The sequence below is a fragment of the Papaver somniferum genome, chromosome 10, assembly GCF_003573695.1.
Source record: "Papaver somniferum cultivar HN1 chromosome 10, ASM357369v1, whole genome shotgun sequence".
In the NCBI taxonomy this organism is placed as follows: domain Eukaryota; kingdom Viridiplantae; phylum Streptophyta; class Magnoliopsida; order Ranunculales; family Papaveraceae; genus Papaver; species Papaver somniferum.
The window spans coordinates 49054272-49126360 of NC_039367.1; the positions used below are offsets into that span (position 1 = coordinate 49054272).

At 40.4% G+C, this 72089-nt stretch overlaps 2 protein-coding genes and 1 pseudogene across 3 annotated transcripts; 1 reads left to right on the forward strand and 2 right to left on the reverse strand.

The window, feature by feature from the left end:
- Positions 1-2990, forward strand: part of LOC113318976 — a 3904-nt pseudogene extending 914 nt beyond the window's left edge.
- Positions 2991-15128: 12138 nt separating this feature from the next.
- Positions 15129-24394, reverse strand: LOC113317410. 2 transcript variants are annotated; one of them, XM_026565526.1, is made up of 18 exons: positions 22874-24394; positions 22571-22768; positions 22160-22243; positions 21797-21856; positions 21275-21319; positions 20683-20876; positions 20096-20593; positions 19788-19884; positions 19506-19697; positions 19329-19418; positions 18758-18820; positions 18466-18540; positions 18139-18189; positions 17103-17180; positions 16638-16775; positions 16102-16209; positions 15865-15930; positions 15129-15673 (listed from the first exon to the last, which is right to left on the reverse strand). In XM_026565526.1, exons 1-18 carry the CDS (start codon positions 24038-24040, stop codon positions 15599-15601), a joined length of 3279 nt encoding a protein of 1092 aa, XP_026421311.1. In that variant the 5' UTR covers positions 24041-24394; the 3' UTR covers positions 15129-15598. The 2 variants fall into 2 exon arrangements, with proteins under 2 accessions (XP_026421311.1, XP_026421312.1); XM_026565527.1 differs by lacking the exon at positions 16102-16209.
- A 6125-nt stretch (positions 24395-30519) lies between these two features.
- Positions 30520-43023, reverse strand: LOC113315612 (the record flags this gene model as incomplete). The annotated part of the gene is made up of 5 exons (XM_026563875.1): positions 42877-43023; positions 41193-42269; positions 33879-34213; positions 31546-31678; positions 30520-31410 (listed from the first exon to the last, which is right to left on the reverse strand). Coding segments are annotated over exons 1-5 (2583 nt in total), but the record flags the coding sequence as incomplete, so codon positions are not given.
- Positions 43024-72089: the final 29066 nt, after the last annotated feature.

Here is a 72089-nt window from a genome sequence, read left to right on the forward strand (position 1 = left end):
CATTGGGTTACTAATGTTTGGTATGTCTATGTTGCAGATTTATGACCGAGATGGACTTACATTGGGTGAGTTTGTAAAGGGGGATATGTATATTCGTGATTTGAAGAACACAAAGGGGCATATATCTGGATTGACTTGTGGAGAGTGGCATCCTAGAGCGAAAGAGACAATCTTAACATCGTCTGAAGATGGATCCCTGCGTATATGGGACGTATCTGACTTCAAGACTCAGAAGCAGGTATATTTCTCCGCTTAGTAGCTACATATGTATATCTGAAAACTGCAGTCTACTGACATATCTCCTAGTCACTGAATTTTGTGAGGCAAGATGTTGTCTCTCAAAGTTATGTAGCGACTGTTCTTTGTCCAACAATAAAACCTCCAAATATGAACTATTTTGGAAACTTCGGGTGGAAGTTAATGTTGAAGGATTTCATGGTACTTGTTCCTTTTCTGGTCTGTCCTGCTGTCCAGTGTTCATACTTGTTATGTCTGTGTTACAACGATACGCCTAAAAAAAAAATCAGCTCAATCGATACGTATTTACACGGATACGCGTACTAATACTCCAATACTTCAAGACAAAACTCAGTTAGAAAACTTTGACTAAATATTAGATATCAACAGCTGTCAAGATAAATCTCAATACATATTAGAAAATTAAGATATTTTACTAGATTCTATGAGAAGTTTTAACTATAGTTACAAAATATTAGTTCCAAATCTCTCAACTGATTTTGCTCTAGACTTTCTTCCTTCTTATCCAGACTTTTTCTCTCCAGTAAGGTTAATCGTACATATTATATGCATATATCTAGCAAATTCACTACTTATATATCTATGCTAAGCTGATATTTATATTGTGTGTGCCGTATCCATGTATTTTAGTTTTTTAAATTGCCGTATCGAAGTACCGTATTGGATACAAGATACCGATACCGTGTCCGTATCGTTGTAACATAGATCTAGTGTGTTTTCCATTTTTCAAGAAACTGTAGAATATTGTTAGTTTACAAGCATCAAGGATCCATATATAGATTGAAGTTTTAGCTCACCAAGTTAGAGGAATTGGAGAATATAAACTAATTGCAGTGATCATTCCATGGACAGGTCATCAAACCTAAACTTGCGAGGCCTGGAAGAGTTCCCGTCACAACATGTACTGGGATCGCGAGGGCAAAAGCATTGCTGGTGGTGTTGGAGATGGTTCCATACAGGTTCTTTTTCTGTTGCTTCGTACATTCTTCTGCTGTTAACTAGCTGTGATGCTGTATATGTGATTAGTTTTTGTTTGGTGGATCGGTGCAGTTTTCTGTGATTCCCTTCAGACGTCTTTGAAAAACTTGTGTGCACTAAGCTGCTTTATTTTCGCAGATCTGGAACCTTAAGCCTGGGTGGGGAAGCAGGCCAGATGTACACATTCAGAAAGGACATGAGGATGAGATTACCGGGCTTACGTTTTCTAATGATGGGAGAACTCTACTGTCTAGAAGTACCGACTGTTCGATGAAGGTAAGTCTTTATTCCTGTTCTATGGCACAATACTGATGATTAGACCTTGTCCACTTCTTAATGCTGTGAATTTGTGTTAGGTTTGGGATTTACGTCAAACAAAAGAGCCTCTTAAAGTCTTCGTGGACCTACCTAATAATTATGCACAGACAAATGTTGCATTTAGCCCGGATGAGCAATTAATTTTCACTGGAACTTCAATTGAAAAAGAGAGCTCATGTGGAGGAATGCTGTACTTCTATGATAAGAACAAACTCGAGCTTGTTTCTAGAGTTGGTATATCTCCCACATGCAGTGTGGTGCGTTGCACTTGGCACCCAAAGCTGAATCAGGTAATACAATTCCTTATCATTTTTGATAGATTATGCTATTGCCTTTAAATTTGTTTATATGTGCTTAGTGTGTAGTTAGTCTTCTATCAGCTTATTAGGCAATTGTGGAGTTACCGTTTATATTGATGCACTAACCTAAAAGCTGATAGCTGTAAACAAAATGCATGATTAAGGGTTGTTGCTAAGTAAAAATATATGAGTGTTAAATCATTTCTTTTCTTTAGGTCTTCGCCACCATGGGGGATAAAAGCCAGGGAGGAACTCACGTACTTTATGATCCATCTATGAGTGAAAGAGGAGCACTTGCATGTGTTGCACGTGCACCAAGAAAGAAGTCCATTTATGATTTCTTGGCAAAGCCTGTTATTCACAATCCTCATGCACTACCATTATTCAGAGATCAGCCTAGTCGCAAGCGTGAAAGGGAGAAGGCACTGAAGGACCCGGTGAAGTCTCATAAACCTGAACTTCCCATGTCAGGACCAGGTTTTGGAGGAAGAGTTGGTAAAACTAAAGGGACCATGTTGACCCAGTATCTCCTTAAGGTAAATGTGGTTATTGGCTTGTATATTCTTATAAAGTATATGGAGATCTGAAGATGCTTATGTTGTGACTTTCTTTTTTGCAGCAAGGGGGTATGATCAAGGAGACGTGGATGGATGAGGACCCTCGAGAAGCTATCTTGAAATATGCTGATGTGGCTAAAAAAGATCCCAAGTTCATTGCACCAGCATATGCAGAAACACAACCTGAACCAGTTTTTGCAAAGTCCGACTCCGAAGAGGAAAAATAAGTGACCTGGAATAATGATACCCCTTATTAAATACTCACATTGTTGCAGAGCTGTAGTCATTTGTTATCCTTGGCATCTGTGTACCAGTAAATCTTCGAGGGGGTGCCTGTCGGTATATGCAATTTATCGAGCTATTTGATTTTGATGATTATAAAATCCTAGTCATTAAAACATTTTGCCACTTGATATTGGATCCATGGTTTCTAGGGGTAATTCATAAGTGTAACAAATTCCCATAATGTATAGGTGGTGTGTACAATTGTTTCATTTCAGTGTTAGAATGTGCCTGTTCTCATAACATCTTATGAAGCTATTTAATTGCACATTCAAAATAAGGGCACTTTTTGTTGTTAGCTCATGGCAATCGTAACAGAAAGCTGGAACTGTAATCAGCTAACTAGATTTTGTGCTCGTGCTACGCCTGGGCGGCTCCGCAAACTTGCTTTGCCAATTCATCTTTTTCTTTTAACCATATTTTGTATTTGGTGTGGCTCGGCTTCGCCTCGCCCATCGCTTAACATTTTTGATTTAGTGTGGCTCGGCTTTGCCTCGCCCCCGTTCCGATGCATTTTTGATTTGGTGTGGTTCGGCTTCGCCTCGCCCCCGTCGCGATGGATTTATGATTTGGTATGGCTCGGCTTCACCTCGCCCGTCGCTTAAGATTTTTTATTTAGTGTGGTTCAGCTTTGATTTGCCCCCGTTCGCCTCTCCCTCGTCCCGATACATTTTTTATTTGGTGTCACCAAGTTTTTGTCCTACAATTAACTCGACGAAGCTAAAGGTGTCAGATTTGACAGAATCCCTATGCTTGATGTGGACTGATGTCTTTAGCTTTCTATCTTGTTATCGGAACCATGTAAGGTTTTAGCCTACTCAAATAAGAATATCATCTGTGGGAGTCGAACCGCACATCTACATGGTTGAAAACCATGTGCTCTTCCATTTGAGCTAAGATAGCAAGTACTCAATATAGGAAAAAAAGATTTAAAGAAAAGATAGTCAGCTGAGCTAGTTTGAGATGTGATGTTCAAAATGGAAAGTTATAGACAAATGCCTAAGCAATTCCTAAGCAACATTTATATACCAACTCAAAATTGTACCTCAAGAATAGACTTCCCACTCTCATGTAGTTACCAAATTGATGCACGAAAATACTAAACCGTCGTTAATGGTCCTCTTCTCTGTTAAAAAAAAATAGTATAGGTTAAATGATAAGTGCAACCAACATTCCAACTGCTTTAAAAGTCGGAATTAAGGGGAAACCAAAGTTCTTTTTGTTTATTGTTTACTGATCACTTGTATCGATGATTACTTTAAGCAATCAATTTATTAAGGATCGGTGAACAAAAAGAACACCAAAACAAAAACAAAAATAAAAGAATAAATAAATAAAAATAATGACTTACACCTCCAAACAAAGAAAAGTGCCAGCTCCTTATTGTTGCTTGGGTACATGAGCACTGTATAAAAATATAAAATGAACTTGATCCTACGAAGAAAAGTGTCAGCGCCTTATATTTTTTATTTTACTTTAAAGACCACCAAAACAGAATTAAAGAAGATGACTTACACCTCCAAACAAAGAAAAGTGTCAGCACCTTATTGTTTCTTAGGTACGTGAGCATCTTTAAGACATAGCAAGATATAAAATGAACCTGATTCTACAACAGCAACAACAAAAGAGTGTTAAGACAATGAAACGTGAATTGTAAAGTTTAGCAGTATCATACATCTGTACATATATATATATACTCACACATCAGATTTAGTAGTGGAGATCGATAGGTTTTGGGCATAGTATTTTTGACGTTCCAGTGTCCATTATAGGGGTATACTATATAGTCTTGCTAATGGACAAATGGTCATCGATCACTAATACTTGTAAAGGTAAATTCATCCCAAGTAAGCATTTGGACATTCTGTATTTCAAATTCTTTGAAATATTGGACATTCCTTCTTGGCCAGTTCTATCTGCATGGATAGTGAGAGATACAATTGAGGCATAAGAGTACACCCTCATACTGAGAGTGCATATATCCTCCAATTTTTTCTAGACTAAGTGATATGAATTTTGAGTTACTATGGATGTTAAAGTAATGCAATTCCACATGACTGCAAATACACTGAATTGAAGTGAACATGACTGAATCAATATAACTTCCACGTACACTAATGCGAAGTACACTGCACTTTTAAAAATGGCAAAACATGAAATACTGGAATGAGAAATTACTAAGAGATCACTAATATAAAAACTTAAGTTGGTTGTTTTAATCATCTAAATACCCCATCCATTACACATGGACATTGAGTCGTGTTTTGATGCACTTACTGTTTATCCATAGGTTGCAAACACGGTCAAAGTTTTGCATTCTTGATATCAAGATTTTAGCAGTCTCTCTACAAAATGAATCAACAGAAAATGATCTATGCACATTCCTATATTCATTGTAAAGGCTTTGTGAAAGTGGAGAAATAATAAAATTTTTATAGTAAACTAAAAAATGAGATTAATTCCAGATAAGGGAAAACTGGTCTGTAGTGAAAATTTCTTTGGGTACACTTCAGTTTTAGAGCAGTATGTGAAAGTGGCACCATACAATCCGTATTCTTATAATCTAAATCCAAGTTTAGTGTTATGGATAATATTACAATAGAAACAATAGCCTAACTTACTTTCTGGACACCCCTCAGAAGCAAACTATAATCAGCATTTCTCACTGCAATGAAAAACAATAAAAATAAATTTTCTGATCTCTACACATAACAACTTATTTTTATTATTATAAAAAATAGTCAACATCAAAGACGGATAAAAAATCATTGGAGATGTTTTCTAAAGCGAGAAACATCGCCAACTGCAAATTGACTACATTTCAGAGATACCCGCGACACAAAAGACGAACGGAGGTCACTTTTTAAGAATGTGTTACTGTTCTTGGACTTTACCTTTTAGATACACCTTCAATTTATCGACCACTTTTGCATCTTTTACAAAGAAAACCTCATAAAAATCTACTTTGTTGTCAACTGCAAACTTGATATCATCTCAGTCCTTATCCCCAACTAAGCAATTGAAACATGCGTCAACATTTTAAAAACAACAGGTAAAAAAAAACACAAAATAAAATGAGAAAGGTATCACCTGATCTGGGTTCTTCTAGGCTTCTTGAAACCCGATTGAGAAACTATCAGATCCAACAAATGCATACGCAAACAGGTAAGACATAACTCTAAGGTGTATCTAACCCAGATAGTTTCTCAAGCCTAACCCAGATAGTGTCTTCTAGGCTTCCTGATCTTGTGTCCAATTGAGAAGGTAAATCAAAAGTCCGTGGAACAAGTAAGACATAACTCTAAGAAAAAAAGAAGCAAAATCGATAGCAATAAATACTACCTTATAAATGGTGGTTTGAACACCAAAAGCAACTTCATATTAATATCATATGACATAACTGAACGTGTGACTAATAGTGGCCATGACTTCCTCTTTGCTAGTTGCTAAACTGTATTTTAACTTGTTCTTTCTTATGGTAAAGGAATCAACTTCTAATATGCATTTTAAACGCTTCGTTCTGCATAATATTCAATAAATCTACAAAACAGTAGTCTGTATTTGCATGACATATATGAGGTGCAGTAAAAAATAATGAGACACTCAGGCAATGAATCTAAAAGAACATTATAACATCTTAAATTCCAAATTAATTTAACCACTCCACGACCCATTCGACAATCAATGCAAATAAATGATCATGAGAAGGTGCATAGACTCTGAAAGATAAGATAAAACACAATTTTGTATATTTATATCTATAAACATCTGTAAATGGCAATAACACAATGTACACTTCGACTCTAACATCCTTTTTGTACTTAAAGGCTATGCATTATGAAACTGGACAACCCATGAGTAAGCAAAAATGAATAAACAAAGCTATTATTCAATAACATAAAAAGACGCAAATACCAAGGAAGCCAACAGAAGTTCAACCATGACCCCAGATGATAGAACATCGGCATCTTGAAACAATTTTAAGTTAAAAATCTCCTCTGCCAGACAATACCATGTAAAAATCCATAGTTATTTTACCAAAGAGAAATTGTGAGCCAAAAATAAATATGACATCAAAAGGATGTGTCAGTTCACATAGTACCATTTAAATTTTGGATCTACCATGCTTCGAGAGCGTATGCACTATAATGATAGGGTGATGCGATTGTAAAAATGTATATAAATGGTTCGAGGTCCATGATAGAGATAAGAATGTTATCCAAATTCAGTGTGAAGCACACTTCAAAAAACATATAAGTAGTTTTGTAAAGATAAATCGTTAAGACTTTTTTGTACATAGCTATAATTAAATAAGCAAAGCATGACTTTTGCATTTCAGAAAGCAAATGTTGTGATGGTCTTATAGCTTTACCAAGTGTAAGGAAGGTTCTCATAAAAATTCTAGCTACTCAAATGGCATAGTGTGGTACTTAATACCCTATTCCTAGGTCCAAAACGTCACTGAATTGCTCTCCAAGTAATTCTAGAAGTAGAGTTTTATTCTTAGAAGGAACAATAGACTTTTATTTCTAGAAGGTTACAAAAATAGGAGAGTTTACATAATTTGTGTATTACTAGTTTTAGCGTAGTCCTAAACCTATAAATAGACATCTAGAGTGCTTGTAGAGGACATCATAAAGCTAGAGGAGTACGAACAGAAAACAAACCAAGAGGAAGAAGCAATACCTAGGGCAGAAAATAAACCTAAAGGTAAACATTGTAAGTTCTTCTCTAAAGCAATAAAATCAGAAAATTTTATTGCAATACGTTTGTGTTTTTATTATTTTGGTAGCTACTTCTATATCTATATCATATCAGGGTCAAAAACTGATCAGTGGTATCTCAGAGCTAGAAGGTAACTAAGCGATTTTTCCAGCAATGAATGGAAGGGCTTCGATCCAAGGGTAACCAAATATTACCATTAGATCCTGATATAGATAAAAGGAAGAAAGCTTCAGTTTCATCATCCTCAAATCCACAAGGAAAAACTATGGACAGGTTTGAGGAAGATATGAAAGTTATGAAAAGTGATTTGGCTGATATGAAAACAATGAAGCCTGACATGGAGTCTATAAAAGAGATGCTTAAAGGATTAAAACTACCTCCGAAAACAGCGGAATCGAGTTCTTGATCAAATATTGAAAACTTTCTAGGGTTTGTAGGCTCTCCGTTCAAAGTAGAGGCGAAGATTGATATCCCTGCATATAATGGGGACTGAAACCCAGAGAAGTTGGACGGCTAGCTCAAGTCTCTAGAAGTTTATTTCAGCACCAAGGGGTTTAATGAAGAGCAAAGGGTAAGTTTTGCTAGACTTAGACTTGATGGTCATGCTCTTATTTGGTGGGAGGCATATACGTCAGGTTTGGATACTCCAGTAACAACATGGCTGCAGTTTACAATGGCTATCCGAAATCAGTTCTATCATATTAGTTACAAGGAACGTTTACGCGAACGATGGCAGTTTTTTCGGCAAGTAAAAGGACAAAACGTGCAAGAACATACTACTGAATTTCGCAAGCAAGCTATCGCATTGAATGTGAACATGAGAGATGAAGAAACCATTGAGAAGTATAAAGGGGGGTTACCTTTTTCTATAAGGACAGAGCTTGCACTATTTACAGTAATTGATATCGACGATGCCTGCAAGAAAGATATGTACATAGAGATGAAAGGCCAACCTTTCGGAGCAAAGCAATCAAGGACCGGAGAAGGGGAGGTTCGAAAGTTTGTCCAAAGAGAGGGGAGGAAGAATCATGTAGTGGCAACCAAAAACAATCAATATTGTGAGAACTGTAAGACTGGTCGACACTCTAAGGAAGGATGCTGGAAATTGCATCCGGAACTGAAACCAGCATGGTGGAAAGAGCGCAAGCAAGCTACAACAACCCTCTGCAATGAAGAAGAAGAAGAAGAAGATGGAGATGAGGATGAAGTGATTGATGGATCATTGCAACCTGCTGCCAAATTGGAAATGATGACAAGTAAAGGAGCCGCTACTAATCCATCTCCAGTGCAACTAGAATCTAACAAAGAAAAACTATTTTGAGTGTATGCTGAAATTGAAAAAGACTTCAGTTCTAACCCTCTTTAATAGTGGGTCACAGCGGAACTTGATATCGGAACAACTAGTGAAGAAATTAAGACTCAAGACTAACCCACACCCTAAACCTTACCCATTGGGATGGTTGAAGAAATATATAGAATTACAGGTGAATACTGAATGTACCTTTGAATTCATTATTGATGGGAAATTCATAGATCAGGTAACATGTGACGTCGTCCCCTTAGATGCTTGTCATGTTATTTTTGGAAGTCCTTACCTGTGGGACAGGGATGCGATGTTCTTTCGGCGAGAAAATGTATGGAGGTTGGTTAAGGATAAAAAAGGGTTCTGAATTCTAACCTCTAAGGAGAACAAGAAACTCCAACTCCTAACAGCACAACATACAAAACATTTAGTGAATGCTTGTCAGAAGTTTGCATTAATCATAGTTCGATCAGTGGATGATAAGTCAAATGAACCGAGGCATGCAGGTGACTGGGAGTGCAGTGAGACGAAAAAGGTAGAATTGCAACAATTATTGGAAGGTTTTGCAGATATCATGCAAGAACCCAAAGACTTACCACCAAAACGCCAAGTAGAACATGAAATTCAGTTGCAACCAGATGCTCCTGTACCAAATGTTGGGCTTTATCGACAGTCTATTATGGAGTCAGATGAAGTTAAAAGACAGGTACAAGAACTCTTAGATAAAGGGTTAATAAGGCCAAGTTCATCACCAGTAGGGTATCCAATTATTCTAGTGCCAAAGAAAGATGGAGAATTTCGCATGTGTATTGATTATCGTGGACTCAATAAAATCACTATTAAGAATAGATACCCTTTAACACGTATCGATGACCTGTTCGATCAACTAAACAAGCTAAATATTACAGCAAGATAGATTTGAAATCTGGATATCATCAAGTTCGCATGAGAGAAGAAGATGTTTGGAAGACTATGTTTAAGACTAAACAAGGGCTTTTTGAGTGGTTAGTCATGCCTTTCGGGTTAACAAATGCTCCAGCAACTTTCATGCCACTAATGAATGAAGCTCTAAGACCTGTTTTATACAAGTTTGCAATGGTATTCCTAGAAGACATATTAATATACAGTCAAACATGGGAAGAACACCTCTTACATCTGAGAACAGTTTTACAACTGCTCCAAACTTCACACTTGAAATTGAATATGAAGAAATGTGAGTTTGCTAAGAAATCAGTGCACTATTTAGGGCACATTGTGGGCAATTGAGGGATTCGAATTGACCCAAGAAAGGTATCTGCGATAAGGGACTAGTCACCACCAACAACACAAACAGAGTTGTGTAGTTTTATCGGAGCAACGCAATACTTGAGAAAATTCATCAAGAATTACTCAGGAATAATAGCACCGTTATTACGAGTATTGTCCAAGGATCGGGCCATCACATGGGGTTTGAAAGAGAAAGAAGCATTCAAGGAGTTGAAAGAGAAGGTATGTGAAGCACCAGTTCTTACACTCCCTGATATGTGCATGCCATTTGAGGTGGAAACTGATGCATCGGGTTATGAAATGGGAGTTGTCCTATTACAAGGAGGTAAACCTGTATGTTATCATTCTGAATTATTTTCCGGGGTCGTCCTAAACTATCAAATCTATGATAAAGAGTTGTATGCAATTGTTCAAGCTATCAAAAAGTGGCGACACTATTTATGGGGAAAAGAAACAATTATTCATACTGATCATGAACCTTTGAAGTATCTTCACACACAAAGCAATCTTTAACAAACAAGGCACTTCAAGTGGATGGGTTACCTGCAACAATATAGGTTGTTTATTAAGTATAAGAAAGGGTTGACAAACAAATTAGCTTACTTTTTTTCAAGACCCCCATCCAAGATAGATGTTGTTGTAATGCAAATGCAATCCATTGGAATTGAGTCATATAAGGAGAACTACATGGAAGAGGCTGAGTTTCAGGAGTTTCTTATGACTAAAGGTGGAAGTGGGACAGAAAATCATGGTTACCATGTGGAAGATGGACTGTTGTATAAAGAAGACAAGTTGTGCATTCCAAAACAGCATCGACTCTCATTGATTCGAGAAGCGCACACATCACTGGTGGCAGGACATTTTGGCGTCAAAAAGACACTTGCAAATCTTCGACGCCACGTCCATTGGCCAAGTATGACTGCCGATACGGAAAAGTTTGTTAAAGGATGCCAAATATGCTGCACCAGCAAGCCTAGTAATCAAAAACTAGGAATCTACATCCCTTTACCAGTGCCAATCAGACCTTGGGAAAGCATATCAATGGATTTCATAGGTGGCTTAGCAACTACGCAAAAGGGTAACGATTATATTTTTGTCGTAGTAGATCGTTTCAACAAAATGGCAGTCATGATCCCTTGCAAAAAGACAATTACAGCGGAAGGAGCAGCACAAGAGTTCTTCCAAAATATTTTTGTACACTTTGGTTTACCAACAAGTATCATTAGTGATAGAGATACTAGGTTTTTGAGCCGATTTTGGAAGAGTTTATGGGGATTAGTGGATACTACATTGACAAGATCTATTGTGTTTCATCCACAAACGGATGGGCAAATAGAGGTTGTCAACCGAACTATTGTGCAGCTACTGCGAGGGATCAATCAACAAAGGTCGAGAAGCTGGGATGAGAATCTACCTTATGCTCAATATTGCTACAACAGAGCTTTGCATAGCTCTACCAGCAAAACACCATTCGAGATATGTTATGGGTTCGTGCCACAGTCTCCGTTTGATCTAATGTTTAGTAGGCCAGAACATATGAGCACTGAGAAATCAGAAGAAGCTAACGCAATGAAGTTTATTCACCGTATTCAACAGATTCACGAAAAAGTACGTGAAAATCTTGAGAAACCACAAGCACAGTACAAGCAACGACATGATAAACATCGGACTGAACATACTTTTCAGGTTGGTGATCTTGTCTGGTTAGCTATTGGGAAAACTCGTTTACAAGGGCCACAAAGGAAGTTGAAACCTATACGCTATGGTCCGTTTCGAATTTTGGAATAATATGGCACAAATGCTTTTAAGCTAGATCTTTCAAGCTATATGCAGATATACTCTACAGCAAATGCCGAGAATCTTAAGCTTTTTGAGCCTTCGTTACTTGACGAGCGAAATGAGTCTCCATTGTTACTGGTTGTGCAAGATTTAATTCCTAGTGAAGTAGCAACAGAGGATATGGTTCTTAGCAAGAAGACACGAATGTCTCGAGTGGGAGAACAAGAGTTATTCCAAGTTTCCCTTAAGAGGAAAAATTTTAAGCATGCAAAGTGGTACTCCAGAGAGAAGCTCCAAGCTAAATATCCCCACCTTTTGGTTCAATGCTTTTGAGGGACCAAAAGCCTCCTGATGGGGGAGGTCTGATCCGTTTTTAGGTATAGGCCCATTAGAATACCCTATTCCTAGGTCCAAAACGTCACTGAATTGCTCTCCAAGTAATTCTAGAAGTAGAGTTCTATTCTTAGAAGGAACAGTAGACTGTTATTTCTAGAAGGTTACAAAAATAGGAGAGTTTACCTAATTTGTGTATTATTAGTTTTAGCATAGTCCTAAACCTATAAATAGACATCTAGAGTGCTTGTAGAGGACAACAGAAAACTAGAGGAGTACGAACAGAAAACAAACCAAGAGGAAGAAGCAATACCTAGGGTAGAAAATAAACCTAAAGGTAAACATTGTAAGTTCTTCTCTAAAAGAAATAAAATCAGAGAATTCTATTGCAATATGTTTGTGTTTTTATTCTTTTGGTAGCTACTTCTATATCTATATCATCTCAGGGTCAAAAACTGATCAAAGAAAGGGTCTCATACAAATGATTCTAGCTACTCAAATGGATAGTGTGCTACTTAATGTTCAAATAAGGCTACGGATAAGATATTATGGGAAAGTGAATTCAATTGGAGTTTATCATGATTTATAGCAGTGAACTAACAAAAGAAAGAAAAACGATTGAGTTCATCTTATTTATGTCGACATAGTTCACAAAACCAACAACTGACTATTTCATATGATTGTTGTTTGAGGGAAAGTGATTATGTTCGACCGAAGAAATACAACTGAGTTGAAGTTTAGGCAAATGAACCCTAGCCAACAAATTAAATAATAATAAGAAGAGGACAATAGTAGTTACCTTTTTGTGTTTCTTTTTTGGTTTGAACCACTTAAACCCTCACCTGCGAAAGCAAAACGCATCACAATAAATAGAAAACAAAGGAATCAAAATAATGGTGAACCCTATCCTGCGGAACAAAACAAATAAAATGGAATAAAAACATAAATCTCAGTATGGTTCGAATTGGTAGACCCTTAACCACAAAAGCCAAATAAAAACAGAAGTAAATTAATTAAGCAAAACGACGATAAGACAAATGATTTCACTAAAAAAAATCAAATAATCAGGAAAAAAACAATTCCAGAAAATGTATGTTGATTTCCTAAGCTTTCCGATCCTCGATCCTTTTCTTGAGCAACAAAGATTATTCTGCCCACAAAAAAATAAAAGCAACTTCAACGTTCCACCAGCAGATGAACAACAAAAATAACAATCTTTTTGATCTTAAACAAACAAAAAATAAATGAAAATAAGAATCAATCAAGTTTAAACCTTAGCTAGTTACAAATAGGTATCTTAGAAAAACATTTTTATTTTGTAGTTTCTAAATTATTAAAGTCATCAGAAAATTAAACAAACAGCCTTAGGAAATGCACGCCAAAATCAGAAAAATAAGTACGCTTGAACTTACAAATTAGAGAACACCTATATTCAAATTAACTTATCATCACCTATAAAATTAAAATAAATAGGAAATCAATAACAAAATCAAAACGTGCATCCAAACAGAAACCCGGGAAAATAACTAAACTTAAAGATCAAACTTAGTACATTCAAATACAATAAGCTTTCATGATCAAATGAATAGTGAGAATACATATTAAAACCCTAAATAATATAAACGCACAAATGGAAGAGAGAACTTACCATGTTTTTAGGGTTTATAATTGAGAACGGGATAAAAGAGAAAAAGAAAAATTGGTGTTGGACGGTGAAGTTAATGGTGCTACTGCTGGTTATGGTGGTGACATAGTTGGAAAAACCATTCGCATTCAAAGCAGAGTCCTTAAAACCCTAAGAAGAGAGAATAAGCAGAAGAGTTAGTTAATAGATTAGGGTTTTGAAATGAGAAGGACTCTGCTTTGTTTTTCTATGGCATAACTGGTGGGTTAAGAAATCACCGAAAAAAGAAGAGAGATGATTAGAGTTACATAGATTAGGATGAGATAATTAAGCAGATTACCTGAACAGATCTGTTGGGTTCCTAGTTAGTAAGTTCGCGAATGATTCGCGAATCATTCGCGAATTTTTCCGTATCACGAATTTTACCGTCTTATTGGCGTACGTTTACAACTCCGAACCCAAGTCGCGTATTATGTGGCATTCCCGGATTATTCGCGAATCGTTCACGAATTTTACGTATCCCGAATGATATGTCCGCTTAATTCGCCATAAATTCTTTAGCTTTTACTTTTCAAAGACTCCACTTTTTGGGCTTTACTGCCTCCCGAACATACACGACCGAATATTAGACGTGTTGTAATTTTTATGAAACAAAAACGACTGAAGAGATTTGAAGGTGAAGGTGAGAGAGATCTCAAACTCACTAACCAAGCATCTAAACCACCATACGACGTCCTTTTGGATAACTAATGTTGTATATATTATTAATATCATCATATTGAGTTTATTTTTTCCTTAAATAACTCACACATATGCATAAAAATTGGTCTATGACCTTATAAATACAAATTATTTGTTATATATAGATACCGAATTTTCAGAGCCGAACTCACATTTATAAATCGAATTATACACGTACGTATGCCGTTCCGAATTAATGACGAATCACGTCCCGTTGACCGAATTTTGGACCGAATCTGGATTTTACAAAACCGTATAATACTCGTACGTTTACCGTTCCGTATGTTTGCCGAATCCCGAATTGCTAACTAGGGTTGGGTTAGGAAACAGAGATGAAAAATTAAAATAAACAAATAAAATTATTCATACACAATTGTCTAGTTACCTGATCAACGGTTTATGACGAAGAAGAAGCAAACCCTAATAATGATTTTCTTTGTTTTTGTTTTTGTTTTCGTTTTTTATTTTATTTATTTATTTAGATAATTTCTTAAAAAAAAATCTTTATTTTGTGAAAAAGGCCTTGTTTTTCTCTCCATTGAGGAAAAATGAAATGGAGCAATTCTAAGAGCGGGTAAGAATGGGTGAGGGTCACCGTTAACGTGGGGCTCATACGAGTTAGGATTTTAAAGGAGTTGGATGTTTGGAACTGCAAGAATTGGAACTGCTAGAATTACATGATATATACTAACATCAATTGCAAGCACAGACAATCATAAGTATCTTTTTTTGGGACCAGCAGCAACTGCTTAATCCATGTTTATTGGGGTTACAAATTTACAATTATATGGTGGGTCGTAACTTGTAAGGCAGCTTGAGAGGCAATGAAAAGAAGAAAAAAAATCACATCCTCAAAAGGAGTGTGTGAAGATCTATGGGTAATGAGAGCCTACAACTTCGCAGCTGTCATCTCTCTGGAGTTAATAGCTTTGCTGAAGGCGAGATTGGTATAGATGGACAATCACTGAAGTTGCCTATTTTCCTTAATCATGATGCCTACGATCTTGCCGATGAGGCCTTTCTTTTGAAACTTGTTATCGTTCATTATCTCTTATTTTCAAAACATTGAGCTTGCTGATATTCAAAAGCTCTGAAGTGGTATGCAGAAACCTAAAGAATTTTGCTTCCAAACCTACTACTCATGGTCATGCTCAAAACAGGCGAGTCGAGAATCTGATAAAACAGAGAACTGCTGGGTGTCCACAAATAGCTGCAAACAGCAAAATGGACTGTCAGCAAAGATACTGCTCAGGTTAAAACTACTACTCCAAAGCGCCATGCTTACATGATCAATAAAGTAGATCAGAGGAATAATGCCTAAAAAAACACTGCTTACGAAAATAAGTGATAAAACTATGTCAGAAAAGTGCAAGCTGTAATAAATTATGGAATGCAAGTTACCTTGATAAAGGGGCGGTCCCTACTAGGAAAGGAGTCGATAAAACTCTCTTTGAGAAGCAGGGAAACCTGAAAAGGCTAAAGCATTTAGCAACACATGAAATAGCAGAGAGTATAGTTTAACCAACATCCATAGAAACAATTAAAGATGTGACTGATAACTGAATTTAGTATCATTCATTAATCTAGGAAAGTCTAATTTTGCAATAAAAGTGACAGCTTAAGACTTAAGAGTCTAACCCTATCATTGTTCGACTGTACACTTGTTATTGTATGAAAGCGGAAATCTGCACAAAGAGACTCCAAGTAGCGCCTCATGACAGTCAAAAATTGCCCAGCAGCTTCAGCCTAAGACATTGATTCGTGTTGAAAGATTATAGCCAAAAGAAACAAATGGATGATGAAAAAAATCTAGGACATGACTGAGGAAATATAACACGTTATAGATATCATTTCCAATAGTACTCTAGAATCAGGAAGCCAACCATGCTTCAAAAAAAAAAAAAGGATGCCAATTTGTAAGAAACTGGTGCTCAAAAATGAATGTCTGAAAGACCGTGATAAAGACATACAAGGACGGTAAGCTATCAATATAACAGGATGGGACCAGCAAAAAATATTGGCTCACAAAGAATATTAAAGTAGTGAATCCTATTGGAAGCATACTTCGGGTATTTTTGACCATTAGTTGCGATAACTATTTTGTACGACCATAATGCAACTACTTATAGCATATTGAACAAACATAGAGTAAAAATCTAACAATCTGTCAGCACCTGCACTTCATTACACCTATATACGGGATGCCTTTCAGCTATAGAGTTATGACAGGACAGTCTAGCATGGATCGGGCCCAGCTCAGCAATAAGCTCCCTATGTCGAGGAAGTGGCGGCATGTAACACATTTTCTTCACCTGCAAGGTCCACATGAGTAAATTAAATGACTTCTACTAAGCTTTTACAGCATTTAACATTTTTACCAATGCAGTCACCCATGGGCCAGGACCTGCTGATGCAGAATGAAAGTTGAGATTATACCCAAAATGTTGGAAAAATCTATTTGACGAGGCAAATAGATTTCTTCTGTGCTAAAAATAGGGTTTGGGAGACTCTTTTAAAGAACCTTAGAAAACTGTAGTGTCGGGTTAATCAAGTTAGCAGGACAAATACAATAATACAATTTACACAACCAGATCACCGACAAAAAAAAAAAAAAAAAAGAAAGAAAGAAAACTACAAACCTGGTCCTTGTACACATTCACATTGATATGGTCGGATGTTTTCATCTTCAGGTCAGCTGGTTTGTGTTGTATGCCAACCTATAAAATTCAATAAGAAGAAATGATAATCACAACAGGAAAGATGCTTCAAGTAAAAATAGATCACCTATGTAAGCACACTGGAAGCCAGTTGACGGCCAAGTGACTGGATGGAAGAGGCCTCACACCTAAGTCAGCAGTCAATGATAATTGTTCTTGTTATGGATGGAAATTATTCTAATTGACGCAGTTAACCTTTCATTTCAAAAAAGAAAAAGAAAATGAACCTTTCAGCTAGAATTTGCTTTGCTTGTTTACCAACTTTTGCCATTGTTTCACCAGAATCAATTTTTGATTCACACTGTAATATAAAATAATGTATATCCACCACTGCTGTTTTTGAATTACCAGCTTCGGCTCAGATATAATGTCACCTCCAGTGTTTGTTGGTCATGTACTTATGTACCATACCCCTACAATTACACCCTGAACTTTTTTGTGGCCCGCATTTGTGAACCCAAAAGCATGAGGAAGATTGATTCATGAGGTGAATAATTTGCTTGCCTAGTTTGATGCTATGATATGGTCTACATGTGCATAGTCTGTTTCCACATTATTTTTGACTAAGGGAGATTTGGATCCCTACCTCAGTCCAGAAACATCCATTTTCACTTTGAGCTTACTTTATCTTTTACTTCTAACTAATTTGTATTTTATTTTGCTTTGGATTTCTGTTTTAGGATTTCAGTTTTGGAAGAAGAGATTTTGTTAAAATTGGGTTAGTGAGACTGTATATTTAAGAGGATGAGAAGCCCCTGGGTTATGCTTGCAACTGCTCTTATTTTTCTTCTGATTTTTCCTTATATAGGGTCCTGCAAGATACCTTATTTCCAATGATGAAATCAGAAACTTAAAGAACCAGTGATACACAATGCTATCACTCCTTTTACACTAATGTTGAGAAAATTTGTGCAGCAAATTGAGATAAAAAAGGAATCACAATAAATGAAAAACTCACAATGAACGGGACTGGTGCATCGATAAAATCAAGCATGTTCTTAGGCAGAACCTGAAAAAGATAAAGTGAAACTTGGTGAGATTCTTCTAGATTTCCAGCAAATAGATGACATGGACAAACCAGTAACATGGTCAAGGCACAATCAACCATTCAGAAACAATATACCAACTTCTAAAAAATGGTGTGGACTGTAGAGGGCTTTCCGATGATAACTTCAAACAGAAAGCATCAGAATTAAAACAACTAAATTAATCACGGATATATTGGATTCAAAACTTAATTAAAAAATATAACAGGTTCACATTAGCTTCATAATATCAGACTTACTGGAAGCATTAAACTTTGCCATTCAAAAGGACGAATCATCGGAATAAGTGACAAGACAACAGCTGACAGCACACCCTGCACATGATGGCGGAGTAAGTCAGAAGACGGTTACACAGCATATATATAATATTTTGAGATACATTGACAAGAAGAACAAACTAAATCTCTGCAGGATGAAATACAATTCACCTACTTGAAAAAATAAATGGCTTATCTATCAAGAAAGAATGTTCAAAATCAATATCATCTCAAGCTAATAAATTAGAACTACCAAATGACGAAATTCACTTACCAAATTTGGACATACCACCACTACTTGTTTTTCCAGCAATACTCCAGTAAATAATGCCAGAACCTGAAAGATGAATATCTATCTAATTCAGCACCCATGCAAGCAATGGCAAGCAAATTTCTTAGAATTATGAATTATCAGTATCACATTACATATTTCAGTACTTCTATCTAGTGGTTCATCTGCTTTGCGCTTTAGTGGAGACTTCTAGCCTTCTGTGGTACTAGCTAGATATCATAGTTTAAACTAATAAGACAGGGCCTCGTAACCTTTTAACTTGCTAAGTTCTATTAGAACTTGCATTGAAAAAACCTAGATGACAGGAGCAGTTATGGAAGGCACAAATTTTGACTAGGTGACCCTGATGTGAGATTAGAACATACAGTAAAAAAGAAAGACAAAACCATGACTCATTCATCTTACTGAGTCACCTCTCCTCCTTCGGGAGATGCTACGAAAGGTGAGTTTTAGCAACAATAAAATCCATCAAGAATAGAAAGCTGAAGTTATATAAGCAAGTCTCCGAAGAACCATAACCGAAAGCTGAAAATGCAAATGCAAATGGCATTACACTTTCAAGTGAAAGAACGCGGCAAACAGTTGCTGTAGTCCATATAGATAACCCATAAGCTTCCTCAGCAGCAGCTAGCTTTACATTGACCTTTTAAGAAATTCACAAACCATAAGCAGTTCGGCAAATAAAACTAGAAGACTAGGGTCTGATATCATGCCTGAAATAATATCATACCTCACCACCTAATATTTCCTGAAGTTTTATATCAGGGCAATCTTCGCAAACCCCTAGTTCAGAAATTGCTGGCCGTCTATACTTGATAGCCTGTAGATGTTCTAGTGGCTGAAAAGTTGTTTCACTTCCTCGAGGTGGAAGAGGCAGGGAATGATACCCACAAATAATCTGCAACAAGTCGTTTCTGTGTTCCTAAAATGGAGTCAAAGAGGTTACTGTAAAAAATCATGACAGATGTTTCAGTTGTAATTCAAGTGACACATGGCTCAGGACGACACTTACCCTGGCCCAATTCATTACCACATCATCCCCCCCATTCCTATCATTCTCAGAGTCAGCATCCTCATATTCATCCTCAGATCCCATGCTTCTTACTGAACTGGCAAAATACAATACAATGTTTTTCAATTTGAAACAACAAGAGAAAAGCCACTGGACATACATTTGTAACTATAAAAACAGCTTTAAGAAAAGGTTGAAGACAGCTTCAAAGTTCTAAACTAGAGGTATTATGTAGAAAATCATGCAAATAATTTGCCAGTGCCCACCATGTAAATAATGCATTAATAGAGCACCAAACCATTTACTACCTGTATAAAGATTCAGAGCTTGCAGCGCGATCCATTGTACAGCTCCTAGGGAGAAAAAAAGACCCAACCTCTGGTGAAGTCTGACCACTTATATAATTTCCGTTCACTCTATCGTGTTCACCACACTGGGTTTCTGAAGTTTCGGATTCAAAACCATCAAAGTCCTGCAGGTTTTTTTGCTTGGCAGCATCTACTTCTCTTTTCTGACGGATATCCAAAGCCTCAGTAGCAGAAACACTTTCAGGAGTTTCAGAAAAACTGACTGAAAAGGTTGGAACATCCTCATCAGATATAATCCCCGCTGCAGCTGCAGTAAGGGCGACTGCACTGTCGAGAGGTATAGCAGAAGCCTTCCAATCAGCATTAGAATCACTATCACGAGACACATTGTTCTCATTTATTTTGTTATGAGATTTGAGGACTGACGCAGTATGATCTGTGAGAGCAACTTCACTAACAAACTCTGTTATCCTATTCAGGCGTTCCTGTGTAATGATACTGCACCAATGAAACAATAAAGAAGTAAATAAACAGAAACATTGAAAATCAATCATAAGAAATCACCAATAGAAGTACGATTAACAAACCTGTTCAACATCTCATAGTGTAAATCAAAAAACGGAACTCTAGTCAGTAGGCAATAACACCGAGGAGCGGAAACCAAAAACTGGCATAGCCGCCCAGATGATAGAGAAGGTGGAGTGGCAACACCAACGGGTGGCCTCTGAACAATTTCTTGTACGTGTAAGCAAACACCAAAAACGGTTGCATTATCTGCTACCTGATCAGGGTAACAAAACACTTCAATAGTTACTGTAGACCTACCAATTATATGGATAGACCAAATTAATCCCAATTTCAGAACAAAATGTATATAAAACAAATTAGCAAGATTACGTTCCACCGAAGTGTTTCAGCTACCTAGAGAAGTGAAACAATGTCATAAAGAAAGATGTTGAGACTAGAGACATTCCGTGACAATTTTTTGCTTTACTCTAAAGACTAATGCATCAAAGTTTTAAATAAACCATCATACCGCCAATAAGAACTTATCTTTAGATCACTATAAAGATTCTAAACATCAGGCTGACCACAATATGCAAGTTGAGGGTGGACAGAGAGTAACTTGGTGATAATGACTATGCCTACATTATCCACAACATAAAATATAGGAACTACCTTGACGGAGAAAATAAACGACATATCATCTCTCCCAAGATGCTCCTGCAAGATAAATATAGATAAATAGAAGTAGAGAAGACGTTGGTGAGGGGAAAAAATAAAGAATAAGTGAAGCTAGAAAACAATCATTAACACTGTCGGTGGCCCACAACAAAGTACAAATATAAACTTTCAAGGACTCAAGTAATAGTGCTCTGTCCAAGAGCGAAACTAAAATACATGACACGCGAAGGCAACCTAGTCAATCAAAAGTACTAGTTGCAAGGATTGAAGACAAAACTCATCGAATCAACGTCAAAGGCTCTAATATAAAGCATAAAAGTACTAAAAAATTTCAGTCCAATAGATAGCTTGGAAGAAAGAATGTTCAGCAATTGAAAACAATTTCAACTAAAGAAGCAAGTAAAGAGGAATACTAGAGCAGATGCTGTGAATATTATTGATGCTGCAACCTACTTAAATGACAAATTATAAATGGATAAAGTCAATCAAGATTGTGTCAGCACTAGTTTAAAATACCTGTCCATACACGACGCTGTTTAAATCACTCAATGATGGGGTTCTCTCCATTAAGCGAGCCTGCATCATTGTTAAGACAAGCTAATTAATGAGAACCTACATTTGTGAAGGTATATGCAAGGGGATACGAAGTAAGCAAAGGTAGCATCCTCATGAACAGATAAAAGAATTTCAAGTCATGAACACAACCCTCCAATAACTTATAGTATATATAAAGAAAAGGAGAAGATCTGCTATCAAAGCCTATAGCAAGCATCAAGCTACATGAATAAAAGATACAATCACAACATAAATTTGAAAAGAATGGATTGTTGAGTACTAATGTACTACATCAAATGCTTGCAGAAAGGAACAATAGCAGACCTTAACACCTTCAGGAAAACAGAAAGCAGTCAAATCCTTTGGACGCACGGCTAACCTCTTCCTAGGAGGATACTTAAACAGGAGCTGCAAAATAGCAAGAAAAACAACAACAACAACAACACGAACATCAGGCGTTTGCGCAAAAGCAACAAGATAGATTGTTATCCAAATTAAGAAACATGGGATAACATTTTATTTTTTTAGTATGAAAGTGTAATGTTCGATTTCGAGGAATCTGTGGATACCCAAAGAAAGATATCCATATTGCAAGCGTCCTATGGTTTTTACAATGCAGTTTTGGGCAATCTAACGATCTTCTAAGAGAAGAACAAAAACCAGAGTATCACGTCATCTGGGTGAAAATGCAACTTCAATGATGAGTGAATCATATAAAAATGTCATTGATTTGACCTCGGGTTCCAAAGTTGGAATTGAAGGACCTCGATGTTGAAGCATTTTGTAGTCCAGCCTCTCAGACCTCTGCATCTCTAACTCCTTTGTCCTTCTTTTGGCAAAAGATTCCTCCACTGCATCAAGGTTAGAACCTGAATGAAGACCCACCACAATGAAGTGCTCGAATAGCAAGGTGGGCTCCGTATATTTGGGGCTCTGCAGTATAATCTTGAGTAAGTCACTTGACAAAAGAATTAATGTTAGCAACTTTTAGCTAAATGTAATCGCCAAACAGCATAGAAGAAAGCAAACGTAACATACAGCCATTCTCGAGTGAAGCTTATACCACTGCCGCTTTTGGTTAGCCAAGACCTCGGGATTAAAAAACCAGGGCCCTCGATTTCCCTCCTGACTGCCACCCCATTGCCAAGCCTTTTGTATCTGAGTCTTCAATTTTTGAAAACTATTACTGCGTCTATGCCCGGGTGTTACTGCTTCACTTTTAACACGCCGGTGCCCTGGTGGGGCAATAGGTGGCATGTTTGAACTCCCTGTATAAACAGTACTAATGGTTTCTTGTGGTGAAGTCACGTCAACCTTTTCCTCAGAAATTTGATGTGAAACCTTGGATGGTAATGGTGGCCCATCATGTAACACCTTTGGTGGAGATTGTTGACGGCCATCACTGAGTTGCTCTTGCTGCAAATCTTTAGAGGGTGAAGATGGTGGCCCGTCATCATTAGTCTTGGAAATTTGATTCAACACCTTAGTCGGTGACGTCGATGACCCGTCGACATTCTCCACCAAATTCTGAATTCCAACATGCGAGGACAATTTTGATCCATCATGATTCACCTCAAAACCCTGTTCAAAATGTGCCGTCAAGTGATCAGCATTCACCCCAAAAATCTGCTTTGAGTTGCTAGATGGTGAAGTCAGGCGATCATCATTCACCTCAGAAACCAGTTGTAATTCCTTTAATGGCGAAATCCTTTCATCATTTAGCTCAAAAACGACTTCTAATTCCTTAGATGGTGAATCTAAGGAATTCGAGCGATGGTGAATTAGTTCAAAATTCTTAGGTGGCGATGTTGCCATATCATCGTCATTCACCTCAGAACTCAATTCCAAATCCTTAGATGGTGAAGTCGGATAATCAGCATTCACCTCAGAAGTCATATCCAAACCTTTAAATGTTGAAGTATCATTGGCATGAGGCATATGTTCCAAACCCTCAGAAGCTGACAACAGGCAATCATCCTTTACCTCAGATATCCGTTCTAAATCCTTGGGAGGTGATGCTTCTTTATCATCGACCTCGGGACTCATTTTCAAATTCACAGATGGCAACAACAGGCAATCATCATTCGCCTCAGAAATCTGTTTTATATCCCTAGACAACCCATCGACATTTTCCTGATGATGTATAACCTTAGATGGTGATGGTATCCCATCATCGTCGGCGACCACATCTTCATTCCTCTCCATTTTCTTTAACCTTTTCAACTCATGGAAACGAATCAAAAACTTTCCACATACACACCAAAATCCCTTCTTCTTCCTCTAATAATAATAAGCTTAATTATATTTTACATATAATAAATTTAGGGCTTCATAAATACTACGTTATTAAAATTCTAAATCAGAAACGTAAGAGTTGTGCTATGTCTTCTCAAGATGAAGAAGTTACTTGTAAATGTATAATCATCATTAATTACGACCAATGATATTATAAATAAATAAAAGGAATTAATCAAATTGATAATTACCAAATCTGCATTTTTAGGGTTTCATTGCGATTTCTAGAGAAGAAACACAAAATTTGTTTGCGTCTTCGCGTACAAGGTAAAGAGTATTCGGTTTCAGAGGAAAACCCACGTGTCCCCTAATAAATGGATCCAAGTAAAACACAATCACCTGGGACCCGCGAATGGGATTTAACCGTTTCATACACCGGAATCCCAGAGATGCACACAAATTGCCACAGTTGGTGCTACGGCGTCATTGGCGGTAGGGGTGCCAACGGGTCTCATCGGGTCCGGCTATTATACTATCCGGAACCGACAATTTTAATCGGGTCCGATTCCTAAGTTAATGGACCCGATAAAAATCTTAAATACCCATCGGATCCGGATATTTATTGGGTCCTCTAAAATCAACTATATATTTTTTGATAATCTATTTATATGTTTGTTATGCTAGGTTGAATCTAATAATTTTTCAAACAAAATTATTATTATATCTATATCAATGTTCTAATTAAGATTAAACGTAAGAAAATAAAAGAAGAATGAAAAAATTGAAGCGAAATTGTAGGAAATCTTCTCATTTTAAGTAAAATTAACAACTAAAAGGTAAATATTCGGGTACCCGATACCCGTCGGGTAGTAATTTTGCTAATGGGTCCAATCTTGGGACCCGGAACCGGACCCGACATACCCGGGTCCGGTTCGGTTCCGGGTAATCGCATAGCCGTTGGCAGCCCTAATTGGCGGGAATGGGGAGATGGAAGGGTTCGAGACTGACTTGGGAAACATTCACGCATTTTAGACATGTCTAATGTTAGTGTTAAACAGTAGCCTAGGGCAACCTAGGTCTTGTGCTTAAAAAGTCTCGGACAATCCTACCCTTGTGTAAACACCCAAATATTATTATAGGGTAATGGAGACTAACCCCAACACAATACAATTATCTGGAGCACCTTCTACTTTGTCATCTTCGGGGCAATCTAATCATACCGCGTTGCGTTGCACGGTGACCCCGACATTCCTGATGGCGGCTTCGGCTCACGTCCACGGCTCCCACTATCGTCTTTGGGCCTTGACCAAAATCATGTATTTACATTAGCCCCTTGGTTGTATTATCGAGGCGAGTAGTCTTGATAATCAGTCATTTCCCGTGTTCGAGGCGTTCCTCCTGAGGATCCCTTTTTCGTGGAGCCCCCTGTTAATTATGACCCCGAATTCCAACTTCGTTTGGCTGATGTTTAGGCGAGTAGATCCCCAATGCAATGTCCCTTTTTGCCCTTTACCTCTTTTTCTTGGGGATTCGTGTTGCGAGTCTTTCGTTCTCCACGTGTCTCCTCCTTCTAGATCTTTCTTATTTACCCTGAAAATTCTCTTCTTTTTAATATAAATGCTCGTCTCTTGGTCCGGTTTAATCATCATTTTTCTTAACTTGCCTCTGATTCTTTCCTTTCTTGTTCTCTTCCTTGTTGCTATGTTTGGCTACAATAGTGCGTCCCCGGGATGGTCATTCAGTGTTTCTGGGATCAATATCAGGTTTAATGATTAGAGGGGCTTCTGCAAAGGAAACCCGTTGTCTACTGTTGGTCCGGGAAGAAGTGGAATGTCTATTGACTCATCGTCGAGCTGCCCATGCTCGCCTTTGGGCTGAGTGGTCAGATCAGTCGAGAACGCATGAAATGGTTATTCAGTCAAAGGTTTCCCCGGAGGCATTAGCACGCACTTATCAGCTTCTCTTGGATATGGATGTCGAGTGTGTAGCGGCACGCCGTTCACTAGATGAGGCTCGAGCTTTCTTGGAGGAGTTGGATCAAGCTATTGCCCGTCATCATTCAGCCTAGTCGTAGGCCATTTCATTAATGTTTTTCTTTTGTTCTTCTTAGGTTTCGTATCTTAAATGAGTGGCAGTTGGATTCATCAATGGTTGTAATTAATTTCTCTTCTATAAAAGGAAAAGTGTTTAGTTAAATCGTAATCCATTTTTCCTTTTGCAATGTCTCGTGTTCGTTTGGTTTTGGAAATAGTTCGTCTTGAACACCTTTCTCGGGTCCTTCCCATTGTTTTTGATCAACTCACCTCCTGCCATGCTCATTTGGATACTCTTATAGCAAACTCGGAGCGTTTGATGGATGAAGCTCGGGATGAAGGTCTCATGTTGCCTCCTCTATTCTTCGTGTATTACCGCTATTACCAAAGGCAATGTTTGATAACATTTTTCCGGATACTTTCAGCGCTTCGTGGTAAGGACATAGTCGCCATTGCTTTGGCGCGGGCGCGGGAGGAGCTTCGTTTTCTACCTTGATAATTTGGTTCCGAGTTTTATCTTCTCATTTCTTATGTAAAATTAAGACTTGTTCCTTTATTATTTCATGCGTTATTCTGTTTGTCAATGTCGTGGGCCTGGTTATTCAAGTTTCGCGTTTTTGTTGTATTTTATGAGTTTTTCTACCCTTCTTTTTCCTTGATGGCGGATATTTCCGAGGTGGGGTGGTGTATGATTTTTGGGTTTGTTCATGTTTGAGAATGTGCTAGTGAATCTAACAATGGTGTATTAGGTAGGGTTTCTTGGTGTGCTTGGGAACGGCGCACAAAAGACTTGCAAGTATACAAGGCAAGTTTTAGTATAGAAAGTAAGAATGGGATCAGTCCACAGGGAGTGGGAGCATACAAGAAATTATCCTAAGCTATCAATGGGTGCAAAGCACTATGGCAGTGAGCAAGGCAAGGTAATATGGCATATGCAAAGAACCAAAACAGTTAACAAACCAAAGCAGTTAACACAAGATGCAAAACAGCAGATTAAATGCCAGAGGATATAAAATAAATAGCAGGGAACCAGAGGCTTAAGCCAAGGGCAGGGGGAGTTTGTGCACTGATTTCAGTGCACAACAGCTACAAATTGCAAGAAATTAAACAAGCAAAACAGGTAAGGAGATAAACTGAACAGGAAGCAAAACAGAACTGAATTTAAGTGACTGTAAAAGGGATTGTGGCTAAGCTAAGGGCTTAGAATCCACCTTTGTGTCCTAGCCAAGCAATGTGATCCTAGGTTGAGTTGAAATCCTATGCATACATCTAGAATGGGAGGAAAACTAATTTGCTCACTAGTTTGCCCCTAGCATTGACTGTCTTTTGACAGAACAATCAATCACAGGCACTATGAGCATCAATCTCTTCCCATTGCTCAATCAAAACAGACATCAGATAACTATCCTAGCAATTCACCATTTGACAATGCACTAGGCTTCATCTGAGCCTCAGCCTAATGCAGTTTAGCTCATGCTAAACATGTAACTAGCAATAACATTCATTGAGTATGATAATTCAAGCAACATTCAACATTCGAGATAATTGAAAACAACATGCACACATTCACTGTTAACTGCATAAGAAGAACTGAAATTGGAATTGCATCAAAAAATTTGTTTCAATTCTCTACTGGCTAGTCCAGAGATGCCGAATTTTACAACCCCTAACACCCTTTTATAGTTACAGCCCAAAAAAAACTAAAATCCCCAAATCAGTAAAATTAGGGTTTACTAAAAAATCTAAAATTGACCTTTACCTAATCTCTGAAATCAATCAATGGTCTCGACCCATTCTTCTATTGCTTCTCCTCTTCCGTAATTGGTGGTTTGATTTCACTAACTCTGTTTCTCTCAAACCTAGTTTCTAGGTTCACTGTTTTTGAACAGATAAAAGGGTTGAGAGAGAAGGAGCTAGAGAGTATCATGGTGGTGTCCTTTAGTGATGGAGGGGGTGGCTGATTGATGGGGTACAGTGATGGAGGTGGTTGAGCGGACATGGTGGAGGTGATGGTCGCTGTAGAGGAATGGAGAAGATGGAGTCGATGGTTTTGGGAAGAAGGGTGTGTTTGTTTTGCGGGTATAGGTATTTGGTTGTTTGGGTGTTGAGGGCTCATCAAATCTTGATGTTTCGCGAAGGGAATCCGTGGGATGATAACTTCTGAAACGGATCTAACGGCGAGATGGAGACAGATTATGAGCGACCGTTGGATGCAAAAATACAACGAAACTAACGGCTCAAGATGGAGTTAGGTGCTGTAGTGTTGGTAAGGTGCATCGAAATCTGATGCATGATGACGCAGCGACCGTTGGATGATGGAATGGATCCAATCTTACGGTTAAGAAGGAAAACGGGTTTGGGTATTGAATTTTGGGTTTAGGATATGGATTTGGGCTTAGGAATTGGATTTGGGCTTAGGTAATCTTGAGCCCACTTCTTCTTTAAGAACAATTTCTTCCTTTTTAAGCCCATTTTTATCCTTGAGTCTTCCATAACACATTCTTCACTTCTTTTCCGCTAGAGATTCCACCGGCTTTCTCCCGTGTCTTTGCTCTTTTGGCTCCGCAACTCATCTAGTCTTTATTTGGTACCTAAAAATACAAAATTAATTAATAAAAATATTTATTCTTGAAAACAATGAAAATACAGAATATGGGATAAAATGTAGAATTAATGCACAAAAGATGAGTTAAATGCCAAGAAAAATATATAGAAATATGCACTTTTTAGCACTCATCAAATACCCCCAAACCTGAATTTTACTTGTCCTCAAGTAAAACAAAACTAAGGAAATCCTACCTATACCACTGTCGCTGGTCTCTCGAATGCATTTAGCATATGCACTAAGCCTTTTAAACCACTAAGTGTCCCTAGTGGACGAGTTAAGTCTCGTGAAGGTTTGCTTAGAACGTACCTACAAAGTTCTAGGTCAAAATATAAGCTCATATTCCATCAAATGTGACATGTGCAAGTCAGTTTAAGCTCACAGCAAAATGGAGATGTCAATCTAGCTATCAAAGGCACAATCCTAGCACTGATAACAAATAAAGACATGTGATAAGAGTGTAAAGTGTATCTACACATGTGTAAAGAAAGATCGGATGTTATGACTACTAATCACCAAGAGATAGTTTCTCAGGCTAAGAACCAAGGTCGAAATCTAGCTAGCTGTCCGGACTTTACGAGAATTGTGAATGAGTTGGAGGTATTTCACAATTACTCGCGTTGTACATCAATGGCATACACCCTCCTTGCTTATTACAATGAAACAACAAAATGACTATTTACATGACTCTTATTTACATTGACTACTCTCTTTTTATTTTTGGAACAAGAGATGATGGAATTGATAAATACTTGATTTTTTTTTTTTATTTTTCTGATATTTTTTTTGAATAATACATCGTTTTTTTTTTTTTTTTTTTTTTTTTTTTTTTAAGAAACACTTTTGATACATATACAAAAGGAAACAAAATTACATGACACTTTGCAAGAGGTAGCCCTTTTTGATGCACCCAGTTAAATTCGATGGTTGTTTTTCTTAATGTAACCTCCACCTTCTATCCCAACCAACCAAAGAACAAGCTAGTCAAGTTTCGTTCAGTATTCTAAAGTGATTGGCAACTAAAACTTCCGATAGAACACCTTGAAGATCGAGGCTATACATGTATTGGTAGATCGTGCGCGTGCAAGTTTCTTATCACTATGTGAATTGTGCTAGAATCAGGGTGCCTAAATATCTAGACTAAGACTCCTAATAATTACATATTTGCACAAGAGTCAACATTTCAAGGTAAATGAGCTCGATTTTTATGTTTTGTTTTTTTCAATTTTTAATTTTTTATTTTGATTTTTCAATTTTTTTTGGAATTTTTCAATTTTTTCAAAAAGATGGAGTTTTGTTTTCAATTATGGCATATTATCGTGGTATCTACTCTATACCCCCAAACCTGAACTAAACATTGTCCTCAATGTTTAAAAATATGGAAAGAATTAAAATACAACATATGGAAAGGGACATGCTGAGTAGAGTAAAAGGAGAGAGAATACCCGATTTCGGCGAAAGCAGAATTAAAACTCCGTTATCCAAGGCAAAACTCCAACATATTCGGAGTCACAATGGATGAGCACAAAATATATACAAAAGGAAATTTAACTAACACATTATCTACAAGAAAATTTGGTTTTTAATGGGATTGGACTTTTTGGGAAAAATTTGGTTTTGTCGGGAGTGAAAACTTTTTGGTTTTTAGGGAAAAAGGCTTTTTGGTTTTCAATGGGGAAGAAAACGCAGCTACTTATGTACAAGGGTGGACCAGCTTAGTCCACATAGACTGGGTCCTCCAGGTTGGTTGTTTCAGTGTCGGGTGGGAATGGTTCAAGGAATGGTTTTAATCTCTGCCCGTTGACTTTGAAAATGTTCTTGTTGGAGACATCTTCAAGCTCTACAGCTCCATGAGGGAAAACTGTGCGTACTAGGTACGGTCCCTTCCATCTGGAACGCAGTTTTCCTGGAAAAAGATGTAACCGGGAGTCATACAGCAAGACTTTCTGACCAGGAGTGAAGGATTTGCGTAGAATACGCTTGTCATGAAATATCTTCATCTTCTGCTTATATAACCTGGCACTGTCATAAGCCTCATTTCTCAATTCTTCCAACTCGTTGAGTTGAAGTTTCCGTTGAATTCCAGCTTCGTCCAGAGAAAAGTTCAGTTGCTTGATTGCCCAATAAGCTCGATGTTCTAACTCCACAGGAAGATGGCACGGCTTTCCATACACTAGACGATAGGGGGACATGCCAATTGGTGTCTTATACGCTGTTCTATAGGCCCACAAAGCATCATTCAATCTTATTGACCAATCTTTCCTAGACGGGTTAACCGTCTTTTCTAGAATGTGCTTGATTTCCCTATTAGACACTTCCACTTGTCCACTGGTCTGAGGGTGGTACGGAGTAGCAACCTTGTGAGTTATTCCATACTTGCGTACTAAAAACTCGAAGTGCCTATTGCAGAAATGTGAACCACCGTCACTGATGATAGCTCTCGGGGTACCAAAACGTGAAAATATGTTTTCCTTTAAAAAGGAAAGTACCACCTTGTGGTCATTTGTTCTGGTTGCGATGGCTTCTACCCACTTGGAGACGTAGTCAACGGCGACTAAGATGTACAACTTGCTGTCAGACATGGGAAATGGACCCATGAAGTCGATCCCCCAAACATCAAAAATCTCAACAATCAGAATAGGATTCAATGGCATCATGTTTCTCCTTGAAATGCTTCCCAGCTTCTGACAACGTTCACAGGCAACACAGTAATCATGGCAGTCCTTGAACAACGATGGCCAATAGAACCCACACTGCAAGATCTTTGCAGCGGTTTTCTTGGCACTGAAATGGCCTCCACAGGCTTGGTCATGACAGAAAGATATCACATCTTTCTGTTCGGTGTTGGGGACACATTTCCTAATGATTTGGTCTGGGCAGTACTTAAACAAATATGGGTCATCCCAAAGGAAATGTTTAACTTCAGCCAGGAATTTAGAGCGGTCTTGTCTCGACCAACGTGAGGGCATCCTACCTGTAGCGAGGTAGTTAACAATATCAGCAAACCAAGGAAGGTCTGAGATAGACATCAGCTGTTCATCTGGGAATGATTCTCTAATCAGCTCAAATTCATCAATAGACTCTAAAGTTAATCTAGACAAATGATCAGCAACCACATTCTCACAACCTTTCTTATCACGGATTTCGAGATCGAATTCCTGTAATAATAGTATCCATCGAATAAGGCGAGCTTTAGCATCCTTCTTGGAAAGAAGATACTTCAAAGCCGCATGGTCTGTGTATATGATGATCTTAGACCCTATCAGATAAGATCTAAACTTGTCTAATGCGAAAACGACGGCAAGCAATTCCTTCTCGGTAGTTGAATAATTGAGTTGGGCATCATTAAGGGTTTTGCTAGCATAGTATATCACATATGGTAGTCTATCAACTCGCTGTCCTAAAACAGCACCAACAGCATAATCAGAGGCATCACACATAAGTTCGAACGGAAGCTTCCAATCGGGTGGTCGGACTATAGGAGCGGTGGTGAGAAGGGTTTTTAATTCCTCCCATGCCTTCACACAAGCAGCATCGAAATTGAAGGCAACATCTTTGGAGAGAAGACTGCACAGAGGTCTGGAGATTTTGCTGAAATCTTTGATGAATCGCCGGTAAAAACCAGCATGACCTAGAAATGATCTGATCTCCTTCACAGAGCGAGGTTGTGGTAGATGTTGAATGAGGTCAACTTTAGCTTTATCCACTTCAATTCCTTTTTCTGAGATGATGTGTCCTAGAACTATTCCTGAATTCACCATAAAATGGCATTTTTCCCAATTTAGAACAAGGTTCTTTTCTTTACATCTGGATATCACGAGGGCAAGATGCTTCAAACATTCGTCAAACGAGGAACCAAAAACAGAGAAATCATCCATAAAGATCTCGAGAAAACTATCTATCATGTCAGAAAAAATGCTCATCATGCAACGCTGAAAAGTAGCAGGTGCATTACACAACCCGAAGGGCATACGTCTATAAGCAAACGTCCCAAATGGACACGTGAATGTAGTTTTTTCCTGATCTTCCGGAGCAATGTGAATTTGGTTATAACCGGAAAAGCCATCTAGAAAACAGTAGTGACTGTGTCCAGACACACGTTCTAGCATTTGGTCAATGAAAGGGAGCGGGAAGTGATCCTTCCTTGTTACTGTGTTCAACTTCCTGTAGTCGATGCATACTCGCCATCCTGTGGTTGTACGAGTAGGGACTAATTCATTCTTGTCGTTCTGAACTACAGTAATGCCTGACTTCTTAGGCACAACTTGAATGGGACTAACCCATTTGCTATCAGGTATTGGGTATATGATACCCGCATCAAGTAGTTTCAGGATCTCTCCTTTGACTACATCTCTCATGTTAGGATTAAGTCTCCTTTGCATTTCCCTCGATGGTTTGGCATTCTTTCAAGGTTAATGTGGTGCATGCAAATGGTGGGACTAATTCCTTTGAGATCTGAGATGGTCCATCCTAAGGCCTCTTTGTGTTCCTTAAGTACTTCTAAAAGCTTACTTTCCTGTTCCGTGTCTAAACATGATGAAATAATGACAGGTAAAGTATCAGAAGAACCTAGGAATGCGTACTTCAACGTACTAGGCAATGTTTTCAATTCAAGCTTGGGTGGCTCAACAATGGATGGAATGAGCTTGGAATCAGAGAGTAAGGGTGGTTCCACTTCATATTTCCTTTCAGTGACGTCCATTTGAGGTACAGATTCGAGCAGAGATAGGACGTCACTACAGTATGCATCATCATAGGAATCTGAGTTAAAGTTCTCCATACATGCTTGAAAGGGGTCGACGGATAGAATGTTAGTCAACGAATCTTGTATTAATCCTTCAATCATATTAACTTCATGCACATCATCATCATCAAGATTCACAGGTTGTTGACTAATATCGAACACATTCAATTCTACCGTCATGTTGCCAAAAGACAGTTTCAACACTCCATTACGACAATTAATGATTGCGTTGGACGTAGCCAAGAAAGGACGTCCTAAGATGACAGGAATGTGACAGTCTGGGTTTTGTACAGGTTGAGTGTCTAAGACAATGAAGTCTACGGGAAAATAGAATTTGTCAACCTTGATCAAAACGTCTTCGACCATCCACGAGGAATCTTGACAGATCGGTCTGCCAGTTGTAGAGTGATAGATGTTGGCTTCAACTCCCCAAGACCTAACTGCTCATAAACAGAATATGGCAGTAGGTTAACACTTGCACCTAGGTCTAATAACGCTTTATTGACCGTGTGTTCTCCTATAGTGCAAGAAATTGTTGGACATCCTGGATCCCTAAACTTGGGTGGAGTTTTGTTCAGAATGATGGAACTCACCTGCTCAGCTAAGAAAGCACGTTTGTGCACATTGAGCTTGCGCTTTTGAGTACACAAGTCTTTGAGGAATTTGGCATAAGCAGGGATTTGCTTGATTGCTTCAAGAAAAGGAATGTTGATGTTGACTCTCTTGAACAGATCTAACATCTCATTGTAATGGGTACTTTTCTGTTGATAGATCAATCTTGAGGAAATGGGGCAACAGGAGAATGAGTTGGCAAAGGGACATTCACAGCAGTAGAATTGTCAGGCTTTCCAACTTGCTCAGATTCTTTGGTTTTCTGGGGTTGTGGAGACAGCGTGGAATTTGTATCAGATTCATTAGGTTCGCCCACTTTGTTCTCGATGACTTTACCACTTCGGAGGGTGGTAATGGCATGGACTTGATCTGGAGAGGTTTCCTTGCAGGATGAAGAGCCTGTTTGAAATACACTCTTGGATTTTGTTGGGGTTGGCTCGGAAGTTTACCCTTTTCTCTCTCACCTATGGAATCACAGATTTGACCCATCTTTTGATCAAGACTTTTCTGACTTTGCACCAGACTCTGGAACATTTCCTCTAGGGCGGATAATCTCTTGTCGGTATTGTGTTGAGGATATGATTGTTGTTGAGAGTTTGATTGTTGTTGAGGGTTTCTCGGGTGTTGATAACCTTGATTGTTCTGATATCCCTGATTGTTTTGATAGCTCTGATTGGGTTGAGATGGTCCTCCCTGAGTGGGTCCTTTTGACCATGAAAAGTTAGGGTGGTTTCTCCATCCTGGATTGTAGGTCTGTGAATAGGGGTTATGTTCTTGTTTTTGAAACATGGCATGTGCCTGTTCAAGCCTAGATTCCTGGACTGCAAGCAAATCGGGACAATTTTGGAATTGATGGTTGGGATCGTTACAAGCGGCACCAGACGAAGCGACATGTTCTCGGAGAGTAGTGGTGGAAGGTTTTGAATTTTTATGTAGTTCTAACTCTTCTAATCTCCTAACTATTGATGCCATGTTTGCTCTTCCCTCGAAATCTGCTTCAATCCTAAAAGCCTTCGCTTCGGATGTAGTCTTTCTGGGTTCACGGATGGATTCCCACTGTTGCGTCTTTTCAGCTACTTCAATCAAGAAGTCCCAAGACGCATCAGCAGTTTTGTCTACGAATAGACCATTACACATCGACTCAACCGTTGTTCGGGTGGACACATCTAGACCTTCATACAAAATTTGCACAAGTCTCCATTTTTCAAAACCATGATGGGGACATTGGAGCAATAATTCATTGAATCTCTCCAAGTATCTAGCTAAGGTCTCACCCTCTAATTGCACAAAGCTATTCAGACTTTGACGAATTGTCGCAGTCTTGTGATTCGGGAAAAACTTTTTGAAAAACTCCTTTATGAGGTCATCCCATGTCATGATGGATTGAGGCTGTAAAGCATAAAGCCAGGCCTTTGCCTTATCTTTCAGGGAGAAAGGAAAGAGCCTTAACTTTAGGGTTTCGTCGGACATTTGAGTGAAACGCAGAGTTCCACAAATTTCCTCGAATTCTCTCACGTGGTGGTACGGGTTTTCATTCTCAACACCTCTAAAAATAGGAAGCATCTGTATTGTGCTCGATTTCAGCTCATAATGGCCATTATCCTCGGGTAGCACAATACAAGAAGGTTGACTGGCTCTAGTTGGGTACATATAATCCTTGAGGGTACGGGGTTCTCCCATTGTTTCGGTTTGATCTGGGCTGTCTACCTCAGAACTCAGAATTTCGATAGGTTCTTCTTGATTAATTCTAACAAGTCTGTTTGTTTGGTCTCTATAGGTCACAATCATGTCCTTGTAGGTACCTCAACTAACATGTTGGTCAGACAGAGCAATCGGAAACAATTTTGGACCACAAAAAGGCCCAATATTTTGGTTTAGAATGGGTTTTGATGATTTGGTTTTGAGTGGGTTTTGGTTTTAATAAGGGATTTTGTTTTTGGTTTAAAATTGGGCTTTGGAAAAAAAAATTTGAACTAAACCTAGCATAAATTAGCACAACCCATAAAAGAAAATAAAAACAATAATAATAATTAAGACAAGCCCATAAAAGAAAAAGAAAAAGAAAAATAAAGACAAAAAATAATTACAGTCCCAAATAAAAAAAAAAAAAAAAAGAAAATAAAGGAAAATAAAAATTATTACAATCCCAAATAAATAATTAAATTAATTATTACAAGCCCGAATTTGAATTTAAATGAGGCCCAAGTGGGTTAACTCATGGGTTAGGCTTACTTGATTTTTGGAGGGAAGCCCAAAAATAGGCTTTTGGTCCCCTTTTAGTTGCACAGCCCAGTTGGGCTTTAGGATCGTCCTAAGCAGCTCACGCCCAAGCCCAGCAACAGTTGGAGTTGGTTCAGCAAACGAGCCCAGGAGGATCAGCTGCGAAGCCCAGGAGCAGAAGATCACGAGCCCAGCAGTGAAACGCAGCTTCAGTTGGCAGCCCAGTTGCTTTGGCTTGGCAGCAGCAGGCTTGGTTCACCAGCTCCAGCAACAGCAACAACAGCAGCCAAGGTTCCAGCAGCAGCAGCAGCTCAGGTGGCCAGCAACACAGCTCTGCAGCAACTCAGTGCGATGATTGCAGGTCAGGACAGCAAAGGAAATCAACAGCAGCAAGCACCACTCCCCGGCAGCGGCGCCAAAAACTTGGTGTGCTTGGGAACGGCGCACAAAAGACTTGCAAGTATACAAGGCAAGTTTTAGTATAGAAAGTAAGAATGGGATCAGTCCACAGGGAGTGGGAGCATACAAGAAATTATCCTAAGCTATCAATGGGTGCAAAGCACTATGGCAGTGAGCAAGGCAAGGTAATATGGCAGATGCAAAGAACCAAAACAGTTAACAAACCAAAGCAGTTAACACAAGATGGCAAAACAACAAAGATTAAATGGCAGAGGATATAAAATAAAAATAGCAGGGAACCAAGGCTGTAAGCCAAGGGCAGGGGGAGTTTGTGCACTGATTTCAGTGCACAACAGCTACAAATTGCAAGAAATTAAACAAGCAAAACAGGTAAGGAGATAAACTGAACAGGAAGCAAAACAGAACTGAATTTAAGTGACTGTAAAAGGGATTGTGGCTAAGCTAAGGGCTTAGAATCCACCTTTGTGTCCTAGCCAAGCAATGTGATCCTAGGTTGAGTTGAATATCCTATGCATACATCTAGAATGGGAGGAAAACTAATTTGCTCACTAGTTTGCCCCTAGCATTGACTGTCTTTTGACAGAACAATCAATCACAGGCACTATGAGCATCAATCTCTTCCCATTGCTCAATCAAAACAGACAACAGGATAACTATCCTAGCAATTCACCATTTAACAATGCACTAGGCTTCATCTGAGCCTCAGCCTAATGCAGTTTAGCTCATGCTAAACATGTAACTAGCAATAACATTCATTGAGTATGATAATTCAAGCAACATTCAACATTCGAGATAATTGAAAACAACATGCACACATTCACTGTTAACTGCATAAGAAGAACTGAAATTGGAATTGCATCAAAATAAATTTGTTTCAATTCTCTACTGGCTAGTCCAGAGATGCCGAATTTTACAACCCCTAACACCCTTTTATAGTTACAGCCCAAAAAAAAAAAACTAAAATCCCCAAATCAGTAAAATTAGGGTTTACTAAAAAATCTAAAATTGACCTTTACCTAATCTCTGAAATCAATCAATGGTCTCGACCCATTCTTCTATTGCTTCTCCTCTTCCGTAATTGGTGGTTTGATTTCACTAACTCTGTTTCTCTCAAACCTAGTTTCTAGGTTCACTGTTTTTGAACAGATAAAAGGGTTGAGAGAGAAGGAGCTAGAGTGTATCATGGTGGTGTCCTTTAGTGATGGAGGGGGTGGCTGATTGATGGGGTACAATGATGGAGGTGGTTGAGCGGACATGGTGGAGGTGATGGTCGCTGTAGAGGAATGGAGAAGATGGAGTCGATGGTTTTGGGAAGAAGGGTGTGTTTGTTTTGCGGGTATAGGTATTTGGTTGTTTGGGTGTTGAGCGGGCTCATCAAATCTTGATGTTTCGCGAAGGGAATCCGTGGGATGATAACTTCTGAAACGGATCTAACGGCGAGATGGAGACAGATTATGAGCGACCGTTGGATGCAAAAATACAACGAAACTAACGGCTCAAGATGGAGTTAGGTGCTGTAGTGTTGGTAAGGTGCATCGAAATCTGATGCATGATGACGCAGCGACCGTTGGATGATGGAATGGATCCAATATTACGGTTAAGAAGGAAAACGGGTTTGGGTATTGAATTTTGGGTTTAGGATATGGATTTGGGCTTAGGAATTGGATTTGGGCTTAGGTAATCTTGAGCCCACTTCTTCTTTAAGAACAATTTCTTCCTTTTTAAGCCCATTTTTATCCTTGAGTCTTCCATAACACATTCTTCACTTCTTTTCCGCTAGAGATTCCACCGGCTTTCTCCCGTGTCTTTGCTCTTTTGGCTCCGCAACTCATCTAGTCTTTATTTGGTACCTAAAAATACAAAATTAATTAATAAAAATATTTATTCTTGAAAACAATGAAAATACAGAATATGGGATAAAATGTAGAATTAATGCACAAAAGATGAGTTAAATGCCAAGAAAAATATATAGAAATATGCACTTTTTAGCACTCATCGTTTCACCACCCCCCCCCCCCCCCCCCCTTCTTCTTTTTTCTTTTAAAGAAAAAAAGGAGGTTCCCCTATCCTGGTTGAGTCTGGTAAGATTGTGTATTGTCCGAGGTCGCTTTGCATGGATACATGATGGAGCAAAGAATGTGAAGGAAAGTAAATTCCTTTTTACGAGTTTAGATTATGCGGGGGCCAGCCCATTGTCGGCATGTCTGGGGTTCAATCCCAGTTCCCTTCGTGTAAAGTTTATGCTGAGTATGTGGTTGCGTCAATCTCATGTTGACGAGTTGGAGTGTGCTGAAGTAGAGTAAGACTTAGAGTAGTAGAGAATGCGTTGTGGACAAGGAACTCTCATCCGGCATATCGGGGTCGTACCCGGTGCCTTTTGTGTAGAGTCCTGCACTGAGTATGTGGTTGCGGGGTCATTCCCGGTGCCTTTTGTGTAGAGTTTTGTGCTAAGTACGTAGTTGCATCAACTCTTTGAAAGAAAATTCAAAGTGAAATATAGATTTAGATTGGCAAGAAACGGAATTGTTTTATTCAGAAACAAGGAATAGGAAAGAAGAAAAAGGGAAAAAGCGGGTGTGGTGTTTGTCGGTATTTATCACGGTTGAGGCTAAGTATAAGATTTCTTCAGCCAAATGCCATTAAGTTTGGAGTTGCGTTTTCCTTTGATCTTGGAGCCATCAGCGTGCTCGAGTTTATAATATCCTGAACCTCCAACTTTGCGGATGCGGAAAGGACCTTCCCAATTTGGAGCAAATTTGCCGGCACTTCCTTCTCTTTGGACATGTGGTTCCACAGCGAGTACAAGTTCTCCTTTCTCAAAATGCCTTTCCTTAACGTGTTGGTTGTAGAACCTCGCCTGCCGATCACGGTATTGCATGTTCTTCTGTTCAGCAACGCTTCGACGTTCATCAATCAGATCTAAAGAACGAAAGCGCTAGTTGTCGAGGTCAACCCCGCTTGCTGATAGCACCCGTGCTGAGGATATGATTACTTTGACGGGTATGATAACGTCTTCTCCGTATACCAAGCTATATGGTGATGATCCCGTGGACGTTCTTTTAGCGATTCAGTATGCCATTAGCGCAAGCGGGAGTTCCTCATGCCATGTTCTTTTGTTGTCATAGAGGTTTCTGCTTAAGATTATGAGTTGTGACTTGTTAGAGGACTCTTCTTTCCCATTCCATTGTGGGTAATAGGAAGTTGACACTTTTTGTTTGATTCGGAATGCTTTCAGAAGTTTTGTCACGTCATTGTTGACAAACGGTGTGCCGTTGTCGGAGATAATGTACATGGGAATCCCGAAACGACATATTATGTTCTCCTTGATGAAAGCCAAATCACTTCCCCGGTGGTTCCCTTCAGTGGTATGGCCTCTACCCACTTTGTAAAGCACTCTGTGACGGTGATGATGTATTCGTGTTGCTTAGACAATTTTGGGTTGATTGGTCCAATAATATCCATCCCCCAGCTATGGAAGGGCCATGGAGTACAAGTATCTTGGAGCATAGTGTGTGGTGTGTGGTGCGTGGATTAGATTCCCATGGATCTGGCATTGCTCGAATTTCTGTACATACTCAGTGATATCACTTTGCATTGTTGGTCAATAGTACCCGGCGTCATTAATCTGGGTGAAGAGTCTCGCCTTCCCCTGGTGTTCTCCATCATGGCTTACTTCCATTATGCGGGTGGCATCCGCTTTCTCTACACATTTTAATGTTTTCTAATTGAAGCAACGCCGGAACAGTTCTCCATCTATGATAAAAAAAACTTTCGGGCTCTTCTCTCTAGTTTCTTAGTCGTCTTCTTATCATCTGGAAGAGTACCTTCCCTCAGATATTCGACATATGGGGTCCGCCAGTCCTCTTCATCGAGTGCAAAGGCTTCTTCATGCGCCGGGTCCCCTTAGCAGACTTCGCAGTTGTCCTGTAAAGTCTGGGCTTGTTGTATCATATCCGGCCAATGAAAACCAGCCCGTTGAATCCTTCTTTGCAAGGGTACATCGGGCCCAAATCCGCAAGTGCATTCATGAATTTGGTGTAGTAACTTTTTTGCTTCTATGTTGCCCACGCATCTGCAAAGAATTCCTCCGGTGGTGACGAAATATAGGCTTCCATCAATCATTTTATATTTGCTGAGAGTCTTCCACGACAACTGCCGGTCCTCAGGCTGCTGCTTGAGGTCCTTTAAAATCGGTCGTCGCCAGTCGTTTTCGTCTTCGAAGATGACACCCTAGAACCATGTCGATGGTAGGGTATTTTTGATCACTGTGATGGTCTCCTCAGTCACGTTTATCATCTGCAAGCTGGATGCTAAAGTGGCTAACCCGTCAGCATCCTTATTAGACGTTCTGCCCAAATGTGTTAATGATACATCATCGAATTACGCGATTAATCTCTGAGCTTTGTCCCTGTATGCGGCCAGTGTAGGTTCCTTGACACTAAATTCTCCTAACATTTTTGGTATTAGAAAACGGGAATCCCTTTTTACCTCAATGCTTCGGGCACCCAGATCTTTAGCAATTTTCAACCCGAGAAGAAAGGCTTCATATTCGGTAACGCTGTTTGTGCAGGGAAAGTCGAGTTTGGAAGCTTTGGAGATCAACTCGTCATTTGGGGTAATTAGGACGACTCCTGCGCCCCCTTTGTCCCCATGCGACGAGCCGTCGAAGTAAAGTAACCACGGCTTGAGTTTCTCTGTCATGGCTATTTCTCTGGGGATGTCCTCATGTAGAGGAGTAGCTTCACATCCTGGAAATGCCGCCAGTACGTCTGCGATAACTTGACCCCGAATTCCTTTTGGTTTCGCCGGTTGGAGAGAGAATTCAAATAGTTGTACTGACCAACGGGCCATGCGTCCTGACGGGATTGTAGTTGCAGAAAAATAAGCTATCGGGTTTCCTGAAGCCACAACATATGTCTGATGTGCCAGTAGATAATGCCTTAATTTCTGTGCCGCCAGAATTAGAGGGAGGCACGCTTTTTCCGCTGGAAAATAACGTAGTTCCACTTCTTTTAGTGCCTTGCTGACATAGTAGATCGGGGTCAGGTTGTCCTTCCCCATATCTTGAACTAGCACTGCACCTATCGCTTTGTCTGTGTTTGCTACATAGAGATATAAGGGTTCTCCTGGGATTGGCGGGCGCATCACATGTGGGTGCATCAAACACGCTTTGATTCTATCAAGTGTTGTTTGCTGCTCCTCTCCCCATATCCATCTGGATTCTTTCTTAAGCAACGGAAGGATATTTTCCATACTGGTACCCAGAACTGGTATGAACCGCCTCACATAAGAAACTTTGCCTACCAACGCTTGAAGTTCTTCTTTATTCTTTGGGGCCGTCATCGTCAGAATCGCTTTTGCCTTATCCTCATCTACTTCAATCCCGGCTTTAGTGACTTTAAAACCTAATATTTTTCCAGAGGTTACCCCGAATGTGCATTTGGCCTGATTCATATTGAGACCATAGCTCCGACATCGAGATAAAACTCGCTTAAGATTTGGTACAAATTCCGCTCTTTTCTTCGCTTTCACAATGATGTCGTCCACATACACCAAATTCCATTTCTTTATGATTGAGGTCATGAAAAATAAGGGTCATGGCTCGCTGGTATGTGGCACCGGCGTTTTTTAAACCAAAGGGCATGATTACATAATAGAAATTTCCGACCGGTGTTGAGAACGTCGTCTTGGGAGCGTCAGACTCTTTCATTTTGACTTGGTTGTAACCGTTGTATCCATCCATGAAGGCATACAGTTCGTGGTCATCTGTGGAGTCGACAACTAGATCGATGAGCGGGAGGGGGAAATCATCTTTGGGACATGCTTTGTTGAGATCTCGAAAATCGACACAACACCGTATTTTACCATTCTTATTTTCCACTGGGACAATATTAGCTAGCCACGTTGGATGGTGTATCGGCTTGATGTACCCTGCCTCTAATAATTTCGAGACTTCCTCCTTGATTTTCTTTTCAATCTTGTGGGAAAAACGTCTTCGGGGTTGCTTAACTGGTTTAAATGATGGTGATATTTTTATTTCATGTGAAACCAGGGCCGGGTTTAGTCCTAGCATATCCTCATATGTCCAGGCGAATACGTCTTGGAATTCTATTAGCACACTCTCCAATTCTTCCCGTTCTTCCGTTGTTAGATTGCTGCCGATTTGAATTACCTTCGGATTTTCTGGGGTTCCCAAATTTAGTGGTATTGTCGGCTCCAAACCTCCATTGTTTGTAAAATTCGGGTGCTCCCACTCGTGTCCGGGCTCATTCACGGTTAAGTTTCCCATCTCCTGTATGATTTGCTCTTCTTCTGCCATCATGCTTTCTTCAACGACGTATTGATATTTTGTCATCCCATCAGGTTGAGTATAACGTCGGAAATGTCCCTTACGTGTATTTTTTCCTCCGCTATGCTATTTTCTTCCCCAGAGATCATCTTCTACACCCGCTATCTCTGACTCGTCATAAAAGGCAACCTCGGGGAAAAGGTTTTTCTCTTCACTCGTGAATGGGTTCTTCGCGGCTGCTACATGCCATTCCTTTCCCCCGCACAGGAATTTGAGGCATTGATGGTCTGTGGAAGATACCACTCCATGTTTTCTTAACCACGGCTGTCCTAAAATGATATGACACGTTAAGCTTGCTTCGGTTACGTGAAAAAGTTCAATAGCTTTGATGGGTCCAACTGTAATCTCTACTTGTATTGTCCCGATTGTCTTTTGTTTCTCCCCGCTGAAATCCCGCACTTTAGTATTGAATATCTTGACATCGATCGGTGGGATACGTATCCGACAAATGGTGTCTTGATAAATTAATTTTAAAGAGGCGCCAGTGTCCACAAATGCCCGGTTGAGGGTGTTTTTCCCCAACCCCGGCTGTGATGAACAAAGGACGCAGATGTCCCGCTTCAACCATCTGATCTTCTCCTGAAAAGGTAATTTGTTTTGGGAAATGTTTTTCTATACATTCGTAAGGGTCTTCTCCGGTAAAGATGTTTAAAATGTGTAGGCAAGCTAACTCCTGTTGATATTCAGTAAATTTTATTTCTTGGAAGAACTTAGAAATCGTTTCCCAAAACTCTTCACGTACAACCCTGTCTTCCGGGTCTTCTCTGGTGACTCCGTCCTCTGGGTCTTCTTCCCATTGAATCCTAAGGGGACATTCCACCCCGGATCCTTTCTCGACACTCATGAGACTTGGGTTTTCTTCTTTTCGTTGGTGTTCCGCCAGTGCTATCTGATGGGTTCTCACTAAATGGTTGATGAGAAGGTTTGTTTTGATTTTGGACCCCGGGGATTGTGTTTTTGCCGGGTTCATGTTCGCAATGTATTGGTGTCGGGGACTAGTCCCCAGTGAAGTTGCCAAATGTAAACACCCAAATATTATTATAGGGTAATGGAGACTAATCCCAACACACAGTACAATTATCTGGAGCACCTTCTACTTTGTCATCTTCGGGGCAATCTAATCATACCGCGTCGCGTTGCACGGTGACCCCGACATTCTTGATGGATGCTTCGTCTCACGTCCACGGCTCCCGCTACCGTCTCTGGGCCTTGACCAAAATCATGTATTTACACCTTGCAAGCGGGTTTTAGAGGTTAGTTAGGTCCGAAGATTTCTAACATGATATCAGAGCCAGACCCTCTCAACGCTATTTTTGCGTTCGTGATTTTCGTATCACTCCACTTGTGTCTTCTGTGCCACCCCGTCTGTATAGCCCTAGTCGTTGGTGTTAGTGTTAAATAGTCTCACATCGCCTAGGGAAACCTAGGTTGTGTGCTTAATAAGCCTCGGGCAAGCCGGTTCTCGAGGTTAGTTAGGCCCGAGGATTTCTAACATCCAATAAGTTTTAACAGTTTTCTTGGAGCCTCTCTTATTCGGATAAATTAATCTCCAACGAATTGCATGAGAATCAGCCTTCCGCAAAAGTTAAATTTTAAATTCAACGCCTTTGTGCTAGGGCTAAACATGCCTTATAAAACCACTCAAATAGTTGGTGGTGGTCTTTTGTATTCCTCTTCTTATATTTCCAGTTTGTGTGTTGATGGGAGTTTGAGGTCTTAGCTTTTTCTTATTCTGTTGCTTAGGGGTATCCATGTATGATGAGGTGCATGCACACATAAAATAAAAGGAATTTTAACAAAATGCTACACTTTGATTTTCCGGTTTAATAAAGTGCAACCGTTTTTATTTTTCCAGAATTTATAAAATGCCATTATCAATTTCATCAAGGCCCACATGATTGGTCATTTATGGCTGACCTGGTCAATTTTTCACGATATAATTACTTAACTATCCTCACTATTACTATTTTATTCTCATGATTCTACTTCTTCTTCTTCTCCGCTCTCTCCGGTTCTGGCAATTATGTGAAGATATTTTTTTGGTTTTGAAATCGAAGAAACTGAAGGGAGACATTATAGTTTGATTGTTGGTGTTGGTGATGATATTGGTTGGACAAGAAAAATAAAAGAGATGATAAACTGAAGAGAATCAAAAGTTAGGATTTTAGTCTGATTTGAGGACAAATAAGAATTGGGAAATCAGAGGTGAATTAAAGGGTTTTTGCTGGAATTAAAGATGGTGTTTGTGAGAATTAGGTATGAATCTGAAGAGAGGATTGAAGATTTAAATAATCAGTTAATTAGGGTTTCGCGAAAGACTCAAAGGAGTTTTAAATTGATCCCTCTTTTTTAAACACGGTTAAGGGTAGAAATACAACTGCTTTGGTTTTTTAACCCACCACCTGCACTTCTGGTCTCCCACGATCTATTACAACTCCACCCATCTTCATAAATTTTAAGGTTAATCATTCCTCTCAACTTATTTTCTCCGTCGTTCAGTCCCAAATAAAAACCATATTTTATCTATATTCACTGCTCGATCTGATTTCTTTTACTTAGCATTTTGAATCTGAATTTCCAATCAGTCGATCAATGTTTTTGTTTCTCAGTTTTTCTCTTAGTAAGAATTATACAGTTCGCTAGAACCTCTCTACCAACTTTTACTGAGCTTCATGCTCTCCTTCTCCATCATGAGTCTCATCTGCAATATCTTCAAAGTCTTCAAACATCGGCATCTGACTTGCAAAACTCGATGCTTTCTTTGCTGGTTCTTCATCTGGTGGTCGTGGTCAATTTTCAAATCGTGGTCGTGGCTCTTTTAATGGTCGTGGAAATTGGAACTCAACTAGTAATGGCCGTGGTCGTGCCAATTGGAATAATAATATTCGTCCAAATTAGAACTCAAATGGTCGTGGAAACTGGAACAACGGTAGCTGGAATAATGGTGGCTGTAACAATGGTTACTCCAACAATAAAAATGATTACTCCAACAATAACTGGTCTAATACTCGTGGTCGTGGAAACAATGGAGGCCCTCCATTCAACAACAACTATCCTAATGGCTCTTTTGGTCGTCCCTATGGAAATAGTCGTGGTAACAATGCACCCTCAGTTCTTGGTCCACCACCCTCATCCTCTGTTGTGTGTCAATGGTGTGGAAATACTGGTCATACTTCCTCGACTTGCAATCGCCTCACGCAAGCTCAAACCATTGACTTACCTCAGGCCTTTTCAGCAATGCAACTGCAGTCCATGCCGTATGAAAATCATTGGTTTGTTGACACTGCTGCTTCTGCACACATGACTTCTGATGCTTCTCAGATGACGAATCGAGTTGATTATAACGGTAATGACAAAGTCCTTGTAGGCAATGGTCGACTTTTTCCCATTACAGGGACTGGTGATATCACCATAACCTCTCCATCATCGAAGATATTACTGAAAAATACTCTTCATGTGCCTTCAATTGCCAAAAATTTAGTATTTGTTGGACAACTCACCCGTGATTCTGATTGTGTTTTTGTATTTGATAAATTTGTCTTTTGTATTCAGGATCGACGAACGGGAACTCCTCTGTAAAAGGGCAAGATTGAAGATGGCATGTATCACCTTCTCAACAACATTCATTGTTCTCCTAAGTCATCCACTTCATCAGCTTTTTCTGCCACTACAATTAGAGTTCGTACAAGTCCAGCAGTATGGCATATGCATCTAGGTCATCCTAATAATTGTGTCTTTCAGTCTCTTAAGTCTAGTCAGTCTTTATCTTTTACGTCTAGTGTTTCCCCTTTTCAATCTATTTGTGCTAGTTGTATAGGTGCCAAGCACCATCGTCTCCCTTTCCTGTCGAGAACTGCCTATTCTAATAAAATTGGTGATGTTATTCATTCAGATTTATGGGGTCCTGCACCTTTTTCATCAAACTGTGGCTTTCATTATTGTTTTGTATTTGTTAATGAATGTTCTCGTTTTACCTGGCTATATTTCTTATCTGATAAAACTCAAGTGTTTCACTGTTTTTTGGACTTCAAAGCTATGATTGAAAAACAATTTTCAACATCCATTTTTGTTTTGCAATCTGATGGTGGTACTGAGTATGCTAATCCATTAAAATCTTATTTGGTTGTTAATGGCATTCAAATCTGCTCTTCCTGTCCTAGCACTCCACAACAAAATGGCCTTGCTGAGCGGAAAATACGACACATTACTGAAACTGGTCGTGCTCTTATGCTTCAAAGTGGTTTACCTGAATGTTTTGGGGCAGAATTCTATGCAACGGCTGTCTACTTGATTAATCGCCTTCCTACTCATGTTTTATCAAACAGTACTCCTTATTTTGTTGTGCATAATAGAGCTACAGACTATGATTTTCTCAAAGCCTTTGGGTGTCGTTGTTATCCTCTACTATCTCATTTCCGCCAACACAAATCGCAGACGAAAACACTTCCCTGTGTGTTTATTGGTTACAGTGATAAACATAAGGGTTACAAATGCTTAGAAGTTTCCAGTAATCGTGTTTACATATCTCGACATATAATTTTTGATGAGTCGGTCTTTCCATATCCCATTGATGCCGGTGTTAAACTCAACATTTCGTCTTCTGCTCCAGCTACACGCACTCTGTTAAGATGTCCAAATACAGTTGCAGCCACACATCTTTCTTCAACTCCACATCTAGCACATTCTCTTTCTACTCCTGAGTTGTCTACTACTTCAGTTCCTGTTACTCCGACTTCACCAACTTCTACATTGTCTACTCCATCTTCTCGTATGCCTACTTTACCAACTACTCCTGCATCTTCCCAAAATTCTAGTGCGCTATTATTATCACCTACCAGATTATCCTTTTCTGCTGATCCATCCTCTCCATCTTCTTCTAAAAATTATGAGTCCTCTGTATCGTCTTCTTCAGACTTGCCTACTGTACAAGATCCACCTCAGTCGACCACAAATGTGCATCCTATGACTACCAGACTTAAGGATCATACTATTCAACCTAGAAGCTTCAAAGTTTGTTCCTCTACTCGGTATCCAATCTTATACAATTTTGCAGCTGAGTATAACTCTTTACCTACGGAACCATCATGTTTTACTATGGCCTCCAAGTATTCAGAATGGTGGGCAACTATGCTTGAAGAGATTAACGCGTTGTTACGTAATGGCACATGGTCTCTTGTTCCTCGTCGCTCGGGAATGAATATTATTGGTTGCAAATGGGTTTATCGAGTAAAGAAGAAATCTGATGGATCACTTGATCGACGTAAGGCTCGTTTGGTTGCTAAAGGGTACTCTCAACAACATGGGATTGATTATGATGAAACGTTTAGTCCAGTTGTGAAACCCGTGACTATTCGCTTAGTTCTCAGTTTAGCAGTCGCTTCTTCTTGGCATATTAAGCAACTAGATGTTAAAAATGCCTTCCTACATGGGTCTCTTGATCAAGAAGTTTATATGGAGCAACCTCAAGGATTTGTAGATCCCCGGTTTCCTAATCACGTTTGTTTAATACATAAGGCGTTGTACGGATTGAAACAAACACCCCGTGCTTGGTTTCATCGTTTTGATTCATTTCTTACGGAACATGGATTTAAATCCTCTCAATATGATCACTCTATGTTTGTCAGGCAGTCTGGTACGGGCATCATTATTCTTCTTCTCTATGTGGACGACATTATATTAACTGGTAGTGATACTCAAGGTATTCAATCTCTACTGCCAACGCTTCAAACTCAGTTTGCTATGACAGATTTGGGTGACTTAAACTACTTTCTTGGTTTGGAAGCCACTAGAACTTCTTCCAGTCTTGTCTCACCCAAAACAGGTACACTTTGGATCTTTTAAAACGTGTTGATCTTACTGAATCCAAACCAGAGTCTACTCCTGTGGCTCCTCGCTCTAAGCTAACATATGGTGATGGTGTTTTATTTCCTGATATTACTTTGTATCGAAGCTTAGTTGGTGGTTTACAATATTTAAGCATGACACGACCTGACATTACCTATGTTGTTGTTTATGGGTGAAAACTATTTCTGAGGGTTTTGGTGATTTGGGGTGTGTGGATGAGAAATGAATCTAAACCCTAAACAAATGCATTGCACGGGAGTGCTTTTGATTCGAGAGATCAATCTGTACAATTCTGGCCTAAACCAAGAAATGGCCGTTCCAGACTTGCTTCGGTCACAAAGTGAAGGAGATGGGGTTGATCTTAGGGAGGGAAGCGAAGAAGGTGTTGAGATCGTGAAGGTGTTGGCTGTTTTTGACTTTTATCAGAATACCGAACTGGCTTGAAATAATGTAAGAAAAGATTTGTGTGTTTGAATACGTTTTATCAACACTTGGTTTCTGTCTTGTCTGTTGTTGAAATAGGAAGGAGCACCTATTTATACAAGTCATAAAGCACAACCCTCGTCTCTCGTGGGAAGTGGAGGAAGTGGAGTGATGGAGTAGTGGATTCGTGTTAGTGATTGTCACACGATCAGGTATGAGCCCACTCCTCCCATCATCACTAACCGTTCATGTCTTCCTGAAACGTTTTTGTGATGGCGCGTTACACGCTGCACGTTGTAAACCGCCAGACCAATACCCCAGCATGTATCCCCCAATTTTGTGACATGCTTGATGTCTCGATTGTGTGGATCGTGGGAACCACAAAAGGTAGCATACGGTGCTAGGTTAAATAACTAAGTTATTTAGGAAGTCGATATTCATGAAATATCGTGTGTATTCTATACATGTAACACATCGAATATAATCAATGTGTATGAAGCATCGTTGTTTTAAGGCTTAATGGAGTAAGTCGCGGATTAAGCGTCTTAGAACAGATGCATGCTTAGTTATCTTCGAATGATAGTTTGGAGGTTGCACGGCAAGCCCTCCCTTGGCCGATCACATGATGTGGTAGGGCGACGGATGGTAATCACCACGACACCTTATTGGCCATTTAACTCCTAGCCTGGGAAGCCTAACCAAGCTGGTAGAGTTGGACGGATGAGATGATATATGACGCTCATCTGCGACCGTTAATGAAGTTTTAGGGTTTTGAAGAGGTGCAAGCATCACTCTTCAGCTTGGTCGAAACCAAGCATGGGAGGTGTTCTTTGCTGGACCGACCGGGCAGGCGTGTAGATGGCTTGCAGGTGTGCATGTCCATACCTCACTGCCCCATGAAGATGCGATCTAGGCCACTCAAGTTTACCGGTAAAGAGGAGTGGTCGAGATCGATTTGTGACAGAAATCCTGTGCCGCAAAGGATTTCCAAAGGGGCGCGGCATGCCATCTTCAGGGCGCACGAACCGAGGCGTCTGGTCCTGCCTTGCTCTGGTCGGTCGGACATAGAGGTAGACGGGCCCACGGTGATCATGTAGATACTCTCTGGACCTCCATAGTCTATTCTTGCATCCTTCATCCAGGCTGGCGAAGATGGACGCTCGTGATCGATTTACGACACATGTAATATACCGCAAACCCTAATTAGGGTTTTATGTTGGTCGCGCGCATGTTACTTTGGCCGAACGAATTTGCATGCTATGCTCTTCGTTTGGATTGGCCGACCATGTGGGACCCACATTGGGCCGGTGGTGAACATGGTGATACCTGACTGATGGTCCTGGGTGTAATCTAAGCCATCCAACCATGCTTGCGAAGTTGGATGATCGTGATCAATTTGGATTTCCACGGTTTCCTAAAGCATCACTCCAGCCATGTTTGCGCAATCGTTTATTGCTGCATAGCTTGGTTGTAGGAGAACCGATCAGGTAGGTGGAAAGTGGGCCCGCCAATGGGAGTACCAACACTTCACCAATTGGTCGCGGGACAATCCAAGCCGTACAACTGATGAGTGCCAAATAATGTATATATTTATCCCTTTTTGTTGGCATTTTAACTCATCTTTTATGCATTAATTCTACATTTTATCCCATATTCTGTATTTTCATTGTTTTCAAGAATAAATATTTTTCTTACTTAATTTTTGCATTTTTAGGTAATAAATAAAGATTGGATGAGTTGCGGAGCAAAAAGAGCAGAAAAGTGGTGAAAAGCCGGGAGAAATTACGCAAGGAGGCCGCAAAGAATGGAGCGCACGTCCAAAATGCTGGAAATGGGCTCAAGAAGAAGAAAGTTGTTCTTAAAGAAGAAGTGGGCTCAAGGTTTTCCAAGCCCAAACTCATTTCCCAAACTCATTTCCCAAACCCAAATCCATACCCGCTTGCGTCTTCAGCCGTCAGATCAGTTCTCAGAAGCATCCGACGGTCGCTCCCTCCTTGCGTACATCGAAGTTGATATCTCCCCTGCCTAACACTACAACACCTAACTCCATCTGGCGTCGTTGATTTTGTTGTATATATAATCCAGCGGTCGCTACAAGCTTCACTCCATCTCGCCGTCAGATTGTTCGCCATCTTCCCATCCATCGGTCCAGCTTCGCGAAACATCAAAATCCTCTACACCTGCTCAACACCCTAGCAACCATACCTATACCCTAAACTATCGACCCATTCTTCTCCTCTTTCTTCTTCTTCTCCCCTCTCCTGCAACAGTGACCCTTCCCCCAAATCACTCCACCATCTTCTCCCCCAAATCACTCCACCATCCTTTCCCCAAATCATTCAACCATCACCATAACCTCCACCATCACCCGACAGAACAAACCCCCAAACAATCCCCATAAACCTAGCTGTTTTATCCTCTCCACCAACTGTCCTAGGTGAGGTTGATAAAACATCTCGATTTAGGGAAATTAATGGTAGCAGAAGATTCAGGAGGGAGCATAAGGACGATTCAAAGCATGGTGCTCGATTTCAAGGCTCAATTTTCAACAAATTAGGTAACCCTAATTTCTGACTTTTGGAAAAAGGGGGAAGAACCCTAATTTTAATCTGTGGGTATAAATATGTACTGTTGGGTTGTGTTTCTAAACTATCTCTGGGCTAGCCAGTGAACAATTTATTGAATCAATTCTTTTTTTCAATTTCTGTCTTAGCAACAGTGATAGGTGTATGTGTGTATCCTGTTTATCTGTTGCATTTGAATTCAGTTTGTTGTATGAATGCTTTAGTTATACTATGGTTAGCATGAGCTAAACAACATCAGGCCAAGGCTCAGCTGAAGCCTTGTGCACTGTCAAGTGACTAGAAGCTAGGATAGTTACTTCCATGCTCTGTTTTGCTTGAGCAATGGGAGATACCAATGCACATAGTGCCTGTGATTGGCTGTGCTGTCAAAAGACAGCCAATGCTAGGGGCAGACTATTGAGCAATTTAGTATTCTTCTATTTCTAGATGTATGCATAGGATCAAACTCAACCTAGAAACATGTCATTTGATTAGGACACAAGGTGGATCCTAAGCCTTGGCTTACCACCCAATCCCTTCTCAGTCACTTACATTTTCAGTTCTGTGTGCTTTCAATTCAGTTTATTTTCTTGCCTTTTTTTCTTGCACTTTGAAGCCTTTTGTGCACTGAAGTCAGTGCACAATCCTCACCTTGCACCTTGGTTCATGCTATTTACCTTGCTTTGCTCACTGCCATAGTGCATTGTCACCATTGTTAGCTTAGGTTTCTCTTGTATGCTCCCACTCCCTGTGGACTGACCCCCTGCTTACCTTCTATATCATAACTTGGCCTTGTATACTTGCAAGCTTTTGTGTGTCTTTGCTTGTCACACCAAGTTTTTGGCGCCGCTGCCGGGGAGTGGTACTGCCATCTGCTGTTACCTGAGCTGCTGCTGCAAAGCCTGCTGCTGCTGTTGCCTTCTCTGCTGAGCTGCTGCTGTTGCTGCTGCTGGTGCTGCTGCCAAGCCAAAGCCAAAGCCTGCTGTTGCTGCTGCTGTTGGTGCTTCCTCTGCCAAGCTGCTGCTGTGCTGTTGCTGCTGCCAAGCCTGCTGGGCTGCCAACTGAAGCTGTCAACTGGGCTTGTGCACCCTCTGCTGCTGGGCTCTGAACCAACTGAGCTGGGCTTGAACCAACTGAGCTGGGCTTAGTAACCTCAATCTCGCTGGGCTTGCAACTTCTGCTCCTGGGCTTCGCTGCAGATTCTGCTGGGCTCTGCCACCTGTTGCTGCTGGGCTTGGACGTGAGCTGCTTAGGACGATCTAAAGCCCAACTGGGCTGTGCAACTAAAAGGGGACTAAAAGCCTATTTTTGGGCTTCCCTCCAAAAAACAAGTAAGCCTAACCCATGAGTTAACCCACTTGGGCCTCATTTAAATTCAAATTCGGGCTTGTAATAATTAATTTAATTATTTATTTGGGATTGTAATAATTTTTATTTTTTTTTTCTTTTTTATTTGGGACTGTAATTATTTTTTTGTTTTTTTTATTTTTCTTTTTTCTTTTATGGGTTTGTTTAATTATTATTATTGTTTTTATTTTCTTTTATGAGTTGTGCTAATTTATGCTAGGTTTAGTTCAAAATTTTTTTCCAAAGCCCAAATTTTTTAAACCAAAAACAAAACCCCTTCTTTAAACCAAAACCCATTCAAAACCAAATCTTCATAACCCTTGTGGGCCAAACTGTTTCCGATTGCTCTCTGACCAACATGTTAGTTAAGTACCTACTAGGACATGATTGTGACCTACAGAGACCAGACAAACAGACTTGTTAGAATTAACCCAGACGAACCTATCGAAATTCTAAGTTCTGAGGGAGACAGTCCAGATCAACCAGAAACAATGGGAGAACACCCGTACCCTCAAGGATTATATGTACCCAACTAGAGCCAGTCAACCTTCTTGTATTGTGCTACCCGAGGCTAATGGCCATTATGAGCTGAAATCAAGCACAATACAGATGCTTCCTATTTTTAGAGGTGTTGAGAATGAAAACCCGTACCACCACGTGAGAGAATTCGAGGAAATTTGTGGAACTCTGCGTTTCACTCAAATGACCGACGAAACCCTGAAGTTAAGGCTTTTTCCTTTCTCCCTGAAAGATAAGGCAAAGGCCTGGCTCTATGCTTTACAGCCTCAATCCATCATGACATGGGATGACCTCATAAAGGAGTTTTTCAAAAAGTTTTTCCCGAACCACAAGACTGCGACAATTCGTCAAAGTCTGAATAGCTTTGTGCAATTAGAAGGTGAGACCTTAGCTAGATACCTGGAGAGATTCAATGAATTATTGCTCCAATGTCCCCATCATGGTTTTGAAAAATGGAGACTTGTGCAAATTTTGTATGAAGGTCTAGATGTGTCCACCCGAACAACGGTTGAGTCGATGTGTAATGGTCTATTCGTAGATAAAACTGCTGACGCGTCTTGGGACTTCTTGATTGAAGTAGCTGAAAAGACGCAACAGTGGGAATCCATCCGTGAAACCAGAAAGACTACATCCGAAGCAAAGGCTTTTAGGATTGAAGCGGATTTTGAGGGAAGAGCAAACATGGCATCAATAGTTAGGAGATTAGAAGAGTTAGAACTACATAAAAATTCAAAACCTTCCACCACTACTCTCCGAGAACATGTCGCTTCGTCTGTTTGTGCTGCTTGTAACGACCCCAACCATCAATTCCAAAATTGTCCAGATTCTTGCAGTCCAGGAGTCTAGGCTTGAACAGGCACATGCCATGTTTCAAAAACCAGAGCATAACCTTTTCACAGACCTACAATCCAGGATGGAGAAACCACCCTAACTTTTCATGGTCAAAAGGACCCACTCAAGGAGGACCATCTCAACCCAATCAGAGCTATCAAAACAATCAGGGATATCAGAACAATCAAGGTTATCAACACCCGAGAAACCCTCAACAACAATCAAACTCTCAACAACAATCATATCCTCAACACAATACCGACAAGAGATTATCCACCCTAGAGGAAATGTTCCAGAGTTTGATGCAAAGTCAGAAAAATCTAGATCAAAAGATGGATCAAATGTGAGAGAGAAAAGGGTAAACTTCCGAGCCAACCCCAACAAAATCCAAAGAGGATATTTCAAACAGGCACAACATCCTGCACTGAAACCTCACCTGATCAAATCCATGCCATTACCACCCTCCGAAGTGGTAAAGTCATCGAGAACAACGTGGGCGAACCTAATGAATCTGATACAAATTCCACGCTGTCTCCACAACCCCAGAAAACCAAAGAATCTGAGCAAGTTGGAAAATCTGACAATTCTACTGCTGTGAATGTCCCTTTGCCAACTCATCTCCTGTTGCCCCATTTCCTCAAAGATTGATCTATCAACAGAAAAGTACCCATTACAATGAGATGTTAGATCTGTTCAAGAGAGTCAACATCAACATTCCTTTTCTTGAAGCAATCAAGCAAATCCCTGCTTATGCCAAATTCCTCAAAGACTTGTGACTCAAAAGCGCAAGCTCAATGTGCAAAAACGTGCTTTCTTAGCTGAGCAGGTGAGTTCCATCATTCTGAACAAAACTCCACCCAAGTTTAGGGATCCAGGATGTCCAACAATTTCTTTCACTATAGGGAGAACACACGGTCAATAAAGCGTTATTAGACCTAGGTGCAAGTGTTAACCTACTGCCATATCTACTGCCATTTCTGTTATGAGCAGTTAGGTCTTGGGGAGTTGAAACCAACATCTATCACTCTACAACTGGCAGACCGATCTGTCAAGATTCCTCGTGGAGTGGTCGAAGACGTTTTGATCAAGGTTGACAAATTCTATTTTCCCGTAGACTTCATTGTCTTAGACACTCAACCTGTACAAAACCCAGACTGTCACATTCCTGTCATCTTAGGACGTCCTTTCTTGGCTACGTCCAACGCGATCAATTGTCGGAATGGAGTGTTAAACTGTCTTTTGGTAACATGACGGTAGAATTGAATGTGTTCGATATTAGTCAACAACCTGTGAATCTTGATGATGATGATGTGTGCATGAAGTTAATATGATTGAAGGATTAATGCAAGATTCGTTGACTAACATTCTATCCGTCGACCCCTTTCAAGCATGTATGGAGAACTTTAACCCTGATTCCTATGATGATGCATACTGTAGTGACGTCCTATCTCTGCTCGAATCTGTACCTCAAATGGACGTCACTGAAAGGAAATATGAAGTGGAACCACCCTACTCTCTGATTCCAAGCTTATTCCATCCATTGTTGAGCCACCCAAGCTTGAATTGAAAACATTGCCTAGTACGTTGAAGTACGCATTCCTAGGTTCTTCTGATACTTTACCTGTCATTATTTCATCATGTTTAGACACGGAACAGGAAAGTAAGCTTTTAGAAGTACTTAAGGAACACAAAGAGGCCTTAGGATGGACCATCTCAGATCTCAAAGGAATTAGTCCCACCATTTGCATGCACCACATTAACCTTGAAGAGAATGCCAAACCATCGAGGGAAATGCAAAGGAGACTTAATCCTAACATGAGAGATGTAGTCAAAGGAGAGATCCTGAAACTACTTGATGCGGGTATCATATACCCAATTCCCGATAGCAAATGGGTTAGTCCCATTCAAGTTGTGCCTAAGAAGTCAGGCATTACTGTAGTTCAGAACGACAAGAATGAATTAGTCCCTACTCGTACAACCACAGGATGGCGAGTATGCATCGACTACAGGAAGTTGAACACAGTAACAAGGAAGGATCACTTCCCGCTCCCTTTCATTGACCAAATGCTAGAACGTGTGTCTGGACACAGTCACTACTGTTTTCTAGATGGCTTTTCCGGTTATAACCAAATTCACATTGCTCCGAAGATCAGGAAAAAACTACATTCACGTGTCCATTTGGGACGTTTGCTTATAGACGTATGCCCTTCGGGTTGTGTAATGCACCTGCTACTTTTCAGCGTTGCATGATGAGCATTTTTTCTGACATGATAGATAGTTTTCTCGAGATCTTTATGGATGATTTCTCTGTTTTTGGTTCCTCGTTTGACGAATGTTTGAAGCATCTTGCCCTCGTGATATCCAGATGTAAAGAAAAGAACCTTGTTCTAAATTGGGAAAAATGCCATTTTATGGTGAATTCAGGAATAGTTCTAGGACACATCATCTCAGAAAAAGGAATTGAAGTGGATAAAGCTAAAGTTGACCTCATTCAACATCTACCACAACCTTGCTCTGTGAAGGAGATCAGATCATTTCTAGGTCATGCTGGTTTTTACCGGCGATTCATCAAAGATTTCAGCAAAATCTCCAGACCTCTGTGCAGTCTTCTCTCCAAAGATGTTGCCTTCAATTTCGATGCTGCTTGTGTGAAGGCATGGGAGGAATTAAAAACCCTTCTCACCACCGCTCCTATAGTCCGACCACCCGATTGGAAGCTTCCGTTCGAACTTATGTGTGATGCCTCTGATTATGCTGTTGGTGCTGTTTTAGGACAGCGAGTTGATAGACTACCATATGTGATATACTATGCTAGCAAAACCCTTAATGATGCCCAACTCAATTATTCAACTACCGAGAAGGAATTGCTTGCCGTCGTTTTCGCATTAGACAAGTTTAGATCTTATCTGATAGGGTCTAAGATCATCATATACACAGACCATGCGGCTTTGAAGTATCTTCTTTCCAAGAAGGATGCTAAAGCTCGCCTTATTCGATGGATACTCTTATTACAGGAATTCGATCTCGAAATCCGTGATAAGAAAGGTTGTGAGAATGTGGTTGCTGATCATTTGTCTAGATTAACTTTAGAGTCTATTGATGAATTGAGCTGATTAGAGAATCATTCCCAGATGAACAGCTGATGTCTATCTCAGACCTTCCTTGGTTTGCTGATATTGTTAACTACCTCGCTACAGGTAGGATGCCCTCACGTTGGTCGAGACAAGACCGCTCTAAATTCCTGGCTGAAGTCAAACATTTCCTTTGGGATGACCCATATTTGTTTAAGTACTGTCCAGACCAAATCATTAGGAGATGTGTCCCCAACACTGAACAGAAAGATGTGATATCTTTCTGTCATGACCAAGCATGTGGAGGCCATTTCAGTGCCAAGAAAACCGCTGCAAAGATCTTGCAGTGTGGATTCTATTGGCCATCATTGTTCAAGGATTGCCATGATTATTGTGTTGCTTGTGAACGCTGTCAAAAGCTAGGAAGCATTTCGAGGAGAAACATGATGCCATTGAACCCCATTTTGATTGTGGAGATTTTTGATGTTTGGGGGATAGACTTCATGGGTCCATTTCCCATGTCTGACAGCAAGTTGTACATCCTAGTCGCAGTTGATTACGTTTCTAAGTGGGTAGAAGCCATAGCAACCAGAACAAATGACCACAAGGTGGTACTTTCATTTCTAAAGGAGAACATATTTGCACGTTTTGGTACCCCTAGAGCTATCATCAGTGACGGCGGTTCACATTTTCGTAACAAGTACTTTGAGTCTTTAGTACGCAAGTATGGCATAACTCACAAGGTTGCTACTCCGTACCACCCTCATCAGACTAGTGGACAAGTGGAAGTGTCTAATAGGGAAATTAAGCACATTCTGGAGAAGACGGTCAACCCGTCCAGGAAAGATTGGTCATTGAGATTGAATGATGCTTTGTGGGCCTATAGAACAGCTTATAAGACACCAATTGGCATGTCCCCCTATCGTCTAGTGTATGGAAAGCCGTGCCATCTACCTGTGGAATTAGAACATCGTGCCTACTGGGCAATCAAAGAGCTGAACTTCTCTCTGGACGAAGCTGGAATTCAACGGAAACTTCAACTCAACGAGTTGGAAGAATTGAGAAATGAGGCTTATGAGTGCCAAGCTGTACAAGCAAAGATGAAGATATTTCATGAAGCGTATTCTACGCAAATCCTTCACTCCTGGTCAGAAAGTCTTGCTGTATGACTCCCGATTACATCTTTTTCCAGGAAAACTGCGTTCCAGATGGAAGGGTCCGTACCTAGTACGCACAGTTTTTCCTCATGGAGCTGTAGAGCTGGAGGATGTCTCCAACAAGAACGTTTTCAAAGTCAACGGGCAGAGATTAAAGCCATTCCTTGAGCCATTTCCACCCGACATTGAAACAACCAACCTGGAGGACCCAGTCTATGTGGACTAAACTGGTCCACTCTTTCCCTAAATAACCAAAAAGTTTTCCAAATCTTTCCCTAAAAACCAAAATTTTTCGTTTTCCCATCAAAACCAAATGTTTCCCAACAAAACCAAATTTTTTTCCAAAAAGTCCAATCCCATTAAAAACCAAATTTTCTTGTAGATAATGTGTTAGTTAAATTTCCTTTTGTGTATATTTTGTGCTCATCCATTGTGACTCCTAATATGATGGATTTTTGCCTTGAATAACGGAGTTTTAATCGAGCTCCGCCGTACAATCGGGTATTCTCTCTCCTTTTACTCTACTCAGCATGTTCCTCTTCATATATTTTTTTTTCTTTCCATATTTTGAAACATTGAGGACAATGTTTAGTTTAGGTTTGGGGGTATAGAGTAGATACCATGATAATTTGCCATAATTGAAAACGAACTCCTTCTTCTTTTTGAAAAAATTGAAAAATTCCAAAAAAATTGAAAAATCAAAATAAAAAATTAAAAAATGAAAAAAAACATAAAAATGGAGCTCATTTACCTTGAAATGTTGACTCTTGTGCAAATATGTATTATTAGGAGTCTTAGTCTAGATATTTAGGCACCCTGATTCTAGCACAATTCACATAGTGATAAGAAATTTGCACGCGCACGATCTACCAATACATGTATGGCCTCGATCTTCAAGGTGTTTGATAGGAAGTTACGATTGCCAATCACTTTAGAATACTGAACGAAACTTGACTAGCTTGTTCTTTGGTTGGTTGGGATAGAAGGTGGAGGTTACATTAAGAAAGACAACCATCGAATTTAACTGGGTGCATCAAAAAGGGCTACCTCTTGCAAAGTGTCATGTAATTTTTGTTTCCTTTTGTTATGTATCAAAAGTGTTTCCTTGCAAAAAAAAAAAAAAAAAAATCAAAAAAAAAAAAAAAAAAAAAAATACAAAAAAAAATCAAGTATTTATCAATTCCATCATCTCTTGTTCCAAAAATAAAAAGAGAATAGTCAATGTAAATAAGAGTCATGTAAAGAGTCATCTTTTGTGTTTTATTGTAATAAGCAAGGAGGGTGTATGCCATTGATGTACAACGCGAGTAATTGTGAAATACCTCCAACTCATTCACAATTCTCGTAAAGTCCGGACAGCTAGCTAGATTTCGACCTTGGTTCTTAGCCTGAGAAACTATCTCTTGGTGATTAGTAGTCATAACATCCGATCTTTCTTTACACATGTGTAGATACACTTTACACTCTTATCACATGTCTTTTTTTGTTATCAGTGCTAGGATTGTGCCTTTGATAGCTAGATTGACATCTCCATTTTGCTGTGAGCTTAAACTGTTTTGCACATGTCACATTTGATGGAATCTGAGCTTATATTTTGACCTAGAACTTTGTAGGTACGTTCTAAGCAAACCTTCACGAGACTTCAACTCGTCCACTAGGGACACTTAGTGGTTTAAAAGGCTTAGTGCATATGCTAAATGCATTCAAGAGACCAGCGACAGTGGTTAGTTAGGATTTCCTTAGTTTTGTTTTACTTGAGGACAAGTAAAATTCAGGTTTGGGGGTATTTGATGAGTGCCAAATAATGTATATATTTATCCCTTTTTGTTGGCATTTTAACTCATCTTTTATGCATTAATTCTACATTTTATCCCATATTCTGTATTTTCATTGTTTTCAAGAATAAATATTTTTCTTACTTAATTTTTGCATTTTTAGGTAATAAATAAAGATTGGATGAGTTGCGGAGCAAAAAGAGCAGAAAAGTGGTGAAAAGCCGGGAGAAATTACGCAAGGAGGCCGCAAAGAATGGAGCGCACGTCCAAAAAGCTGGAAATGGGCTCAAGAAGAAGAAAGTTGTTCTTAAAGAAGAAGTGGGCTCAAGGTTTTCCAAGCCCAAACTCATTTCCCAAACCCAAATCCATACCCGCTTGCGTCTTCAGCCGTCAGATCAGTTCTCAGAAGCATCCGACGGTCGCTCCCTTGCTGTACATCGAAGTTTGATATCTCCGCCTAACACTACAACACCTAACTCCATCTGGCGTCGTTGATTTTGTTGTATTATATAATCCAGCGGTCGCTAAAAGCTTCACTCCATCTCGCCGTCAGATTGTTCTGCCATCTTCCCATCCATCGGTCCAGCTTCGCGAAACATCAAAATCCTCTACACCTGCTCAACACCCTAGAAACCTATACCTATACCCTAAACTATCGACCCATTCTTCTCCTCTTTCTTTCTTCTTCTTCCCCTCTCCTGCAACAGTGACCCTTCCCCCAAATCACTCCACCATCTTCTCCCCCAAATCACTCCACCATCCTTTCCCAAAATCATTCAACCATCACCATAACCTCCACCATCACCCGACAGAACAAACCCCCAAACAATCCCCCTAAACCTAGCTGTTTTATCCTCTCTCACCAACTGTCCTAGGTGAGGTTGATAAAACATCTCGATTTAGGGAAATTAATGGTAGCAGAAGATTCAGGAGGGAGCATAAGGACGATTCAAAGCATGGGTGCTCGATTTCAAGGCTCAATTTTCAACAAATTAGGTAACCCTAATTTCTGACTTTTGGAAAAAGGGGGAAGAACCCTAATTTTAATCTGTGGGTATAAATATGTACTGTTGGGTTGTGTTATAAACTATCTCTGGGCTAGCCAGTGAACAATTTATTGAATCAATTCTCATTTTTTTCAATTTCTGTCTTAGCAACAGTTGATAGTGTGTATGTGTGTATCCTGTTTATCTGTTGCATTTGAATTCAGTTTGTTGTATGAATGCTTTAGTTATACTCATGGTTAGCATGAGCTAAACAGCATCAGGACAAGGCTCAGCTGAAGCCTTGTGCACTGTCAAGTGACTAGAAGCTAGGATAGTTACTTCCATGCTCTGTTTTGCTTGAGCAAATGGGAGATACCAATGCACATAGTGCCTGTGATTGGCTGTGCTGTCAAAAGACAGCCAATGCTAGGGGCAGACTATTGAGCAATTTAGTATTCTTCTATTTCTAGATGTATGCATAGGATCAAACTCAACCTAGAAACATGTCATTTGATTAGGACACAAGGTGGATCCTAAGCCTTGGCTTAACCACCAATCCCTTCTCAGTCACTTACATTTTCAGTTCTGTGTGCTTTCAATTCAGTTTATTTTCTTGCCTTTTTTTTCTTGCACTTTGAAGCCTTTTGTGCACTGAAGTCAGTGCACAATCCTCACCTTGCACCCTTGGTTCATGCTATTTACCTTGCTTTGCTCACTGCCATAGTGCATTGTCACCATTGTTAGCTTAGGTTTCTCTTGTATGCTCCCACTCCCTGTGGACTGACCCCCTGCTTACCTTTTATATCATAACTTGGCCTTGTATACTTGCAAGCTTTTGTGTGTCTTTGCTTGTCACACCAACAACCGTGCCTGCGAAGTTGGACGGTCGCGACTTATTTTGAGACCATTTTTGACAGTCTTGCGCATGCTAGCCACTCCATACCTGCTCGACCATCCTCTTCAGGGATGGCGTTTGGCGGCTATTTGGGGGTAAGGCATGTGTTCGACCAGCCAGGGCATAACCAGGCCGCTGGTAGTCATTGTGGTGATAGCCTGCTCCTACTGAGGATCGTCTAGGCTATCGAATCATGCAACCAACCTACGTGGTCATGATTATTTCCGAGACTGGCACGGGCAGTCCAGATTATACTCAATCGGGCTAGTATAACACACCGAGAGGAATGCTCAATCGGGCAAGTATAACATACCGAGAGACTTTACTCAATCGGGCTAGTATAACACACCGAGAGATAGCCTGTACGGGCATTTCGTGCATGCCTCACTATTGACACTCGGAGATTCGTGTTACCCTGTTAGGAGCAACACTCAGTCCTCATGTCGCATCAACAGTGAGGGTTCCCGTGAACAACACAGGAAATACAGGGCTAATAAAGCATTATTTAATAATGATATAAATCCACAGAAAATCGGGATTGTTGCTACATGCTCCGTTATGGGTGTATTTATTTCACAGGGATTGTTGCCACATGCTCCATTCTGGGTGAATTAATAAAGTGAAGAAGTATTCATCACTCAAATGGCTTTATCCTTTACAGAATGTCAGCCTATTAAAATTCGGCTTTTACAATTTTATCCTTAAACAAAAATCCACCATCAACATTAAGTCCCCTGCCTAGCACACAATGGTTACACTATTGCGGGGTAGGCATGAGATGGTGACGTATACAATGTAAAAAGAAAATACAAAGGAAGTTTACATGGAGGGACTCTGGCCGACCGTGTTGGCAATCGTCCGTGTGAGTATACCAGGTGTGACCACGACCTTGGTGGGACCGATTTCTCCTTCAGGTATTTGAGCCAAGAAGGGAATAGAACTTGTATGCTCATCTTCCCATAGAAAACCGTGCATGTAAACTTGGACGAATGTGGACCCCACCATGTATATGCTTCGACCAAACGTCACCCTGTTGCACCTGTTTGATAGGCATGTGGACCCGCCTCATTCGCTCAACCGTGGGACTCATCATGCGCCTGCTTGATCGAACGTGGGCTTTCTGTGCCTGCTTCGGTTAAACGTGGGTCCACTGCGTGCCTGCTTCGGTCGAACATGGGACCCGATGCGAGCATGCTTGCTTTGAACATGGGCAGTTGTGCATGCTTCGATCAAACACTGGTCCACCGTGTACATGTTTCAAACGTCGGCCCTGTCATGTGCCTGCTTTGCCTGTACGGTTGATGTGATTGCTCGAGTGTCATCCTTGCTACTTCGACCAAACACCGACTACTATCTTGACCAAACACCATCCTTGCTTCCTGCTTCACTCGAACGTGGGAGCCATTGCGTGCTTGCTTTGCTCAAAAATGAACCTTGTGTGCTCAAATGTGAATGTGGGTCATGCAAAGAGCGTTGAAGCATCTTCTGGAGCGAGCAGGTCCCGGAGAGCATTAAAGAAGCTTCTGGAGCGAGCAGGTCCCGGAGAGCGTTGAAGAAGCTTCTGGAGCGAGGGAGCGTTGAAGCGGCTTCTGCTGGAGAGAGTGTTGAAGCCGCCTCTTCTTCAGTTTGGTTTCCCCTTGCGAATTACATGCTTCTTGATTGACCATCTCTCTTGTGTTGAAGAAGTTCTTGACTTACGGCGAATGAGTTTCATGTTGAGCCTCAGTCCCCAAGCGTGGTCTACGTGGCTCCATCTTGTATGCCTGATGGGTCTTTTGTACGTAGTGGTCGTTGATATGGTCAAGCTCTTGACATGGAGGATCTGTATGTACCTCTTAATTCCAAGGTGCAAACTCCTTTGGTAACACAACTACTTCTTCCACGGGAGACAAATTCTTAAAGCATCTCTCATTGGTGTAGTTACCTTCTATCCAGATATGGAATATCTTGGACGTTGTTTCATCATTGTGGCAGTCGTGCATGTGGTACTTGAGTTGAAGTTGGAAATTTTGGACTCACAGGATGTTGTATCTCGGTGGCTTTCCTCTTGCTGGTTCTTTCTAGCAGGGAAGATGTTGTTGTAGATGAGCGTTTAACAGCTTCACGAAGTCCAAAGGATGACCAAAAGCGCAGATTCTCCAACATAGCACGATAGACATGCACCATCGTCTGATAGAGTGATTTGCCCGGATCTTTTTCGACATGACGCGCGGACATCGTTATCTTCTTGAGGCTGCTCCCTTGAGGTATCCGCTCCAGTGGAAGATTTTCGTCATAGAGCGTTGATACGTTGCACTGTCATTCTTTAAACCAAATGGCATTACACTATAATAAAAATTTCCGAGAGGAGTTCGAAAAGCTGTCTTACTTGCGTAATGCTCGTACATCCTTATCTGATTGTACCCTCTATATCCATCCATGAAGAAGAACATGTCGTGTCCGCTGATGGAGTCTACTAACATGTCAATGTTAGGTAGAGGAAAATCGTCTTTGGGGCAGCATTTGTTCAAGTATCTGAAATCCACGCAACACCTGATCTGTTCGTTTTTCTTTTCACCGGGACCACATTAGCCAACCAGGTCAGATGATGGATGAGCTTAATGAAGCCAGCATCAAGCAACTTCTGAATCTCAGTCTTGATTTGCTCTTCTGCCTCGTGCCTGAATTACCTCGGAGATTGCTTGATCAGCTTGGCTCCGGGTATGACATGTAGATGTTGGGTGACCAATTTTTCATCTGGACCGGGCATTTATTCATACGTCCAAACGAATATGTCCTGGTATTCTTTGAGAAGTTGTACAAGATTCATGCGTTCATCCGTACATAAGGTTGAGTTGGTGGAGATAGGCCTAGGAGATTCCTCATTCCCGATGTTAACGATTTCGAGCTCATCAGTTTTGGAGTTGGTTCCTTCTTGTAGCTGTCGTGGAGCATCCAGTACCTCTTCTTGTGGATCGTTATTGTAGCATTCCGTTGGGCGGGGAGACTGGGTAATAGTCTCTCCTGCTCATTTCTAACAGCGGCGTCAGTATACGGTTTTCTTTTTCTGGTCACGGCTTTCCACAAAAGTTCATTCCCTCTTAGCGTGAGCGTGGGTTGCGGCTTCACCGGATGAAGAAGAACGCCTTGTCAGCAAAGATGCATCGTGGGGCTTATCCCTCAATGATCCGAGTCGGTCCTTCTCCTGAATCGACGCCCACGTGGGGAGTCGGATGTAATGAACTTTGTCCGATCCTTCCTGCGGAGCTTCTCTTGGTTCAAACAATTCCACTCCACATATCGGTGCATAGGGAGACAGCGATGCAGGGATACGAACGACTTCTTTATTCAGCATAGTCTTCAGGCACTGGTGATATTCCGAAGGGACAATCCTACTGTCATGAAGCAACGGTCTCCCCAATATCATGTGGTTGTCTGGCTCTCTTTCTATGACTTCGAATTTCCCTCGAAGTCTGTCATTGTAGTAGGCTTTCGTAAGATCTTGCCCGGGCGAACCTTGGTTGTCCTGAGAGTAATCACATTCGAAGACGCTCCTGTATCGATAAGGGACCTCTTGAACTCTGAATCCTTGATGCGTGCGGTAACATGTAGGGAACGGTTGTGACCTTCCTCTGGTTGATTGCAGCAAACGTCTCTGCTTGTTGATTCTTCGAGAGGTGTAAAAGTTCGCATAAACTTTCCACCGAAGCCGCTTCCTGATCCACCGGCCTCTGGTTCATAATGAAACTATTAACTTGAGGAGGATCGTTGTGAGGATCAGTCCCCAGTGTAGGAGTCTCCATGACAGGACCGCCCATATCTAATGTCATCTTGATGAGGAGATCGAGTATGTCGTTTATCGCTTATTTGATCAGGTCCATGTAGGCCCGCGCCGCTGAAGTACCTTCTCCGGGTGCGTTGAATGCGTTCCTCGTTGGCTCCAGGGGCTGTCGCGGCTCTTGTGGAAATCGATCAGTTAATGTCTTAAGAAAAGTGAGTACCTCTTTCTGAGTTGTAGCCATGTCCGTTTGGGCCCTAGCGAGAACTTCTTGTCTCTCCATCAAATCCACCATGGTAATAGGGAGTTGTCCTCCTCTGGCTCCTCCAGCTCCTCGTCCCGATGGAGGAGTGGCAGTTTCTATGGTAACGGCTGGAGGCGTTACACTTGAAGAGATGCCAGGGTTTGCGGCTGCTCTGGCTCTGGTGATAGGAGGTGTCACTCCCAATGGAATATCTCCTCCTGCTCTGCTGGTGCTGGTAGTAGAGGAAGTAATTCCACGAGATACATTGATGGTATTGACTGGCTGCATGGTGACACCACTGATTGGGATATCAACACCGAGAGTGTTGTCAGCGTTAGTCCCGTCAGGATTGGTTGCTGATCCAGACCTAAGATCCACCATTTTTGAAATCAGTAAAATTGAATTGGTATTGAAGAAATTGACTTCACAACCGAGAGATTATTTTCCCACTGTGGTAGCCAATTTTTTATGGGTGAAAACTATTTCTGCTGGTTTTGGTGATTTGGGGTGTGTGGATGATAAATGAATCTAAACCCTAAACAAATGCACTACACGGGAATGCTTTTGATTCGAGAGATCAATCTGTACAATTCTGGCCTAAACCAAGAAATGGCCGTTCCAGACTTTCTTCGTTCACAAAGTGAAGGAGATGGGGTTGACCTTAGGGAGGGAAGCGAAGAAGGTGTTGAGATCGTGAAGGTGTTGGCTATTTTTGACTTGTATCAGAATACCGAACTGGCTTGCAATAATGTAAGCAAAGCTCTGTGTGTTTGAATATGTTGTATCAACACTTGGTTTCTTTCTTGTCTGCTGTGGAAATAGGGAGGAGCACCTATTTATACAAGTCATAAAGCACAACCCTCGTCTCTCGTGGGAAGTGGAGGAAGTAGAGTGATAGAGTGTGGAATCGTGTTAGTGATTGTCACACGATCAGGTATGAGCCCACTCCTCCCATCATCACTAATTGTCCATGTCTTCCTGACACGTTCTTGTGATGGCGCGTTGCACGCTGCACGTTGTAAACCGCCAGACCAATACCCCAGCATGTATCCCCCAATTTATGACATGCTTGATGTCTCGATTGTGTGGATCGCGGGACCCACAGAAAGTAGCATACGGTGCTAGGTTAAATAACTAAGTTATTTAGGAAGTCGATATTCATGAAATATCGTTTGTATTCTATACATGTAACACATCGAATATAATCAATGTGTATGAAGCATCGTTGTTTTAAGGATGAATGGAGTAAGTCGCGGATTAAGCGTCTAAGAACAGATGCATGCTTAGCTATCTTCGAATGATAGTTTGGAGGTTGCACAGGCAAGCCCTCCCTTGGCCGATCACATGATGTGGTAGGGTGACGGATGGTAATCACCACGACACCTTATTGGCCATTTAACTCCTAGCCTGGGCTGCCTATCCAAGCTGGTAGAGTTGGACGGATGAGATGATATATGACGCTCATCTGCGACCTTTGATGAAGTTTTAGGGTTTTGAAGAGGTGCAAGCATCACTCTTCAGCTTGGTCGAAACCAAGCATGGGAGGTGTTCTTGGCAGGACCGACCAGGCAGGCGTGTAGACGGCTTGCCGGTGTGCATGTCCATACCTCACTGCCCCATGAAGATGCGATCTAGGCCACTCAAGTTTACCGGTAAAGAGGAGTGGCCGAGATCGATTTGTGACAGGAATCCTGTGCCTCAAAGGATTTCCAAAGGGGCGCGACATGCCATCTTCAGGGCGCACGAACCGAGGCGTCTGGTCCTGCCTTGCTCTGGTCGGTCGGACATAAAGGTAGACGGGCCCACGGTGATCATGTAGATACTCTCTGGACCTCCATAGTCTATTCTTGCATCCTTCATCCAGGCTGGCGAAGATGGACGCTCGTGATCGATTTACGACACATGTAATATGCCGCAAACCCTAATTAGGGTTTTATGTTGGTTGCGCGCATGCTACTTTGGCCGGAAGAATTTGCATGCTATGCTCTTATTTTGGATTGGCCGACCACGTGGGACCCACATTGGGCCGGTGGTGAACATGGTGATACCTGACCGACGGTCCTGGGTGTGATCTAAGCCATCCAACCATGCTTGCGAAGTTAGATGGTCGTGATCAATTTGGATTTCCACGGTTTCCTAAAGCATCACTCCAGCCATGTTTGGGCAATCGTTTATTGCTCCATAGCTTGGATGTGGGAGAACCGATCAGGTAGGTGTAAAGTGGGCCCGCCAATGGGAGTACCAACACTTCACCAATTGATCGCGGGACAATCCAAGCCGTCCAACCGTTCCTGCGAAGTTAGACGATTGCGACTTAGTTTGAGACCATTTTTGACAGTCTTGCGCATGCTAGCCACTCCATGCATGCTCGACCATCCTCTTCAGGGTTGGCGTTTGGCGGCTATTTGGGGGTAAGGCATGCGTTCGACCATCCAGGGAATAACCGGGCCGCTGGTAGTCATTGTGGTTATAGCATGCTCCTACTGAGGATCGTCTAGGCTATCGAATCATGCGGCCAACCTGCGTGGTCAAGATTATTTCCGAGACTAGCAAGGGCAGTCCAGATTATACTCAATCGGGATAGTATAACACACCAAGAGGAATGCTCAATCGAGCAAGTATAACACACCGAGAGACTTTACTCAATCGGGATAGTATAACACACCAAGAGATAGCCTGTACGGGCATTTCGTGCATGCCTCACTATTGACACTCGGAGATTCGTGTTACCATGTTAGGAGCAACACTCAGTCCTCATGCCGCATCAACAGTGAGGGTTCCCGGGAACAACACAGGAAATAGAAGGCTAATAAAGCATTATTTAATAATGCTGTAAATCCACAAAAAATCGGGATTGTTGTTCCATGCTCCGTTCTGGGTGTATTTATTTCACAGGGATTGTTGCCACATGCTCCATTCTGGGTGAATTAATAAAGTGAAGAAGTATTCATCACTCAAATGGCTTTATCCTTTACAGAATGTTAGCCTATTAAAATTCGGCTTTTACAATTTTAGCTTTAAACAAAAATCCACCATCAACAGCTGTCAACCAAGTTAGTCAGTTTATGCACAAACCAACTCATAATCACTTCATGGAAGTTAAACAAATTCTTCGTTATCTCAAGGGTACTTTAGGTCATGGGATTTATTTTTGGCATGATTCTTCCTTACAGCTCACATCATATTTTGATGCTGATTGGGGCGGTGATCCTGATACTTCTCGCTCTACCACAGGTCACTGTGTGTTCTTAGGCATAAATTTCATCTCTTGGGGTTAAAAGAAGCAACCCACTGTTTCTACCAGTAGTACTGAAGCTGAGTATCGTGCTTTATCATCTACTTCTGCTGAACTTATTTGGATTGAGTATCCACTGCATGATCCTGGTGTCTCCATTTCGCAAGCTCCTATTCTCTACTGTGATAACATCAGTGCTGCATACCTAGCTCTCAATCCGATACAACATTATCGTTCCAAGCATATACAGATTCACTACCATTTTGTTCGTGAAAGGATCTCTTCTGGGTCTTTGAAACTGCGCTATATCTCTACTGAGCATCAACTTGCGTATCTATTTACTAAGGGCTTATCGACTGCAAGGTTTAACTTCTTATGTAGCAAGCTTTCACGTTATCTTCCATCGTGTACAGTTTGAGGTGTGTGGTAGAATATATGTCCATGTAAAGTCTGTTGATAAGTCTATATATATGTTGGATCCCTATATTAGAGACCATCGTAACTTATATCCATATAACTCAATATAAATACATGCCTCATAACCTAAGACGGTTAACTGAGAGCTTCCATCATTGTTCAGAACATAACATACTCAATTTTTGCAGCCAGAGCTTAGTACCGCTGGCTGTGGTTACAATCTCCTTGGAGAAAAATCAGCATCAACACTTCATCGGGCCTTTGATCAGACACTGCCTTAGTCCAAAACTCTGAATGACTACATCGAGAGAAATTTGTTTAGATGACTAGCTACCACCAAATACATTTGTCTAACGACTACTTGTCGTTGAAGAGGGTAAACTGAATGATTACTTTCTGCTGAAGGGATTAGTCTAAACGACTAATTACAACCATCAGGAGCCAAGACTTTTCATCCAAGCGTATAAAGTTAACCACGGAAGAAAAATGAGGATCAACCACTTATTTTGCTTACGAAAAAAAAAAAGATTCCGTCGCCAACAAGTTAGTGAAGCTGGAGCGAAAGAAAAATATGTCAAGCTAGAACGAAATAGAAAGCTTAAGATACAACGTAAGGAGTGAAATCAAAAAATTTCCAATAAAAGTTGAAGATAAAGCTGCGAAAGAAAAACTTTTCTTAAAGGAGTTGGAGCAGAAGGAAAAAATATACCAGCAAGAGATGATAGCGCACTTGTAGACTAAAGAGTGTCGTGCATTCATTATTCGCATACACATCAACTTCCATACATCAAATGCTTGGCCGGCAAAATAATAAAGAAGGCCTGAAAGTATACATTGACAGAAGATTTACATAAAGGATAAAGGATGTTGTGCGAATCATTTCGGAGGCAAAAGCTTGGCGCATAGACTTCTATCTCTAGGATACTTCTTTTCGTACACACAACAAAAGAATATACAAAAAATAAAAATAAAAGAATGCATGGGTTGGAAGACCAGCAAGCGAGTTACCTCCCATTATGGATATTGTAGGTCCACCTAGGGGGCGTCTTTGGCAAGAAGGGGTTGGATATTGTAGGTCCATTTCCCGCCTCACCTAGGGGCGTCTTTGTAATTTGAAAATATCTTTTACAGATAATGGGGGCAGCTAAAGTGTTGCCAAGCACGCAATTAAAGGAAACTTGTTTAAAGAAGTCGAACAATAAAAGACATGTTTTTCAATAACATTTTAAGTAATGGGGGCGGCTAAGGTTGAACGAACGAACGTCTGGGGAGGTAAGTTCTCACAAAAGTTACATTATAAATCGAGTTTACAGTCAGAATTGAGAACACTTTTTTCATGTATTTATTAAAGAAATACGCGCAATATTTTTCTAGTAAATAGAAAGACAAAAACGTAGTATATTGATTATTAAAGGAAATAATTTCAATGTTTCTCTATTAAAGAGAAAGATAAAGACGATGTATTCTGGTTATTAAAGTAAATAGTTGCGATGTTTTTTTAAGTAGGAATTACCTATAGGTACTATTATGGTGGTATTAGCTAGTGGCAGGTCCACCCAATAAAGCCCAGTAACCGGAGGTCCACAATTAAGAGAAAAGAGAAAAATGGACCCAATTTTTTAAGCCCAGGTCCTGCACACGTGCGAGATCAGGTATACGTAATATGAAAATACCAAAAATAACCTTCCCTATTTAACAGGTTAAAAGCAGGAGAAATATTATTTACATTTCAGATTCATTTTCTTCTTCTCTTTCCTCTCACCGTTGATGCAGATTCAGCTGAAGATTTTTCTTTATTCTTTCTCGTTTCTACCGAATCAGATGATGAAGATTTTTCTATTGTAATGTTTCTTTTAGGGTTTTGGTGATCTAATCATTGTTGTGTTTGATTATGTTTTTGATCTCCATGTTTGATTTGTTGATTATATATTAGATCTAGATGAATAATCACATTTTTTTGTTCATTTCGTT

What these genes read in the sequence shown, in the direction of transcription:
- LOC113317410 (XM_026565526.1), bottom strand. Translation starts at nt 24,040, where the DNA reads ATGGAGAGGAATGAAGATGTGGTCGCCGACGATGATGGGATACCATCA. An exon ending in ACAGCGTCGTGTATGGACAG is followed by an intron (nt 21,320 to 21,796) that starts GTATTTTAAACT and finishes TTTATCTTGCAG; the next exon opens with GAGCATCTTGGGAGAGATGA. An exon ending in CACTATGAGATGTTGAACAG is followed by an intron (nt 20,594 to 20,682) that starts GTTTGTTAATCG and finishes TCATTGGTGCAG; the next exon opens with TATCATTACACAGGAACGCC.